General features: G+C 39.9%; 2 protein-coding genes across 7 annotated transcripts in view; one reads left to right on the top strand and one right to left on the bottom strand.

The window, feature by feature from the left end:
• Positions 1-9,168, top strand: part of PAK3 (p21 protein (Cdc42/Rac)-activated kinase 3) — a 301,905-nt gene extending 292,737 nt beyond the window's left edge. For 5 of the 6 annotated variants that reach the window (XM_011984504.1, XM_011984502.1, XM_011984503.1 and 2 more), the window contains 2 exons: positions 4,672-4,809; positions 8,557-9,168. In XM_011984504.1, coding sequence (XP_011839894.1) covers positions 4,672-4,809; positions 8,557-8,646 — 228 coding nt within the window. In that variant the 3' untranslated portion in view covers positions 8,647-9,168. Of the gene's footprint in view, positions 1-4,671; positions 4,810-7,771; positions 7,885-8,556 lie in introns of all 6 variants that reach the window. The other variant, XR_001006530.1, reaches the window with a different exon arrangement.
• A 25,667-nt stretch (positions 9,169-34,835) lies between these two features.
• CAPN6 (calpain 6) lies at positions 34,836-60,120 on the bottom strand. The gene is made up of 13 exons (XM_011984500.1): positions 59,821-60,120; positions 53,260-53,439; positions 43,970-44,101; positions 42,690-42,898; positions 41,989-42,181; positions 41,241-41,434; positions 40,897-40,974; positions 40,605-40,791; positions 38,667-38,789; positions 38,307-38,509; positions 37,608-37,729; positions 37,105-37,241; positions 34,836-36,495 (listed from the first exon to the last, which is right to left on the bottom strand). Exons 2-13 carry the CDS (start codon positions 53,422-53,424, stop codon positions 36,313-36,315), a joined length of 1,926 nt encoding a protein of 641 aa, XP_011839890.1. The 5' UTR covers positions 53,425-53,439; positions 59,821-60,120; the 3' UTR covers positions 34,836-36,312.
• Positions 60,121-72,089: the final 11,969 nt, after the last annotated feature.

Raw genomic sequence — 72,089 nt, 5'->3', positions numbered from 1 at the left:
TTTTGGGGAGCACAGTTTGAAAACCACATCTGTGGACCATGGGGAGTGACAAAATATTTTAAAGCAGGAAGTGAATTACATGAGGAGAACTGTGATGAGATAAGATTGTTAAGGCGGATGGATGGAAGAATAAAAAGGCTTGAATAATGGAAAAATGGTTAGGAGGTTATCATAACCTTGGAACCATCTGAAAGAAGCCTGACTTTAAGCAAAGACAATAGGGATAGAGAGAAGTGGATGGGTATGAAAGACATTTCTAAAGGTTGCATTAACAAAACCTGGTGGACTATTTATAGTAAGGGTGGGGAGAGGGGAAGATTGCTGGGTGAAGAAGAAGGGGGGAAAGATGATTATATGGTTTCTTACTTAACATTAGAAGCAACCAACTAGTATATGGGAAATCTCTAGTCTAATTTCTAATAGCCACTTTATTTTCTTTGAGTTTTCATTAGCTCAGATAAAACCAACATGTTATCACTCATGCCTAGAACAATTGTCCTTCATCTTTCTTCATCTAATACTTGACTTTGCTAGTAAAACCCTTTTTGTTGTCATTGTTGTATTGGCTACAACTGTATTTGTCTCTCATTAGCAGGGTAGTGGATAGCAATTTTCTTTTTTTTACTAAGAGAGTCCTCAGCTTACTCACAGGATATGTTCCAAAGGCACATTTTTAAGTTAATTATTTGGACCTCAGAGTGCATTTTCCCATAGAAGTGGCATTATACATAGTGATTAGGTTCCCAGGCCAGTCCACAAAAGCCAGTTTAGCCCATATATAACTGAAAGTGTGGATTTTTGCAATAGAAATTAGTTTGAAATAATACTGTTGCAATTAAAATGAAAACAATAGTTGCAAAAGAAATAGTCTGGGTTTTTGTTTCCCTCAAAGGGTAGGGCTTGATGAAAAGCAGGTTTAATCCTAGGAAGACAAAGAGAAATAGATGGGGATTTTTTTGTAAATTGGACACTGCAGCTTTTTAACTGTATTTCTAAATAATGTTTTGGAGTTTTTAAAATAATAAAAGCAACTGTGTTCATTGTAGAAAATTTAGAAAATTAAAAAATGTATTTCAAAAATTAAGTCACCAACAATCCTACCATCCAGAGAGGACCAGTGTTCACAAATTGGTGTATTTCAGCCTTTTTCTTACTGCATGCATTTTTAAATCAGTTCACCAATAGTAATTATGGTGCATCGACATGATGAACTATTATGCAGCTCTTAAAATGATATTTATGAAGAATTTTTAAAACATCAAAAAATATTTATGATATATTGTTGAGCAAACGGCAGCCTTGCATTTGATACCTTGTTTAGGGAAGAGGGAGTATAAGCAGAAGATCAACACTTAATCAACCGGGGCAGGAGTCTGCTGTTAGACCACCAATCAAAACCTCCTACCCACCCCCTAACAAACCCACCCCCTATCAGACCCACCCCCTAACAAAAACTACAGCCAGACCTTTTTGTCGAAGTTCTGAGGAGGACATAACGGTTCTCTGAAGTACTGTAGAGGTTCGTAGCACTGGCTCTTCATTACTTCAGATTTTCCTTCAAATTACAGGGCTTTCTTCTCCCTTGATGTACTATTTCACTAGCACTACTCAGGCATAACAACTATGATTAAGGTCATTTTTTTGGATTCATAAATGGAATGGAAAAAGGGCCAAGTATTTCCTTAGGTAATTATGCATAGATTGAAGAGAGATGAGAAGGACTCGGGTAGAGAAGATGTGTATGTACTTTTAAGGAAGAAAATTATGTGGAATAGAATGTATTAAGCTAAGAATGGTGAAAGTAAAGTGAGAAAATGAGACAGTATAGCATGAATACAGATCTACAGAGAGTGAAAACGAATCTGGGAAAGGAAGAAAGAGATGTGCTTGCTTAGGTCTGGGCTTGGCTACAGAGCAAGCAAAAAAGCAAGAACAGTGACTTTGGGGAAGTTGTAGCCAGCTGAAATAAAAGAGTTTTAGGAGGAGGCAGGGAATGCAATTTGTAGCAACTGATTTTCTTTTAATAAAGGAATAAATATGTTTGAGAGGACAGGTGCTTCAAGCACTAATCATCCAAGAACAAAAACAGTTTGAACTTAATTGACTATATCTGCTATGATTGTGCACTATTCGATTTTAGCCCAATCAGTGATTTTCTAAAAGCATCCCATCTCCTTTTAGTCAAAACTGGATTTGTCACTGACTTGTATTTTGGCATGGGAGTCCTAATAGCTGCCACCTGCATTTCCTGTTCATCAGTGGAGGTATTGAAAATTACAAAGGGATGAGAGTTGGGGGAAAGGAAGATGTACATTTCGTAGGGGTGAGGGATGTATTCACATATGGGTTTTTTAGTACTAGGACGAAAAGCCAAAAGTTTCCATGCACTGCAGAGAAGCACATGGCATTGTAGTTCTCACACATTGCTATGCAAGACAATCTCCTATGGAATTCTGTGGCTCTTACGTTTGGTGTACATATGATGCGGAGATTCTAAGTTATTATGTGTGAAGTGGGCTCCAGGTTCTCAGCCAGGGATTCTCATTGTTGGCTGTAAGTTGGAATCACCTGGAGAGCTTAAAAATATTGGCGCCTAGGTTCTGTTCCCAGAGGGTTTTACTTAATTTTTCTGGGAGTGAGAACTGAGCGTGGGGATTTTCTAACTCTCCCCAAGTGATTCTAATGTGCAGACAAGTCTGGGACCCTCTAGTTTAGCCCATTGCTTAATTACTTGGGTGGATTAAACCAGTTGTTCTTAAAGTGTTGTCCTGGAACCAGCAGCTTCAACATGAACAGGACACTAATACGAACGCAAATTCTTGGGCCCCTGCCCATATTTACTGAAACTCTTGGGGTGGCTCAGAAACGTGTGTTTTAACAAACCCTCTGGATGATTCTGATGCATGCTGTAAAGTTGGCAGTCACTAGATTAAACGGTTGTTCCTGACCCTTTCTAAAGTACATCTGTAGGAGTTACTAAAAAGAAGAGATGTCTTCAAGAGCTGATGAAAACTGGCCTGCAAAAGGACTTTTATAGAAATACCTATAATAATAATAACAGAAGCTAGAGTAGAGAAAGGAGAAAGGGGATGATAATTTGCTGCAAAACTCAGGCAAGTTCAGGAGGGAACATGTTTTCATAAGAGTTAGGGGGTTTGTTGAATGGGCTGGTAAAACCCTGGCAGTACCTGCAGGCAAACTCCTACTTATTCTTCAATACCCTTTTAAAATGTCAGCCTCTTCCGTGAAGGTTTCTCTGAGCTCTGGTGTGAACTACTTCATCCTTGTATTTACTTAGTGCTTTCTAGTTTCCTCAATTAGCTCTTGGTCCGCTGTACAGTCACGCTCTATATATGTCTCTCTCCCTCACTAAATTGCGTGATTCTTCAAAGCAAGATCACTGTCTTATTCATCCTTAGCTCTCCAGTGTCTAATAAACTATCTGGTACATACTAAATGCTCTTGAATTGTTTGCTGAGAGGAGGCATCAGTAATGACCAGCTTTCTTGTATCAAGAACCTTCAGCTGGGCGCAGTGGCTCGCACCTGTAATCCCAGCACTTTGGGAGACCAAGGTGGGTGGATTATTTAAGTTCAGGAGTTCAAGACCAGCCTTGCCAACATGCTGAAACCCCATCTCTACTAACATGGTGACGCATGCCTGTAATCCCAGCTACTGCAGAGGCTGAGGTGGGAGAATCACTTGAACCCAGGAGGTGGAGGTTGCAGTGAAGCGAGATCATGCCACTGCACTCCAGCCTGGGCAACAGAGCAAGACTCCGTCTCAAAAAAAAAAAAAAAAAAAAAAAAGATGGGTTTACCTTTGTGAATTAATCATAGTCCTGAGTTCAGCTCTCTGATTGGAAGACTAGAGACCTTGATTCTCTCAGGACATTATGACTTGACGTCTCTTAGTGGTGGCCTTATACTACAAAGCTCTCAGAGAAATATACAATTATTAGCAACTTATTATTTTACCATGATAATTGTCAGGTGCCAAGACTACTATTGTCAATTTTTCTCATATTTCCTCTCATTGTAGGTGTACCTTCATGGGAAATCTAATTAAAATCAATAGGGATACAGCTGCCACAGGGTAAAAGTATTTGAGTTCTTGGGCCCCACAGCTTGCCTCTCTCATCCAGGCACTGGCATCTTCTGGTTCCTTGTACTTCCCTAATTCTATAATGTACTCTCTTCATTCTACATCTATTCACAAACATTCTTCAAGCAAGATAAGCACTTAGTAAATCACAATTACCTTTCTATTGCACTTCCCCAAAGTTATACTCAGGTCAAAATGAATGGATGTATGTGTATTCTCCAAGTCTTTAGATAAATAGATTTACAGGCAATCCTTTGGTTTAATTTTCTAGGTACTTAATCACATATTCATTATATGTGGATTTTTTTCTGGCTTAACTCTCGGAGGACAACAATATAACCTTATTTTTAAGTTTTTGGAGGTAGGACACTTTACTGTCACGTCAGTTACTGCCAATATTAATCATTTCTAAATGTTATAGAAGCTTTGAAAGATATGTGTCATTCTCTAAAGTGGAATTATTAAGACCCAGAATGTAAACCAGAAGGAACTGGATTTTTGCCTTCTGTGCCAACCCATGATTTTAATATGTATGTGCCGAATGGATTTTTCTATTTTTTTCTACAGGCATTGTATCTGATAGCCACTAATGGAACCCCAGAGCTCCAGAATCCTGAGAGACTGTCGGCTGTATTCCGTGACTTTTTAAATCGCTGTCTTGAGATGGATGTCGATAGGCGAGGATCTGCCAAGGAGCTTTTGCAGGTGAAAATAAAATAGGACAATTACAAAGAGAGGCATTATACTCAGCTTTTCCATCTCAATGTGTGACAGAGAGCTCTGTCAAGAGATGTCTAGAGTTAGGCTATTACCATTTTATTTTAGACCACAGGCACATAACTATAGGCATGCATCTAATACATGATTGATTGACATGTTGCCTTTCTTCTGAGAAGTTGGCAGTGTAATCCGTAAATCTCTTTTGTTCTTCCTGGAGTCTTATTTTGCAAGGAAAAAAAAGCAATGTGACCCTCTGGTGTTGGTGTTTTGTTCTAAACTTTACTTGTGCCCCTGGATGTTGTATGCAGGTGTTCTTGGCCGGAGGTAATTCTCTACATAACTATGCAATTATTTCCATGGCATTTGCTACTCTAATGCTTTACTGGTCAAAGCCCCTTTGCTTGTGATGCCAATTGGCAGGCACCTGCTTGCCTGGGTGAGTACCATCCAGTGGTGAGTGCCTCTGTAACCATTTGTCCTTTTCATGGCTCTCAGGGATTAATATATATGATGAGAAATAATACTTACTATGTACCAAATTCTTTCAATAAATTATTTCATTTTTATAACAACTCTATAGGGTAGGCATTATTATCCCATTTTATAGATGTAAAAGTTGAGGCTCACAGCTCTTGAATGGCAGAGCTGGGATATGAGCCCTGAATTGTCTGACTTTCTACCATACATCACACACAAACCAATTTAGATAAAAATATGTCTTTATTTGATAAAGCAGTACGTGCCCAGGATGATACACATAGCTTCACTGCTGGGGATTGTTTCTCAGGGACATGTATGAAGACATTTAACATCTAAGAACAATGACTGCTATTTTTCTTTGTGATTTTGAACACATAAGCCAATTAAACAGAAGGTGCAACACTTGGTTATACAGCGCGTTAACCACAGATTGTCTGTTCTAGCCTACCCCCTGAAAGAAAAACCTGTTCCTGTTGTTTCTGAACTCCCTCCAGAGACAATGCCACGCCCAGACAAAAAAATATCCCACCCTAACTCAGATCATACCTGGAATAGACCTTTTTGGAGAAACTGAAGAGACTATATCTTTTCTTTTCTGCTACCTGCAAGCATTTCACAGGTTATCATAAGGCCCTAAAATGTCAAATCTGGAATGGCACTTTGTTAACCCTCTAATTAATCCAGCCTCAAATTACAGATGAAAGTCAACTTTTGAGTATATCACTTTTATATCTTTTTAGCCCTCCCACCACTCCACATACACATTCTGATACACATTCCTCTTATGTTTTCTTGTAAAGATAATTGAAGATGTAAGTTATCTTCAACTGGCTATCCAGATAAATGTGACTGTCCAGCTAAATAGATCATTAAATCAATTATCTAGTTAATTCATTCCCCAACAATTCTTTTATATGAACCAGCCAGATAACTGATGCAAAACTGTATTTTGAGTCTAAATTGAATAGTTTATTGCGTCTTTTCATTTTATACATGTAAGCAACAGCCCGTATTTCTCTTTGAGTCCATGCAACTCCATTCTCTGACTCTAGCCTATTATTGCCATTTCCAAGATTAGAAAGGCGAGAGATGCATGACATTCACCCCACTGGAAGGCTGGAGAAAAGACACAGGTCTTGAATATTTGTGTGTCTTTCTGTATGACCTAAGACAATTCTCTGTCCATCAATTGATATTTATTGAGTAACTTCCATTTGTAAAGCATAAGTGCAGTATACAAACCTATTAAAAGGCATGATTCCTCCATTTAAGACGTTCACAACCGTCTTGGGTACATGAAAATATAATGCAAAGCTGTTTAGAGACTCATTCAACCCAAAGAACTGTTCAAATAGTAAATGACATGGTTGATTAGAGAAATACTTCCGTAAGCTAGGGGTGATCAGAAAATGTCTGCAAACAGGAAAGAGGTCTGCTGGGCCTTGAAGAAGTGATCAGTTTTAGATAAGTTGAAGAAAATAAGGGAAGGGATTTCAAATGGAAGGAAGTATTAGGGTTTAACCAAAGACATACGGGCAAGGTCTATAGGAACAGAACCTAGAAAGTGTGGCTGAAATAAAGAGTTCAAGTACAGAAGCTGCAGGAGATAATCCTGTGGTGGGCCTTGAACACCAGGCTTAAGAGTTGGGGCTGTAGGCAGTGGGGAAACACTGAAGATGTCTGAGGGACAGCATGATGACAACTTTGTTTAGGATGATTAATCTGGTAGTATGTGGTAAGAATTAGCAACAAGAAAAAAATGGAGACAGGGAGACCAAGGAGGAGTTATGGTTTGGGATTAAGATGATTAGGACTGAATTAGAAAAAGCAAGAGATGGCCAGACGTGATTGCTCATGCCTATAATCCTAACACTTTGGAAGGCCGAGGCAGGTGGATCACCTGAGGTCAGGAGTTCGAGACCAGCCTGATCAACATGGTGAAACACTGTTTCTACTAAAAATACAAAAATTAGCCAGATGTGGTGGCATGCGTCTGTGATCCTAGCTACTCAGGAGGCTGAGGCAGGAGAATCACTTGAACCTGGGAGGCGGAGGTTGCAGTGAGCTGAGACATGCCACTGCACTCCAGCCTGGGCAACAGAGCGAGACTCCATCTCAAAAACAATAATAATAATAAGCAAGAGATAAATGTAAGAGACGTTGAGAAGAGAGTACCCGGTAGCTTATTGCATTTAGAACATAAGAGGAAAACAAAAGTGACTTCAGGCTATCAAGTCAATGGCAGCATTCAGCAAGAAGGCAAGTGATGGAAGACAGTATAATAGCTAACATTTCTTGACCCTATGTAACTTACAAGGGACTGCCACTTACCTCATTTAACCATTTTAATAAACAGAGATGAGGATTTAACCTAAGTGCTCTAACTCCAAAGCCCTTGTAGCTTACATTACACAAGATTGCCCTGCTTGTGAGACTGTAACATAACTTTTTAAATGTTGAATTTAAGGTGACGGAAGAACATCCCATAGGAAATATCCAGCAGGAAAACTAGGACCAGAGTTCAGGAAAGAGATCAGGTCACACACTATGGATTTAGGAGTCATCTCCATAAAGCTGATGGTGGGTTGAAACCATGAAAGAGAATGAGATCTGTAAGAAATTAAATTAAAAAAAAGAAGACGATGGCAGCCAAGTTCTCATGAGTAGGAGGTAGGAGGAGGAAGTGAAACCAGGGAAGAAAATGGAGCTGGAATATTCAGTGCACATGCGCATGGAAGAGACCAAATATGGTAGAATGTCACATGCTTCTAAGGCAAAAAATTAAAAAATAAAATTCAAAGAAGAAAGGGCTATTCACTTTTATTAAGTACTGCAGAGGGGCCAAAAGAGAAATGGTAGAGGCACGGCTGTTGAGTTTAGCAGTTAGTAAGCCACTGGTTTCTGTATAAAGTTCTTTAGTAGTTAACTAAATACACTTTTTCCAAGCATGACAGCTTCTCTAGATAAATTTTTCAGTTTAGGAAAATCAGAGAGTCAGACTGTTGCAAACACAGTGAGATTTTATAAGATCCCTCAGAGTTTCTCACTCTGCCAGTCAGCTTCCAGAGGATTTCATGACATTGAAGTACAAAAACATCTGAAGGACAAAAGCTGGCACCGTTTTTAATTAAATGATATTTAATTGGGTATTCAAAATATATCTTAATTAAAAAGGGCTGCTTGAAAATGTAAAGTAGTGTACTTGTTGGAGGAAAGAATTCCAATAATTCCTCTTTTTCCTTCCTTTTACAGCATCCATTTTTAAAATTAGCCAAGCCTCTCTCCAGCCTGACTCCTCTGATTATCGCTGCAAAGGAAGCGATTAAAAACAGCAGCCGCTAAGACTGCAAGCCTTACACCTCACCATCTCCCTCATGAGTAAGACTGAAATAAAACTCTGCTGCAGGAAAGATGGAAGAAAAGACAGTCAAATGGGGTGGGGGTTCTTTACCTTTCAAATGAATAGAAACTTCTTATAAGCCTTTTTCCTACTCCCTCAGATTATGTAATTTATTTGTAAGCCTGAATCGCAGCCCAAACAGGGCAGCAATGTTGAAGTGACCATAAAGTGGTCACTTCCACCGTGAAGCGAAAGAGCCAGTAGTGAATCCCCTCATTTTGTGCACTCACTTTGAAGAAAAAGGTTTCTCAAAGATGCACACTCCCTCTTCATAGTGTTGTGTTTGTTTTTAAGTTAGAGAGTAGTCCCTCTTGCATTCAAACCTCCTTCAAAACTCCTTACCCAATGTGATGTTTTTCACTTGCATTGTCATTAGATGTCCAGAAAAAAAAAAAAAAGATGTCAAAATGTTTTTCTAAAAAAAAGAAAGCAAAAAAAGCAAGGCAAAAAAAACAAAAACAAAAACAAAACAAAAATAAACAAACAAAAAAATACCAGAGCAAGTACTGTGTGAACATGTGGAAGTCCATGCCCTAATAGAGTTGCAATTTTTTATTCTTCTTCTGTAGTGGTGGCTTGGTTTGTGTACCTATTTTTCTGCATTTGTATTGGAAAAGGTTTCTTTTAAGACATTTTCCAAAAGTGGAGAGGAATATGTGTGTTCAGGAAGGGCTTTTTAAAAAGTGTATATCTAAATAAAGCTCAAACGGTGAAATCCTGTCACATTTTCACAATGATGCTTAAAAGATAGTTGAGTAAACCAGGTTGTTAATCTCCTTAATACCTGAAAGAGGATACACTGAAACTGTGACACCCTGCTAGGTGAGTTCTGGTTCTGAACCTAGGAAATCCTCATAGGAGAAACCACATTTAAACAAAGATGGGACTTTCTCTGAGAGCCAAAACCAGATAAATGTAGAATACTGACATCCTTGTCTGATATTAAGTAAACAAAGATAATGATACCTAAATTAATCCTCTCTTGTGCTTATGAAACATATGCACTGTAAAATAGGCATACCAGGAGGAAATAGATTCATTAACCATCATTTACTTATGATACAAATTATTTATTTTGACAATTTATAATGTTTAAAAAAGTTTTTTAAAGATCTGGAGAAAGGTGATATAATAAACAGTCAACTCTGCAGGAAGTGGGAGGTCAGTGAAGGCTACATCCCAATCAATATTTGGCTCTAAGTACTTGTTCCCATTTTCCCTATGTATCACCTATTTCTGTTTCGGAATATGGTGTGTTCATACTTAGTCCTTTGGGCTTTTGAATATCAAAAGCATATTCATAAAAGTCTTGAAATTCTCTCCAGTAGAAAATAATTTTAACTTACAATAATATCCCAAGAAATGTTAGTCCAACAGAATTCCTTATATGGCTTGGGGAAAATAACAAAATTTGACTATTATTTCACTATATATCTATTTATTAAAAATTCAACAGTTGGCACTTTCTGAATCTTCTGAGAGTATAAAAGTATCTGGAGGGTGTCTGTATAGAAAAGGATATGCCTCTCTTTTGAGCGTACTGACAATTTTGTAAATTACAGAAAGTTGTTTCTCTAAGCCTTTGAAAAACTAACAATTTGTGTTATAGAAGGCTTCTTAATTTGTAGTATACAAAGAATCTAAACAGAACCTATGTACATTCAGCAAGAAGGGGAAAGAGATCAGTTACATAGACCTCTCTCCTTCTTTGCCAAGGTACATCCATCCATCTAACCATCCATGTATCCACATCTTAAAATGAAAGCACTTTCTTTCGAGTTTCAGCAAACTATATAGTGTACGTGTTTATGTTTAGGAGATGACCCCACTGGTGTATTTCCTGTTTTCCCTATTGTTTTCTTTGACTGTAAAATTTGGGAGAGACTTGACCTCCTCCCCTTGAAAAAGACCACAGTGGGATAAAACAATAATTGTGAAAAGAAAATGAAGTGGTAATATTAATTTGAAGCATACTATGTTATACTTTGCAAAAAGGAATCTGGGCTTGTAATTTTAATGCCACACTGCTCTAATGAGAGAGAGAGGCCTTAATTTTGATTTCATTTAAAAATAAGGACTTAAAAAAATTTTCACTCATAGTGCTGGGAAATTCAATGAAATCCTGGGATGCAAATAAAAATCAGTACATTGGTACATTGGTGACTGTGTCCTGCCAGTGGAGAGAGCCCAAAACCTGGTTAGGAAGCGCTATTCATCAGTTAGCATCCCTTACATGTTGAGAAGGCCTTTTTTGTTGTTATTTTGGAGACCTTGGAGCAGTGACCCTTCAGATCACTGTAGGCAGAGAAATGGCTTCTCTCTTACGCTTTCAGTTCAGCATATTAACAACGAGGAGCCAGGTACTTCTTTCCTACCACTTTGTACCAAGATTTGATAATAATATATCCCAGGAGGGATTACTTTTATAAATGTGTATTTATGTAAATTTTCAAATGAGAACAGCTTCTAAAGCCCCTTCCCTGTATTGGAGAGCTATGTATATTTCTAATAAGTATTAGAAAGAAGCTGTTTCTCGTGCCACAATGATGCTGAAGGATTCACATTTGGTACAATCGAGCAACTTGAACTCCAGATTGTTAACAGTTTATTCTCTTTCCCTGGATTGTTTTTAGCTCATCTTGACACAGGTGAGTCTATCCAAATCTTTAATGTTGGTAGTGTGCCCTGAGATAACGAGGGCACATCCTTCAATGTTGATTCCAAAATATCCTGAGATAGGAATAGGGCAGTGGGAAAGTCAGGGAAGGGTGAGAAGCACAGTAGAGATTATTTATTTAAAAAAGAAAAGAACGTTAATATTGTTAGCAAGGATCCAGTGCGTTGTCATAATCCCATGAGGATTTTCAGATGACACAATCCCTCAGATCAGTCACCATGTTGGGTAATGACTTCGTTCTTGCTGATCTCGTGTGTGTGTCATTGTAAATATTTGTGCGTCCATGTTCCATTTTGGCTACTGGATGGCCAACCCATGTAAGAAGATTTAACTCAAGTATTTATTCTTTATGTTATTCAGATTTCTTTCAGGCTTGTGAAGTGCACCCCAATGTTTGAGTTTAACCACCTGATCCTTACATCTATCCCTCCCCGGTGAAGCACATTCCATTGCTAAAAGAAAAAGAAATATGAAATTGCTTCCTGTTGTCTGTGTAACTGTTTTGATAGTTTGAGATGTTTGTCTATAAATGATATTTCTCAGCTCAAAGATCGTGTAAATAATTATATTCCTTTGCTCAATGGGTTGTTTATTTCTAATGAGGCTGCCAGTTCTGAGAGATTCTATAATATCACTTTTAAATAACATAAACAGGGATTACAACTACATAAAAAGAAATGCATATGGGCAAAGACTGGGAACACAGATAATTGAAATCAGTTATATTAGGGTGGTGGAATTATGTGAATTTTTTTCTTTCTAAAATTTTATTTGATATTGTTATAATATTGCTTTATAATAAATAAACAGCAGAAGGGAAACTATAGACACATAGAAAAGATGCCAGAAGCAAATGCCTTCTGGCCAGAGCCCAGAGCATGCAGGGCACAGATATTTGCTAGTTACAATTATTCCATAGGCTTTATACTTGCCGGGGTGCTGAGGTTGGCACACGCTTGGATATGGCACGTGCTTTCTTAGGAGACTATTATCTATAAGTTAAAGCTAGGGAGATGTCACTATTAGAACTCCAAACACACTCTTCTGCTTTAAAACAGGCTGTCTGCCCTGTGCTTTGGTATGGCATTCGGGTGTCTGTTTTGTGGTTGCTTTAGATTGGAGGGGTGACCATTATATTAGCCCCCTTGATAACATCTGTTGCAGATATTACCTTTCTGGAACATTTTGACAGACTCTCAGGTTGAATTTTGGAGGAATAGAAGGATAAAATCCCCAGCTCCCACCATGTTCTTGTCCAACAGGATATTACTGTATATCATTCAGGTAGGGTTCTTCTTTTAATAACCAATAGGGCAAGTCCCACTAATTTCACTAGAAGTTATGACTTGTAATTAAAAACTGACTTTGAAATCATTAAACAAATATTTAGGACTGTCTGCCTCTTGGCGTTCAGTTACAGTTCTATTAATTTTGACTTGGGATGGTCTCCATGTGCTTTTTTCTGCCTATTTATAGGTTGTATACAGTAGTTGTGATTTTTAAAGAGTAAGGGAGACCATCTAACCAAAGGAGAAGAATTTCCTTCTAACTCATCAAAGAAATTTTAGGTGAGAACTTTGATAATGAGGTAGTCACCTCAGATATGTTGCTTAGTTTCACCGAAAGCAGACCCTATACCTAGAGAACTCACTGGCTTTTTACTGGTCGTTCTCAATACAAAAATACTTAGGGGAGTCTTAACCCTGCCATCCCCAGTTGAATCTCTTGGTCTTTATCTAAGCTATTTGCAGTTAATATTCAGTTAAACAAAGGTATGGCCAGTAGTGCAAGTATCTCCCAGTCTCTGAGCTCTGAACAAGAGGACTGAAATTCAGCATTTGTAAACTGACAGTTTGATGGGCCTGGGATTTGAAGTGAACTCAGCATACAATTCTGAACATATATTTGCATGTGGACTGGGAAGGAAATAAATGGGAACTTGGAAATAATGGAAATATTTCTCCTATGAAAGAATTTTTCATAAAAGATTTGTTTTTGATATAGTCTTTCTGTTGGTTAGCTTTTAGTTTTTTCATTCCTTTTCTGATCCACACTCCTTTAAGTGACCAAATGAATATAACCCAACATGCATTGGGAATGTGTTTAATATTAAACACTGTCTAACTGAATCTGCAAATGCAGGAACTGAGATATCACCTCCATGTGTACACCTGTGTGTACAAGTATTCTATACAACTTGTAGCATTTACTGCCACTTAATTGGGTTGAACTTGCAAGATAAACTTTTAGAAACTGCTTAGTGCCGTCGGAGTCTCCTTTAGAAGCTGCCATCAGGCAAATGCTATCCCATAATACCAGCAGTAAGGCAGGCACAATGTTCAACAGATTTAGTACCCAAGAGTCATATGTAGTGGAATAAATACTAGCCTAGGAAGAAGGAGCCCTGGAGTCTAATATGAGCTTTATTACTAAATTGCCATGTGACCTTTGACAAGTCACTTAACCTCTCCATGGCTGTTTCCTTATCTGTAAAATAAGTGTATTGGACTAGATAATCCTTAGGGTCTTTCCAAAAGTCTAACATTCTATGGCATTGTAGGTTGCCTTGAAAATTCAGCCTGCTATAGTGATGGCAAATATCACATGTTTAAGCCTGAGTCTCTTATGTTGCAGTTAGATAAAAGAAGTATGTAAGATGATTTTTAAAATCCAAGCAAATGGGCTGGGTGCGATGGCTCACACCTGTAATCCCAGCACTTTGGAAGGCCAAGGCAGGTGGATAACCTGAGGCCAGGAGTTTGAGACCAGCCTGACCAACATAGAGACACCCCATCTCTACTAAAAATACAAAATTAGCCGGGTATGGTGGCGGGCGCCTGTTATCCCAGCTACTCGGGAGGCTGAGGTGGGAGAATCGCTTGAACCTGGGAGGTGGAGGTTGCAGTGAGCTGAGATCATGCCATTGCACTCCAGCCTGTGCAACAAGAGTGAAACTCCATCTCAACAACAACAACAAAATAAATCAAGCAAATGAAGTTCATAATAATAGGGGATGTTGATAAAATTTGTGGCAGTCTTCCAATTCGTTTACAGTTGTTTCATTTTGTTTTTGTTCTAATGTCCATTTTCTGTTGACTGTTCCCAGTTTTCATTTTCCATACAGTCTGTATGTAAAGTCTGGTTTTCCTTAAGCTGTGACCAGTATTTGCTGCTAAAACAGAAACACACTGTCACACTTGCTAGAATATAACTGTGCTTGGGCTTCTCCTTTCCTGTGAAGTAGTGCTGGGCTTTCTAGAGTTCAATTCTCAAGTGGCACAAGATAGCAGAGCCCATGCATTTTAATGGCTGAGACTATTAAGGGTGAACCTAAACACTTACAAGTTGCAGAGAGAAATGAAAAAGTAATTACATGCTATTAGCATTCAGAAGTGTTGACAAATTCATTTGTTGGGAACCAAAGATAGCATTTCTGATGACAACTCCCACAGTGATTGGCCAGTTGTATGATGAGTACACTGCTGGAAAGAGGGTAAACTGGGAGTTAGTTAGTGGATGGTCCCAATTCCCTGCCTACAGCAGAGTGCCAACCAGCCCTGAGTGCAAAATTCGAGTTCAATGTGTGTTCTTGTGTGTGGTGTGCTTTATGGACCCGCAAATACTATATTCATTATTGATGATAAGATCTTCACAGAATCCTGTAACTACTAATGCATTGAGTTTTTAATCTCAGTACATCAGCCAAGAGGAACCAGATCACAGGGTAGTGATGTCTACTGGGATGATACTCATAACATCTACACAAAACAAGTTGAGAAGGATCCACATTTTCATTGTTTATCAGAATTGTATCTCAATTGGCTGAGCATTACTTTTGTCAAAATGTGTTATCTGTAAACCATGTGTAGTGAAATTCTTCTGTAACTTTGGATTAAAGGTATTTATGGTCTTTTTGTTTGTTTGATTTTTAAGTAAGTTATTTCTTTTGTCGACCTGCTGATGGTATGGTTCCATCCTTCTGACCTCAGCATCCAATCTTTTTAAGGATTTTTGTTTTCAATATTGTTATTTTAAATTGTGGTTGAAGCAATAGAAAATTGAAATATGGATTGTGCATGACTGTGTCTTGAGTGTAAAAATATTGCAGTTTGAAACTTGGACCTAAAGTATTGCAAATAAAAATGACAAACATCAATGAGCTATTGCTTCTGTCACCTTCCCATCCACCCCTTGGCATTGACCATTTTACCTACTTCACAGGTTAGAGGGTATCACTGTCTCATAGGTCTGGAGTCACGGAAATGCCCAGCCTTGTAAGCAATACAGGAAATGCTCTGCAAATTCTGCTACTAAATAACTCAGACCCAGAGTCTCTCTCTATCTGATGTTTACATGGAGTAGCTCAGAGAGGCGAATGTGTATACTCAATGCAGGTCAAAAGCCTTGCAAATCACGAATGTAGATGAAGGAGAACCACCAAAAGAAATCACATGTCGTAAATACTTGTTTTTGATCATCTTTCTGCTTGGAAAATCCTGAACATGCAAAACCATCTGCACAATGTTTAGTTTTGTCTTATATCTGATACCAAAGTCCAGAGGTCATAGGAGGCATTTCAACCAAAATTACTGAAAACCTTCATTCACTAATTTGCTCATACATTTGAAAATCATTTATCGAGCTCCTGCTACATGTCAGACACTGTAGATATTTCTATTAAAGGTAACTTTTATTCAAAAAATCACCTGTAAATGTGACTAAATGACAGTAAAGCTTGTTAAAAGCTGCTAGACGCACCTGTTGGAGCCAGGTTTGTCAGAGGCTCTCTTGAGTCCTCAAGACTCAAGGACACCAGCAATTTGGTAAACTGGAGGTTTGTTCCACTAGTATTACTTGTACAGTGGGCATAGTACTCCTTCTAGAGAATGTGTATATAATATTGTACCTTTGTGTAAGTGCAAACACACTGGTACTATATTCCCTACAATTGCATTATGTGTGTTACCAAATATTATTTGGTTGTTTTCTAGTTCACTGTACTTACATACAAGTTTTAATTTTCTCACTTAATCTCTCCATGATGAAAGCCAAAAAGACATTTTCTGTAAATATGAGCAGGCAAGTGAATGAGAATTCCAGCAACTAGGATTTAGCCAAGTTCTCTACTGCCCATGTGCACAGTTACTGCACTGCCTCTCCTACTAACAAGCTCCTGCTAGCAAGCTAACAAGCCTCACACCCTTCCAGCCTTTCTTGCCAGGATTTGCTCCAAGTATTTTCCTATTCCTATTAAATGAAGCAGAAAAACTATGAGTTAGCAAATTACCAATATCGTCCATCACAAAATAAAATTTGAAGCCATTTTCCTTTGTCACAATGACTTGGAGGAGCAGGGCCCAAACAATGATAAATATATTATTCCACAGCTCAGCCTTATAAGCATGATTGCTGGAACTCTAGCCTTATCCAAGTTCCTTACCTCCTACTGAAATGAGGAGGGGCTAATACCTGAAGTACCCCACAGGTTTTAGTTGTTCTCCACATCCCATGAGGTCTTTGCCCCCAGGCACTTGGGTGGCATCTGCTGACTTCCCACACACCTGTGTCAAGCACCACTATTACCACTACCCTCTGCTAATCCTGTACCAGTGTCACTGTCCGATTGCTCCTGTGCTTGCCATTCTACTTACCTGTATCTGCAATGTACACAGCAGTCCCTGATGCTGACAGATCTCTGGGATGACTCAACCACTTTGCAATTTTACAGCTGATTACTTTTTATTTGTTTTCCATAGCTGATGGCAGAAACCCTTCCCATGGAATCAAATTATTTCGCTATATCTTTGGACCCATTTTGATGTTCTTTTTCAGTTTTTGGCACCTCACTGAACCAGGGAGCAAGTTTGGTCTTGGTTTCTCCCCTCTCCCTTACTGGGGCTTGTCAGGTCAACTTTTGCACATTACAGGCCTGCTGCCTACCATAGAGGTTAAGCCTTTGCTATAGTTATTCCTTCATACACATTTATACATGTTCTCTCAAGCGGCCAACCTTGGGGTAAAAAGGAAATTGGCAATGTGGCCCTATCATACATGTACTTTAGTATTTTACCCAGAGAACCCTTGTCCTATTTCCTAGAGATATACATTTCTGCCAAGTAAGAAGCAAGGCTATATTACCATTGAGGGTAAACAGGTAAAAGGTACACAGGATCTCTCTTCATTCTTACAATTACATGTGATATACAATTATCTCAACAATATTTGCAATAAGAAAAGCAATGAACTGCATGGCATCTTTGTTTATGACATGTCAGAGGTCATGGTAATGAGATAGGATGGGTATCATGGCCCAGCCCACTTCTACCTCCAACTACCTATTACTTTGCTATCAAGAAGTTTCTCACAAAATTAATTCCACCTGTCACCAGTCCCACCCACCTTAGATAGTAGGACGTCCCACTTTCTCTTCAGCCACTTGTGATTCCTCCCTGGGGATGCAGGGAATTCAAATATCATTGCTTGTGAGTTCTTCCCTGTGGACATGAATTGACTGGCTTCTCAGCCTACAGTATTGCAGGAGAATAAAACTCATAATGAGAAATATCTTTTAATTTTATAATATGTAAAGCCAAATTGCTTTGCTTTACAAAATGGGAGGGCTATGCCATGTTCTAATGTTATAAATTAAGACTCTTTACATTGTATACTGAAACCCTGCAGTAAGAATAAATAAATAGCCCCACTAGGTTTTCATTCTAAACTCTCTTGAACAGACATTAGCAAATGGAGTTAAAATTCCTTTTATATTTAAATATATGTAGCTGACATAATTCGGGTATTTAAAAATTTTATAAATAAGATAGTTACTCCTCTAGAATTCAAGTAGAAAACGGGGATTATCAAACTATTTCCCATAATGAAGATCTTAATCTCTGCTGCTATTGGTCCATTACCACCTTCAGCAGTGATTTTTGTTTTGATTTTGAAAGCATTGTGCTTGGTAGACTGTTTTTCACTTTACTCAGAAGTGCATATTTTGTAACCTGCTTTCAAGATATGTCTATCATAAGGTTTGACTGTAGAAAAGACAATAATGTTCCCAGTTGGTAATTTAGAGTATTCTAACTCCTCTGGATAAACATTATCTGGATTCCATGTGGTCTCATCAATCTCACCAACACCAACACATCTAACATCAAAATGTTGTAAATAATTCATTGTGTGAAGGATCATATTACCAAGTCCTGAATGATAAAGGTTTTCTCCCCCACATTGAGAGAAAATACCAAAATATTCATGCAAGAAGCAGCATTTATGAACTTTTCAAATCCATGCAGGATAACTCTCCAATGGCGAAGTTGCATGGATGCCACTTGGACTGATCTGTTAACCAATGATGTAGGCATGTGGATTAATATCAGAATAGCCTATAATATCAGGATAAATATCTGTAATCTAGAACATTCCTTTCATCAGTGCTCATATGAGGAGCAAAGCCATCAATTTCAGGATCAATGAAACCCTTTTTCGTTAGCTCTGTGGTGAACTCCTTGATCTTAACTCATTGACTGTATAATTTTGAGCACTATGAACACCAAACTTAGCCCCTCCTTTAAATGGTATATCAACTAAAGCATTTCGTATGTTATTAAATAAATGAAAGCCTTAACATCATTTTCACTAACATCTGTACCATAAGGGGTGCAGTGTTAGTTGTGCTGGGCCAGTGTATCCTCTATGACCATCTAGGAGTCACTGTTCCTCTGATGGGAAAAGTAAGGCCCAGCACATAGTTGTAGGCTTAATGATTCATAAAATGCCATGTACCCAATTGAGCTCACCTCACTTTCTCAGATCTTCAGGTTTTCCACCAGCTTTTCTCCAACCATCATGGCATCACAGTTGAAGAAGCCACTCACCCCACCCTGTAATAAATGATTTCCAATCATATTGTCCTTCATCATTGTAATGGTGCCTTGTTACAGCTGAGGTGGTTCCCGCTGCTGCAGGAGCAAGGTCAAGTACAAGTTTGGCTCCCCAGCCTCTAAGTGAGAATTAAAGGAATTCTGGAGGGGTGCTTACTTTGCTGGCAAACATATGGATGGTGGCCTGGTGACTTTTCTTTAATTTCCTATTGACTAGAGTATACACTGTGGCCCACTGTGATAGGGTCACCCATTTTTCTTCCTGCCCATAAACAGGGCAACCATTTTGGACTCCCCAGGGGGGCCCTCAATTATTCAGCGGAATTCAGCACCTCTCCATGCAGCTCCTGTCATCATACTCTAACAATGTAATAGTATTTATTCCATTCGAGGTTGTTGCAAAATGCCTTGGAAGCCAACCTGTATGTTTCCAGTAGTTTCCACATTGGTTTAGCTACATATTTTATTAACTTCCTAAATCTCTACACCTCTTCTTCCTCCCTCATAGAGGAAGTCTCTGGTAAAAAAAAAAATGGGGTTTCCCACCAAAAATAAAATTAAGTAAGTAAAATTATTGTTCCCAGTAGGGTGGTAGCCCAGTACCAAAAATGCTCAATCCTGTTCCCCCACCACCTGTTTTGCTCTTGCTCCAATTTGACTCAATCACATGCTGTCAAGTCAATGGAATCGCTGAAATTATAGATCCCCTTTAGGCTAATATGGGACTAAGAGTTTAGATTTCAGAGTTAGAACTGCATTTTATGTCTCTCTCAGCATGAGTTTCCCCCATTTTAACAAGAGTATGAAAATACATCAGAGGTTGTGAAGAATAAAAAGTTAAAATATCATAATGCTTATCCTGCTATACAGTAGATACTCAATAAATGATAGCCATTATTATTATTCACCTTTTAAAAAGTCTTGGTCGATTGGAACACCTTCAGTAGTAACCATTGCCCCGAGTGAATTTTGGCCTGCAATCCAAATGCAGACAAGTGACTCTTCCACAGTAGTATATCCATTGTTAGACACCTTCTGTTCCTAAGCAAGACAAGCCGGGGTGGGCCCTGGTTGGTGCAATGTGTGGACATCATTAGTATGCACTCCAATTTTCTCCATCTATATCCAAAGGCAAGAAATCTTTGCTCACTAATACCAGTCTCTTGCTTGTGGGGATAGCATCCAGCTGTGCTTTCTGTATCGGCCAGGCCTTGTCCTATTTAAAGCAAGCCCATGCTTCACATTTGTATGTCAAGCCCTCATCCATCTTAGGTAGAAATAGACAATTCTTTATTAGTTCTCAAGTATTTTCCCTCTTATATTGCCAAAACCATTGTGTGATACTTTTAAAACCATAAGACAATACTCTTGGGAGGAAAATCCATCTATTTCCATTTATTTTTGCAAAAGACGTTACAGCGTCCATATAAAACCTGATTGACCCATAATTGAATTGTATAATTAAGTGAGGCAATTTTATTGTATTTATATTTCAATGAAGCTGAAACGTAAAAGCAATATGAGTGTGTGTGTGTGCGCGATTGTATCTGGGTACAATTTGAGCATTTCTTGCCACTTTTACTGCAACCAATCTGATTCAAGCCATATTTACCTATGCTTCGATTTTTGCAATTGCTTCTACACTTGCACGCCTAACTGTAATCTCAGCACAGCATTCAAAAAAAATCAGAACTCTCCAATGGTTCCATACCCCTCTCAGAGTAAAGACAAAATCCTTGTAATTACATCATACATGGCCCTCTGCTGTGTGTGCCACGCTCTTACCTTCTCACCTCATTCCCTTCTATTCTTCCCCTCATTCATTCAGCTCAAGGCAGAATGCTCCTTTGCTATTCCACAAGCATTTCAGGCATGTGTTTACCTCAGAGCCTCTATGGGGGCTATTCCTTCTGATCAAACACCCTTCTCTCGGATATCCCCATCTTCACCTCTCACCTCAAGTCTATATTCAAGTGTTTCTTTATCAACGAGTGCTACCCTGATCACCCCGTGTAAACTGAACTTTTCTGACTGGAACTCCTGATCTGCATTCCCTGGTCCTTTTTCTCATAACATCTATCAACTTCTTTCATACTTTATTGTTAATTTATTTATTATGTGTATTGTTTGACTCCTTCCAGTTCAACGTTACCTCTACCAGAGGAGGCATTTTTTTCCTTTTTAATTCCATGAAGGCATCCCCAGGTACACAGTAGTCATTCAATAAACCTTAGTTGACTGAGTGAATGTTGACTGTTCCTTTCTTCTTGAAACTCTCTTTTCTTTTGGTTCTGTGACCAATCTCTTCTGATCATTTTCCTACCTTTCTGGTTGTCACTTCTCTAGTTCCTTTTTATATTCCTGTTTCTAGCCATCCCTTACATGTGGGTGTCCCCCAGGACTCTTTCCTGGTCTATTTTGTTCACACCCATGTCTCTAGCCCCCATCTGCATCATAACTTCCAAATTAAAATCTCAAGCCCATATATATTTCCTCTGAGTTCTAGATACTTACTGTAAATCCACCTATCTACTCAAAATCTCCACTAATGTGTTTCAAAGGCATTTGATACTCAAGTTGTCCCAAACTGAATGTGTTCTTTTATATTTGTCATATCAGAGTCTCTCCTCATATTCTCTCTTATGTCACCACTCAAATCAGAAATCTAGGCATCATTCTTGAATTTCCCGTCATCTTATTTACCCATACCATTTCCTCAGTTATCAAGTTCTTTTGATTATTGCCATTAAACAACTCTTAAGCTATTCCTTGCTCTTTACCCCCATTACTCCTGGGGAATATTGCCGTAATCCAGGAAAATAAATAATGAAGGCCCAAAGGAACTGGTCACTTAGCTTCTGCTTTTCCCTTCTAATTTATAATTCTGCTTGAGTATGTTTTCTAAAAAGCAAATCTGACTAGGTCATGCCCTTTCGCACATCCTTTCTGTAAACTCTCTAGCACTATCAGAATGTGCCTCTGGCTCTTCAGTGCATCCCCCCATGTGGATCCTCTGTTCAAGCTCAAGAGCTTGTCTAATGCTTTATGAACATAAAACATGACCCCTGCTTACAGATCCACGGAGAGATATAGAAACCACCTATGAAAATCACATCAAAAAATCAAAATTGATGATCTGTAAGCCAGTAGGGAGAGAAAAAAGTTAGTGAATAACATTGGCTGTAGTTTGTGACTGCAAACTCTTCCTGTGTGATAATCCTATATAAAAGCACAGAAAACCAATGATGAGGCTGAGAAATCACAAACAGCTGAGGAGAAGGAGGAGGAGGTATTTTTGCACTGCCCATCATACAGAATAATCCCACAATGCTCCCCATCCCATGGAGCTTGAATTTGTACTTTCAGTTGTTGTAGGTCAATCTCTATCCTGGAAGGCAAGCTAACTCTTCCTCAACTTGCTCAGGAAGGCACAGTCCTTGGTAAATAATCTGAATCGGTTTGATATATTTAACATTCTTGGAAATGACTGTATTATGGTCTAGACCTAGACACACAAAGATCTATTATTTTACAGTAAAATGAGTTCTTGTCATTCTTGTCATTGAGATTGTCACTGAGAGCTACATCTCAAATGGTTTACTAGGAGAGAAGATCTGCACTGAAATAAAAAGTATGAGTTTTTTGGTCTGACTAGATGTCCTGCCCTGGAACAAAAGGAAATCCCCTTCCCTGAGTAGAGCTCCTCTGGAGAGATGAACTGTGCCAGGGCGCAAGTCAGCTTGGATAAGCACTCTGGTACAGACTATGGACTTCCCTTGTAACCCTCAACATCTGGAAGGAGCATCTGGGAACAACTCAACAGCTACTAGGGTTCGAAGAAAGATGAGACCCCTCTGCCAGCTATGGGCAAAGGTTTGAACAGATGTTTTTATATTGGCAGTGGTCTCAGAGTATGGGAATAGTATCTGGAGTAAAACCAACCTTAATTCAACTCCTACCTCTGCCACCTAAAAGCCCAGTGAATTCAATCTAAGTTGTTAACCTTCACAGTCTTTCGCTTCCTCATCTGCAAACTGGAATTGTTATACCCATGTAAAAGATTGTTGCGAAGATTGAGTGGGACTATATAATGGAGAAATGCAAGGCACAAGGCTTGGCAGATCATATTCTCTTGATAAACGAGTTTTCAACTTCCTTTACCCAGACTATGACTGTGTGAAGAGTGAGCCTGCAAAACCAAGAACGCTCAAGATCAAAGCTGCCCCTTTTCCAACTGATCCAGTTCTCACAGCAAGGTCTTTATTTCTGTCTTTAAAGGACCACCTAGAAACAGCATAAGACGGAGATGTGACACTTGTTAAGAAGGAGGCCTTAAAAAGGGACTAGTACATTATTTTGTAAATGAACAAGTTCTGTTTTACTGTTATCTAAAAAGTGATACACACCCTATGTTCGTTTTAATGTTAATAAGTTAAATGCCCTGCAATATTGTTAAGATGGCAATATTCCCCAAATTAATATACAGATTCAATGCAATGCCTATCAAAATCCTAGCTGACTTCTTTGCAGAAATTGAAAAAAATTGACAAGCTGACCCAAAATAACAAAAATTATTCAAAGATAAGGACACAGTTGGAGGTCTCACACTAATTTCAAAATTTACTACAGAGCCATAGCAATCAAAACAGCATGGTACTGGCATAGGATAGACATAGATAATAGAATATAATTGAAAATCCAGAAATAAATTCACACATTTGTGGTCCACTGGTTTTCAACAAGAGTGCCAACACTATTCAATGGGTAAAGAATGGTCTTTTCATGCAGCCATAAAAAAGGATGAGTTTGTGTCCTTTGTAGGGACATGGATGCAGCTGGAAAGCATCATTCTCAGCAAACTATTGCAAGAACAGAAAACGAAACACTGCATGTTCTCACTCATAAGTGGGAATTGAACAATGAGATCACTTGGACTTGGGAAGGGGAACATCACACACTGGGACCTATTATGGGGAGGGGGGATGGGGGAGGGATGGCACTGGGAGTTATACCTGATGTAAATGACGAGTTGATGGGTGCTGACGAGTTGATGGGTGCAGCACACCAACATGGCACAGGTATACATATGTAACAAACCTGCACGTTGTGCACATGTACCCTAGAACTTAAAGTATAATAATAATAATAAAAACAAAACAAAACAAAACAAAAAAGAATGGTCTTTTCAAACAAATGAAATAAACCATTTGCACATGGATATCCACATGCAAAAAAAAAAAACAAATTTGGATTCTTGCAGTACATCATATACACAAATTAACTCAAAATGGATTAAAGTCCTTAACGTAAAAGCTAAAACAACAAATCTCTTAGTAGAACACATAGACATAAATCTTTGTGACATCGGATTAAACAATGATTTAAACAATGGATTAAGCAATGATTTAAGCTATCACACCAAAACCACAAGCAACAAAAGAACAGATAGATAAATTGGACATCATCAAAATTAAAAATGTTTGTGCATGAAAGGACAAATCAAGAAATAGAAGGAACAACCCAGAAAATGACAGATAATATTTGCCAAGCATATCTGTTAAATGATTTAGATCCAGAATATATATATATGTATATATATATTTATATGTATATATATAAAGTCTACAACTCAATACAAAAGACAATCCATTTTTAACATGGGCAAAGGATCTCAATATATAATTTTTTGAGTAAGATGTATAAATTTCTAATAAGGGCATAAATAGATGCTCAACATCATTAGCCATCAGGGAAACACAAAGCAAAAATACAATGATATATATTCGGCCTGCATACCCACAACTTTATACCTGTTGACCAACATTTCACCATTTCCCCGACCTCCCCACCCCTGGAGCCACCATTCTACTCTCTGTTTCTATGTGTTTAACTTGTTTAGATTCCACATATAAGTGAGATGATGAGGTATTTTCCTCTCTGTTTCCAGTGTATTTCACTTAACATAATAAATGTCTAGATATTTAATGTACAATATGATGACTAGCATTAATAATACTGCATTATATATTGGAAATTTTCTAAAAGTACATTTCATGTTCTGTCACCAAAAAAGTGACTATGAGAGGAGATGTATATGTTAATTTGCTTGACTGTAGTAATCATTTCACCACGTATATGTATATCAAAACATTATGTTACATAATATGATGTATAAGATAAATATAATTTTCTCTTAAAAATAAAAACACTACGAGATACCATTTCACACCCACTGAGATGGAAGAATAAAAGCGACAGATAATAACCAGTATTGGCAAGGATGTGGAGAAAGTCAAAGCCTCATATACTGCAGGTGAGAATGCAAAATTGTGCAGCTGTTTTGAATAACAATCTTCCAGTTACTCAAACAGCTAAACACAGTTACCATGTGATCTAGCAATTCCTCTCCTAGAAATATACCCAAGAGAATTGAAAACACATGTTCAAACAAAAACCCGTATGTGAATGTTCACAGCAACATTATTCATAATAGCCAAAAAGTAGGAATAACCCATTTCTATTAACTGGAGAATCAATAAATAAAATCTGGTATGTCCACACAATGGACTATTATCTAGCAATAAAAACAAAGGAAATACTGCTTTTTGCTACGATATGGAAGAACCTTAAAAATACTCTGCTAAATTAGAGACGACAGACACAGAAGTCTATATATTGTATGATTTCACTTACGGGAATGTCTAGAATAGGCCAATCTATAGAGAAGAAAGTAAATTAGTATTTTCTTTTCTTAGTGAGGAAGAAAAGAGGTTGGGAGTAAGAGCGTGACAAAGGAAAAAATATTTCTTTTTGGAGGTGATGAAATTGTTATAAAATTGACTTTAATGTTGGTGGCACAACTGTTAATATACTAAAAAGCATTGAATTTTACACTTTAAATTGGAGAATTATATGGTATGTGAATTATATTTCACTAAAACCATAATAATAAAAGATGACACATGTTCCTTATAAAAACGTGAAGAAATTCAGATATGCAAAAGGAAGAAAAGGAAATTCCTTTCACTGTTTCTTTTTCTTTTTCTTTTCTATTTCAACTTTTATTTTGGATTCAAGGGGTAAATGTACGGGCTTGTTGCAAGGGTATGTGCATGATGCTGAGGTTAGGGGTACAGATGATCCTGTCACCCAGGTACTGAGTATAGTACCCAGTGGGTGGTTTTTAATTTTAATTTAATTTTTTTTTTTTTTTTTTTTTGAGACAGAGTCTCTCTCTGTCGCCCAGGCTGGAGTGCAGTGGCGCGATCTCTGCTCACTGCAAGCTCCGCTTCCCGGGTTCACACCATTCTCCTGCCTCAGCCTTCCCAGTAGCTGGGACTACATGCGTCCGCCACCACGCCTGGCTAATTTGTGTTTGTGTGTGTGTTTTTAGTAGAGATGGGGTTTCATTGACTAATGGGTGTTTTTTTAATTCAAGACCCCCTCCCTCCCTCTCCCCTCTAATAGTCCCCAGGGTGTATTGTTCTCTTCTTTATGTCCATGTGTACTCAATGTTTAGCTCCCACTTATAAGTGAAAACATGCAGTATTTGGTTTTCTGTTCCTGTGTTAATCCACTTAGGATAATGGCCTCCAACTGCATCCATGTTACTGAAAAAAAGACATGATGTTGCTCTTTTTTATGGCTTTGTAGTATTCCATAGTGCATATATACCATATTTTATTTATCCAATCCACTGTTGATGGGCACCTATGTTGATTCCATGTTTCTGCCATTGTGAATAGTACCTCAATAAACATATAAGAGAATCTGTATTTTTGGTAGAATGATTTATTTTCCTTTGGGTATATACCCAGTAATAGGATTACTAGGTTGAATGGTGTTCTACTTTTGGTTATTTGAGAAAGGACCAAATTGCATTCCTCTGGCTTCATTCTTTTTGCTTAGGACTGCTTTGGCTACTAGTGGCTAAACTAACTCACAGTGCCACCAAAAGAGTATAAGCATTCTCTTTTCTTCACTGCCTTGCCAGCTCTGTTTTTTTTTTTGTTTTGTTTTGTTTTGTTTTGTTTTAATTTTTAAATAATAGCTATTCTGGCTGGTGTGAGATGATATCTCATTGTGGTATTGATTTGCATTTCTCTGATGATTAGTGATGATGAGCATTTTTTCATGTTTGTTGGCCACTTGTATAGTATTGGAAGTCCTAGCCAAAGTTATCAGGCAAGGGAAAACAATAAAAGGCATCCAAATAGGAAAAGAAGAGTAACGATCTCTCCTCACTGCCAATATGGTTCTGTACCTAGAAAACCCTGAAAACTCTCTTGAATGGTTCCTAGAGCTGATAAACAACTTTAGTACAATTTCAGGATACAAAATCAATGTACAAAAATCAGCAGCACTTCTATACACCAATAATGTTCTAGCTAAGGACCAAATCTAGACACAGTCCCGTTTACAATAGCCACACACAAAAAAATGAAATGCCTAGGAATATATCAATCCAAGGAGGTGAAAGATCTCTACAAGGAGAACTACAAAACACTGCTGAAAGAAATCACAGATGACATAAATAAATGAAAAATAGTCCATGCTCATGAATTGGAAGAATCAATATTATTAAAATGGCCATACTGCTCAAAGCAATTTACAGAATCAACGCTATTCCTATCAAAATACCAATGACATTTTCCATGGAATTTAAAAATCTATTCTAAAATTCGTATGGAACAAAAAAAGAACTCAAATAGTCAAGGCAACCCTAAGTAAAAAGAATGAAGCCAGAGGCATGACATTACCTGACTTCAAACCATACTACAGGGCTACAATAACCAAAAGAGCATGGCACCACTACAAAAACAAACACAAAGACCAATGGAACAGAATAGAGAACCCAAAAATAAAGCCATACACCTACAACCATCTGATCTTTGACTAAGTCAACAAAAATAAACAATGAAGGAAGGACTCCCTATTCAGTAATGGTACTGGGGGAACTGGCTAGCCATACGTAGAAGAATGAAACTGGATCCCTACTTTTCACCATATAAAAAAATTAACTCAAGCTGGACTGAAGATTTAAATGAAAGTCCTCTAACTATAAAAATCCTGGAAGAAAACCTAAGGAATATCCTTCTCGACATCAGCTTTAGCAAATTATTTATGGGTAAGACCAAAAGCAATTGTAAGAAAAACAAAAATTGACAAGTGAGACTTAATTAAATGAAAGAGCTTCTGCACAGCAAAAGAAATTATCAACAGAGTAAACAAACAGCCTACAGGATGGGAGACAATATTCCCAAACTGTGAATCAGACAAAGGTCTAGTATCTAGAATCTACAAAGAACTTAAATCAACAAGCAAAAAACAACCCAATTAAAAAATGAGCAAAGGACATGAACACTTTATTTTTTTATTTTTTATTTTTTATTTTTTTATTTTTTTAAATTATACTTTAAGTTCTAGGGTACATGTGCACAACGTGCAGGTTTGTTACATATGTATACCTGTGCCATGTTGGCTGTCTCTTATACACATCTAGATGTGTATAAGAGACAGACCAGCCTTGCATCCCAGGGATGAAGCCCACTTGATCATGGTGGATAAGCTTTTTGATGTGCTGCTGGATTCGGTTTGCCAGTATTTTATTGAGGATTTTTGCAATGATGTTCATCAGGGATATTGGTCTAAAATTCTCTTTTTTTGTTGTATCTCTGCCAGGCTTTGGTATCAGGAATAGTTTCAGAAGGAATGGTACCACCACCTCCTTGTACCTCTGGTAGAATTCGGCTGTGAATCCATCTGGTCCTGGACTTTTTTTTGTTGGTAGGCTATTAATTATTGCCTCAATTTCAGAGCCTGTTATTGGTCTATTCAGGGATTCAACTTCTTCCTGGTTTAGTCTTGGGAGAGTGTAAGTGTCCAGGAATTTATCCATTTCTTCTAGGTTTTCTAGTTTATTTGCATAGAGGCGTTTATAGTATTCTCTGATGGTTTATAGTATTCTCTGTGGGGTCAGTGGTGATATCCCCTTTATCATTTTTTTATTGCGTCTATTTGATTCTTCTCTCTTTTCTTCTTTATTAATCTTGCTACTGGTCTATCAATTTTTTTGATCTTTTCAAAAAACCAGCTCCTGAATTCATTGGTTTTTTTGGAGGGTTTTTTGTGTCTCTATCTTCTTCAGTTCTGCTCTGATCTTAGTTAGTTCTTGCCTTCTGCTAGCTTTTGAATGTGTTTGCTCTTGCTTCTCTAGTTCTTTTAATTGTGATGTTAGAGTGTCAATTTTAGATCTTTCCTGCTTTCTCTTGTGGGCATTTAGTGCTATAAATTTCCCTCTACACACTGCTTTAAATGTGTCCCAGAGATTCTGGTATGTTGTATCTTTGTTCTCATTGGTTTCAAGGAACATCTTTATTTCTGCCTCCATTTAGTTATGTACCCAGTAGTCATTCAGGAGCGGGTTGTTCAGTTTCCATGTAGTTGAGCGGTTTTGATTGAGTTTCTTAGTCCTGAGTTCTAGTTTAATTACACTGTGGTCTTAGAGACAGTTTGTTATAACTTCTGTTCTTGTACATTTGCTGAGGAGTGCTTTACTTCCAACTATGTGGTCAATTTTGGAATAAGTGAGATGTGATGCTGAGAAGAATGTATATTCTGTTGATTTGGGGTGGAGAGTTCTGTAGATGTCTATTAGGTCTGCTTGGTGCAGAGTTGAGTTCAATTCCTGGATATCCTTGTTAACTTTCTGTCTCGTTGATCTGTCTAATGTTGACAGTGGGGTGTTGAAGTCTCCCATTATTATTGTATGGGAGTCTAAGTCTCTTTGTAAGTCTCTAAGGACTTGCTTTATGAATCTGGGTGCTCCTGTATTGGGTGCATATATATTTAGGATAGTTAGCTCTTCCTGATGAATTGATCCCTTTGCCATTATGTAATGGCCTTCCTTGCCTCTTTTGATCTTTGATGGTTTAAAGTCTGTTTTATCAGAGACTAGGATTACAATCCCTGTTTTTTTTTGTTTTCCATTTGCTTGGTAGATCTTCCTCCATCCCTTTATTTTGAGCCCTTGTGTGTCTCTGCATGTGAGATGAGTCTCCTGAATACAGCAACCTGTTGGGTCTTGACTCTATTCAATTTGCCAATCTGTGTCTTTTAATTGGACCATTTAGTCCATTTACATTCAAGGTTAATATTGTTATGTGTGAACTTGATCCTGTCATAATGATATTAGTTGGTTAGTTTGCTCACTAGTTGATGCAGTTTATTCCTAGCATGAATGGTCTTTACATTTTGGCATGTTTTTGCAATGGCTGGTACCTGTTGTTCCTTTCCATGTTTAGTGCTTCCTTCAGGATCTCTTGTAGGGCAGGCCTGGTGGTGACAAAATCTCTCAGCCTTTGCTTGTCCGTAAAGGATTTTATTTCTCCTTCACTTATGAAACTTAGTTTGGCTGGATATGAAATTCTGGGTTGAAAATTCTTTTCTTTAAGTATATTGAATATTGGCCCCCACTCTCTTCTGGCTTGGAGAGTTTCTGCCAAGAGATCTACTGTTAGTCTGATGGGCTTCCATTTGTGTGTAACCCGACCTTTCTCTCTGGCTGCCCTTAACATTTTTTCCTTCATTTCAACTTTGGTGAATCTGACAATTATGTGTCTTGGAGTTGCTCTTCATGAGGAGTATCTTTGTGGTGTTCTCTGTATCTCCTGAATTTGAATGTTGGCCTGCCTTACTAGGTTGGGGAAGTTCTCCTGGATGATATCCTGCAGAGTGTTTTCCAACTTGGTTCCATTTTCCCCATCACAATATATTATTTCACATAATCCCATACTTCTTGGAGGCTTTGTTCATTTCTTTTTACTCTTTTTTCTCCACACTTCTCTTCTTGGTTCATTTCATTCATTTGATCTTCAATCGCTGATACTCTTTCTTCCAGTTGATAGAGTTGGTTACTGAAGCTTGTGCATTTGTCATGTAGTTCCCGTGTTATGGTTTTCATCTCTATCAGTTCTTTTAAGGTCTTCTCTGCATTGATTATTCTAGTTATCCATTCATCCATTCTTTTTTCAAGGTTTTTAGTTTCTTTGCGCTGGTTACGTAGTTCCTCCTTTAACTCTGAGAAGTTTGATCGACTGAAGCCTTCTTCTCTCAACTCATCAAAGTCATTCTCCGTCCAGCTTTGTTCCATTTCTGGCGATGAGCTGCATTCCTTTGGAGGGGGAGATGTGCTCTGATTTTTTGAATTTCCAGCTTTTCTGCACTGCTTTTCCCCCATCTTTGTGGTTTTATCTGCCTTTGGTCTTTGATGCTAGTGACGTACTGATGGGGTTTTGGTGTGGGTGTCCTTTCTGCTTGTTGGTTTTCCTTCTAACAGTCAAGACCCTCAGCTGTAGGTCTGTTGGAGTTTGCTTGAGGTCCACTCCAGACCCTGTTTGCCTGGGTATCAGCAGCAGAGGCTGCAGAAGATAGAATATTGCTGAACAGCGAGTGTTGCTGTCTGATTCTTGCTCTGGAAGCTTCATCTCAGGGGTGTACCCCACTGTGTGAGGTGTGAGGTGTTGGTCTGCACCTAGTGGGGGATGTCTCCCAGTTAGGCTACTCAGGGGTCAGGGACCCACTTGAGCAGGCAGTCTTTCCATTCTTCGATCTCAACCTCTGTGCTGGGAGACCCACTGCTCTCTTCAAAGCTATCAGACAGGGGCATTTACCTCTGCCGTGGTTTCTGCTGCTTTTTGTTTAGCTATGCCCTGTCCCCAGAGGAGGAGTCTACAGAGGCAGGTCCGCCTCCTTGAGCTGCGGTGGGCTCCACCCAATTCGAGCTTCCCAGTGGCTTTGTTTATCCACTTAAGCCTCGGCAATGGCAAGCGCCCCTCTCCCAGCCTCGCTGCCACCTTGCAGTTAGATTTCAGACTGCTGTGCTAGCAATGAGGGAGGCTCCATGGGTGTGGGACCCTCTGGGCCAGGTGTGGGATATAATCTCCTGGTGTGCCGGTTTGCTAAGACCCTTGGTAAAGTACAGTATTAGGGTGGGAGTTACCCGATTTTCCAGGTGTCGTGTGTCTCAGTTTCCCTTGGCTAGGAAAAGGGATTCCCTTCCCCCTTGTGCTTCCCAGGTGAGGCGATGCCTCGCCCTGCTTCAGCTCTCACTGGTTGGGCTGCACCAGCTGACCAGCACCGATTGTCCGGCACTCCCCAGTGAGATGAACCTGGTACCTCAGTTGAAAATGCAGAAATCACCCGTCTTCTGTGTCACTCACGCTGGGAGCTGGAGGCTGGAGCTGTTCCTATTCAGCCATCTTGGGCACGTCCCATGCCACATTTTCTTAATTCAGTCTATCGTTGATGGGCATTTGGGTTGGTTCCACATCTTTGCTATTGTAAATAGTGCTGCAATAAAGATACATGTGCATGTGCCTTTATAGTAAAATGATTTGTAATCCTTTGGGTATATACCCAGTAATGGAATTATTGGGGCAAATGGAATTTCTGGTTCTAGATCCTTGAGGAAGCACCACACTGTCTTCCACAATGGTTGAACTAATTTGCACTCCCACCAACAGTGTAGAAGTGCTCCTATTTCTCCACATCCTCACCAGCATCTCTTGTTTCCTGACTGTTTAATGATCGGCATTCTAACTGGTGTGAGATGGTATCTCATTGTGGTTTTGATTTGCATTTCTCTTGTGACCAGTGATGATGCTTTTTTTTTTTCATATGTTTGTTGGCTGCATAAATGTCTTCTTTTGAGAAGCGTCTCTTCATATCCTTTGCCTACTTTTTGATGCTGTTGTTTTTTCTTGTAAATTAGTTTAAGTTCCTTCTAGATTCTGTATATTACACCTTTGTCAGATAGATAGATTGCAAAAAATTTCTCCAATTCTGTAAGTTGCCTGTTCGTGCTGATGATAGTTGCTTTTGTTGTGAAGAAGTTCTTTAGTTTAATTAGATCTCATTTATCAATTTTGGCTTTTGTTGCCATTGCTTTTGGTGTTTTAGACATGAAGTCTTTGCCCATGCCTATGTCCTGATTGGTGTTGCCTAGGTTTTCTTCTAGGGTTTTCATGGTTTTAGGTTTTACATTTAAGTCTTTAATCCATCTTGCGTTGATTTTTGTATGAGGTGTAAGGAAGGGATCCAGTTTCAGCTTTCTGCATATGGTTAGTCAGTTTTCCCAGCACCATTTATTAAATAGGGTACCCATTCCCCATTGCTTCTTTTTGTCAGGTTTGTCAAAGATTAGATGGTTGTAGATGTGTGGTGTTATTTCTGAGGCCTCTGTTTTGTTCCATTGGTCTATATTTAAAGTAGTTTTTCTCTAATTATGTGAAGAAAGTTGATGGTAGCTTGATGGAATAGCATTGAATCTATAAATTACTTTGGGCAGTATGGCCATTTTAACAACGTTGATTCTTCTTATCCATGAGCATGGATTTATTTGCCATTTGTTTGTGTCCTCTCTTCTTTCATTGAGCAGTGGTTTGTAGTTCTCCTTAAAGAGGTCCTTCACGTCCCTTGTAAGTTATATTCCTGGGTATTTTATTCTCTTTCTAGCAATTATGAATGGGAGTTCACTCATTATTTGGCTCTTTGCTTGTCTGTAATTGGTGTATAGGAGTGCTTGTGATTTTTGCACACTGATTTTGTATACTGAGACTTTGCTGAAGTTTCTTCTCAGCTTCAGGAGATTTTGGGCTGAGGGGATGGGGTTTTCTAATATACAATCATGTCATCTGCAAACAGAGACAATTTGACATCCTCTCTTCTTATTTGAATACCCTTTATTTCTTTCTCTTGCCTAATTGCCCCGGCCAGAACTTCCAATTCTATGTTGAATAGGAGTGATGAGAGAGGGCATTCTACCCTTTTTCGTCTGGGGAAAAATTCTCATCCTTGGGGGAAAAAACGCAGTAGCGTCTTTGTGCTTAATTGTAATATCATAGTGCCATCTGGTGACCATATGGAATGACTGCATTATCTGCAGGGGATATTTCATGTCTAATAAAAATCTACAACATGTAAATCTCTAGTGTGTTCTGGGTTAATGTTATAGGGACAGACAGTGAGGGCTGGACTTGAGAACTGTTCTCCTGAGCTATCCCTTTGGAGATCCCTCCCCTGGTCAGGCACTTTTTCATGGCAGAAAGAAAAATAAGAATTTTCCCCTTTACCCACCCTAAGATGGGCAGATGGCAGTTTGTATAAGCAAATGAGTGAAGTCTTCACACATCCCTTTGGCTCTAAGGAAGATGCTGGGAAAGGGTAGTTGGTATTTTGTCTTGTTGAGAGATCTGCCTTTGAAAGATTTGGCTGCTGTACCTATGGCCTCAAGTCCAATCCCAAATAGGAGTTTCAAACTCAAGTAACTCCGAATAGCACCCAGCTGCTAAATATGAAATAAAGGCCCCTCTTCATTCTTCCAACTACCCCAGCATGCAAACAACTGTATCATCAGAGTGTAGCCAGGGCCTTTGAATCCATCACACTTTTACCTAAGCTCAGATTTCGTGAAGTACTCCAGCCCCCACCTCCAGTGGCTTTGAAACAAGTCTTAACAGATGTTCACTCTTGCCATCCATCCCATGCCATCAATTCAAGTCAAGACTGGTCAATGTATTGAATATGAACTTTATTGTGATTTGGTTTATGTAAGGCAGTGTAGTGAAGGCACTGCAGAAGTTAAACAGACTGGAAAACATGGTAAAAAATGAGCGAGCTAAAAATGAATGCTTGCTGGACTAGGCTAAGTACTACAACTATGTTTCTTTTTCATCATTGCAGAAGCGTTGAAATATTGTTGAAGGTGGGGGTTTGGGGCGGAATTAGGGAAGGCTTCATGGAGGAGGTGGCATTTATACTGGGCTTTGAAGGAAGGGCAGAACGTTGATAGGTTAAGATAGAGGGAAGAACATTTCATAATGACTGACTCTAGAGAAAATTCTGTAGAAGTACTGAAAAATGAGAGGGCAAACAAACACCCCCAGCGAGTGAAGCATCCCAACTGAGAGAAAAGTCTGAGGAGTCTGGGCTGGGACCAAAGTCTCAAGTCCCCAGATGGGGTCTTCAGTACAAATGATATTAGGAGGCACAGGACAATGGGCTTGTTTGTAAACCTAGCAGCAGCGAGAGGTTTCACATTGCAGTCAGGGGCCCCAAACTGGCTGTACTGTGTCTGGATGAATTCTCTCATCTCTTAGGTGTGTATGGTACTTACTTATCTTTCCTCTTGCCCACTGACTGCCTAAATGGTAGTTCGTGCGCGCCCATGTGCGCGTGTGTGAGTGTAGGTGTGTGTAGATGGGTGGGGGACCGAGGCTTTGTCTCCCACTGCAGCTTCTTCCACTTTTCCTTCTTGTGGCACACAGCTGGCTTCCATTGAGCTGAAGCTCAGGCCCTTCTCACTGTCTAGGACTCATTGAACTCCAGCTCTTAATTAAGCACCTAGGAAGCTTTCTCAATATGAAGGTAAAATTTACTGTGGGGGGTGACTTGGTTGAGGGCAGGACTACACTTTCCGGAGGTGGTGATGGTGGTGAGTGGTGGTGGTGGTGGTGGTGGTCGTGGTTGGTGGTGGTGGCAGTGGTGGCTGTAAGGGTTGGGGACTTAAAGCCGGCTCTGGCTGCTGGGTGAAATGCTGCTGGGAAGTCTATAGTGTTCAGTCAGGAGATAGGATGTCAGGCTAGACCAGCTTGGCCTTGATCAGCCCTCCTCCTTCCTCAACATGCCCTACAGGGGAGATACATCGAACAACTGAAAACATCACAGACATCTGTAGGGTGTTCAGCCTCTTGTTATTGTCCTGCTTGAATCTCACCCCCGGAAGCCTCAGAGATCCTTTCTTGGCAAAGGTGTATGATGTCTAGATAGGACTGTCGCCTCCCCATGTCCAGCTGCTGGAGGTATATAGGTTATGTTGCTACTGATGCTACTTGGATTGGGAAGTATGGGGAATTTATCAGAAGAGAGGAAAGTTAATTATTGTGAATCTCATTCTTTCTAAAGATTGTGAATCTTAACTAAGACCTGGCACCTGACAGAAAATAAAAGGGTGGCAAGCTTTGTCAGGATTCTCTGGGATTGGAGATTTAGAGCTCAGTGAGATCATCGCTGGAAATAACCTTGAAACTGATGTGGCCTTGCTTGACTTTGGCAGTTGGACCACCCTTCTTACGCAGGTACAGAGACTTCAGATCACGGCAGTCGCTGGGGTCAGCATCCAGAGTAACCTGCCCCAAGAACTGATCACAGAATTTTCGGCTGTTCCAGACCTGGAAAGACAAATGAAGGGAGTGAAGATGAGCAGCCCTCAGTGAGATTAACCTTTGCCCAGTGACATTCAGATCTAATGCTGAGCTTCAAAAGATTTGTTTTAAAACCAAGAGACCATTCTGTCCGTTCCTGAGAGCCCATCAGCTGAGGGAAGGATATCTCAAAGAATATAGGTGAAAAGCCAGAAAACGGAATCTCCGGTTTGTTCTTGACCTGTGGGATGGTTACCTAAAGGCTGCTGGTCAGGCGTATTAAGTCAGAAAAACTGCCAGACTGCAGTGATTCATCCTGACCTAGCCATGTTGAGGGTCCTCTGAACTCGCATATGCTTCCCTCCATGGGATTTTATGATACGTGTGTTAACATGTGTACTGGTGAGCATGTGGACTTTTGCCCACAATTAAATAAATGGAAGAGAGGAGATTTAGGATGGATGGTAATAAGGAAGTCAGTGTCCATGCTTGGTGAGAAGAGTTTTTGAGTATAAAACAAACCAAAAAATATGATAATTCTTGTTCTGCATCCTAAACATACATAAGGTACTTGGGATCATCTAGTATCTGGTACAGAGTATGAGCCTTTCTGGGGACCCCTGTACACACTCTTACCTGTACTATAATAGGAATGTCAGTGGTCCTTCTGTAGAAAATGGCCTGGGTGTCAAAAATGGCATGAACTGTATTCTTCTGGACAGGAGAACGGACTTCCTCCTTTCCACATTTGATGACCAAATATGGGTTTACAGCTGGAACAAAGTGACATGTTTTTAACACAGCAATTAAAGTTCCTTTTCTAGATAGACAAGAAGGTATCTCAGTAAGCCAGTCCTGGGACTTTCAGCATAGCACCTGAGCACCGGAATGACTGAGATTCAACACTTTTATTCCCACTTCCCTTTCCTTTTCCATATTTTGTATAGGAATATGAAAATGAATCTATTGTAGGCCTTGCCTGAAGTTGACATCCCATCCTCTGCCATGATTGCCATCCATTCCCAACTTCTCTAGACTGAAAATATTGCTGGAGAAAATAATTTGTGATCATATTTTCTAACTTATGTGCTATAAATGCAACTGAATTTTGCTTTCCCAGACGTTCCTGCCATTCTTACTTTCATTGGCATACTTCTTCTCCAGGTCCTCAGCACTATGAACAGTGATCTGAGTAACTACTTTCGGGTAGCCACGAGCCAAGTTCCAGCAGGACATTTTGGGCATGTCCAGAGTCAGTTCCCTAGAACATCAAAAATAAAATATTTTCATCATATGATAAACATCCTTTGATGAAATAAGTCCACCAAAGCAGACATCATTGCTGAAAAGCATGAGACATTGTATGACTTAGCCCATTCTTCCTCAGATATGGCTTATATATATTTTGAGCATGCTTTCCTTTCTCCTTTCTTTAAGGGACAGGAGATAAAGATCAAAGTAGGCAGGGCTGGGACAAAAAGGTGGCTTTGGTGACCCAGCACTCAGAGCATAATAGAAGAGCAGGGAGGAGTGCCATCTGCTTAAGAAAAGAGGGTATCAGCCAGAAAACAGAAGACAAAATTTGATGTGGAAGAACTTAGACTATAGGCCTGTTCCTCTTTAAGGGTAGCTCAGAGCTCTAAAGTTCAGACCTTCACTGGGGAATTTCCCCCAACCTCTCTTTGAGAAATATTTTTACCACCATGATTTCAGTGAATCAAGTCTGATTTAAACAAGTTGTCCCATCGAACATCTGAAGAGGGGAGATGGGTGAAGGGGTTCAGGATTGGAGGTAAAGCAAAGAACAGGGGTTTGAGGGCTTGCAAAGGAAACTGAACCTGAGCTGGACAGGCACTTCAGAGAAGATTCTCAGGAGAAACTCGCTGGTGCGACCATGCTGGAACATGGTTGGGACAAGCACATAGTTGCCCTTCTTCAGGTACTTGCTCAGAAATACTGTGCGAGTGTCAATATAGGTGGAAGTCCCAGCACGCTCCTGGATGTAGAGGTGGTGGAGGCGGAATTTGCGGTTCATCTCCACCTGGAAATGAAATAGGGTAAAATATTCAATTCCACTCAAATCGTGGTTTTTGTATCCTCCATTTTCTTTATCCCTAGGCCTTTCATTCTTCCCCTACCCCTAAATCATCTTAATTTTTACTTTGTTTGCCTCCATTCTCTCTGCTCCAAATTTTTACCTTGAAGAGCTCAAAGCCAATGATGTAATTGTCAGGTCTTCCCATTCGGCGGTAAGTGCGCAGGTCCTTCTGCTGCAGTGACATAATAACCTTGTGCCCATCCTCAGGCACGGTGAAGATGTACTAAGGGAAAGAGGCCACCAAAGAGGTGAGTTAGAATTCCCATTTCAGATGAGCCAGCTTAAATTTCAGGGAAGAAAGCTTGTCATTGGGAAGCAGAGCCTTGAGTTATTTTCTGGGCTTTGATATTGATCAGACAACAAGGTCTTGGATAATTCATTGACTTGCTAAGTGTATATCATTAACACTTGCTTCTTTCTATGTCATTCAGCATGTGTTGAGGGACAACTTTATTCTTAGCCTTTGATGCCAAAGAGAATATGCTTTGTTCTAATAAGTTATTGGTAAATTATTGTATTATTATTATTGTTGTTGTTATTATCCCTTCGTATTTAAATGCCATTTATAGAAAATGTCTGGAATCCATAAAGACAGAAAGGGTTTTCATTTGACTCAACCTGACACTGCGGCATCACCCTGGGCTAGCCTCCTATTGCCAGCCAGACTTATGGCCTGTGGAAGAGCTGGATCCACTTCCTTGGAGAATTGATGTTTTGCTACTGCCACTTTAAGGAAGCTACAAGCCTGTGTCAGACTTTCCAAACATCATCTGGGGAATCACGGTGCTATTAGGAGACAAAACTAAAGGGCATCAGATTTTCCTCTCTGTCTCTGTCTCCATTCCTCTCTCCCTTTAGAAGGAAACATGAAACAGCTATTCAGGAGGCTAAGGCAGAAGGATCCCTTGATCCCAGGAATTCAAGGGTGCAGTGAACTGTGATCTTGCCACTGCACTCCAGTCTGGGCAACAAAGTGAGATCCCATCTCTAAAATGACGGAAAGAAGGAAGGAAGGAAGGAAGGAAGGAAGGAAGGAAGGAAGGAAGGAAGGAAAAACAGATTCAGAACTAAGGCCCCTAAGTTCAATCCTGTACATACATATAGAGTGAAGCCATTTTCCCAGCTTAGTATATATGCCTAATACTTGAAACATTTCCAGAGCTGTAAATGGGGGTGAGGTGGTGTGTGGCAGGGGAGATAGGAGATTTCTTTTCTTTAGGAACAATTAAAATGGAAAGGGTGGAAGAGCAGTATGAGTTAGGTGAATCAGCCCACTAGTCTCGGTATTCTCCTAAATGCCTGACCAATGAGATCCATGGAAAGACAAGACACACCCATGTCCAGTGAGGCAGCAATATAGGCAGAATTCTTGTTTTCTATGAGTTAGCTCATCAGCACATTTTGAGATGAAACCATCCAGGTTATTATAGATTCAGGCTTTAGATGTTTGGGTTTTTTACTCTGGACTTGACCCTGCTGTGTCACCTGGAATAGCACTGTAATGGGAGATGGATGGGATGGAGTCATTGACAGGGCAATGATTCAAATCCTGGGAAAAATGACCTGGATCTAGATGATAAAATGGAGGCATAATAATGGGGTTCAAAAGAGTCATCTGCATTAGAAAGAGGAAGAATATAGTAAATGTGCACCCCAGAGAACAGATGGGCAGTAAAGCGAAATGAGGAAGAATTGAGAGAACATCTCAAAGCAGATCTTCTCTCTCCAATGTGGGACCATCACAAGGAAGCAGGGATTGTCAAAGAGCCATACCAGGCAATATGGCCAGAAGAGAGGCAGCCAGAGGAGGTGATTCAGATTTGATAATGCTGCCAAAGTCTGTCTCTGCAAAAAGGCATAGTCTGCTGTGGTTTACAAGCACCTGAGACAATCCCTAGGGATCCTGGTTAATGAATATTACACGATAACTGCAAATGGAAGACTTGATGCTAAAGAAATACTCCAGAGATGACCAAAGCAAGATCTGAGTTCCTATTGACTGGATAACTTTGAGGCAAATAAAGTAATTGACTCAAACCTGGGGATTCTGCAGGAAGGTATCACGGTTGTTATAGCAGCCTCCTGAGCGGTTCATCAGGGGATCATCATCCACAGTCCAGCATCCCAACACCGATTCCAGCTCCTTTCGGCCAAAAATAGGGTTGTTCACATTGCGGCAGACATTCAGTTTGTGAAAGTTGCGGCAAAAGTCCTCCAAGCTCATCCTGAATGGAAGGAGCACAGGAAAAAGATAAAGATGGTATTTAATACTTAACACTGTAGTTCCATGTGGAAGCCCCAATTCCCTTAGTGCAGAAACCGCTCCTCACCAAAACTCTCCATCATCAGACATAACAAGCCCCAGGTTTTTGCGATCTCCTGCAGTCAGTTGCTGCCACTCTTCAGAACTGAAAGCAAATAGAAAGAAAGAAAAAAAAAAGATAAACCATTATGTTTGCCATTGACTTCTTGTAGTAAGCAGGATGCCAGAGAAACAGAATGGATGAGAATCAGTCCTGCTTTATTTCATCTGTGGCTGGGTCACAGACCCCATGCCTGACAAGAGCCCACAGATGTCACTGAGCACTGAGAGCACACTAGCAGTCTGGAGGGATGGGTCTGGGAGAACTACAGGGCTTTGGAGATGTAGCTGTGAAAGTGGAATGCAACTCACATTTCACTCCAGGGGCCACTCCATTCCTGTCTTCCCAAGGGGTTTCTCAGGCGAATCATATACAGCTTCTCAGCACTGAAGACTTCCACAAGTCTCTCTCCAAGACGAATTTTGCGAATATCAGTCATGGTGTAGGTATGGCCCTTCAGCAGCCCCCAATCAGTTTCAACTTCTTGCTCCTCCTGATTGGGAGACTGAGAGCAAAGAAAGATATATAAAGGCACAGAAACTGGGAGACCCAGTCCTGATCCCCCTTCTTCATTAATTGGCTTAACCCAGTAGGATTGAAGCTAGTTCTCACACAGATGGAAATTTCATCCTGACACCCAACTTGAAACAAAAGCAGTAGAGATAAAGAATGTAATATAACAACTCAAACAAGTCAGGTTCAGACTATCCACTGTAGTACATTAATATGAACTGACAAAATTTGATGGGGCAGATTCATTTATTGAACAAGCAGCCATAACCTCAAGATCTAGAAGCAGAGACAGGAGGAATAATTTAGCAGAGGCTACTGACACCAGCCTGGATGCTGCATTGGTTCCACGTCAAATGACTGGTACAAAAGGATAAAAAATTAAAACACCTCAACTTCTACACCAGGACAAAATGTGTATCTTAGCTTTCCAAGTACCATTAATAGTTTTTCATGGGTCTTTGGGTTAAGGGCGAATTTCCCTACTAAACTTTGTAGTCTCTTCTGCCAGGAATGAGTATACAGTGGTTGTTTTTCATAAGTACAAACCTCAATGGAACAGCAGATCAGACCGCCTTTGGTAAATGTTTTGTACAGTTCTCCGAATAGCTTGTACTTCTCTTCAACAAGCTCAGTGTATCTTCCTTTCTGCATGTCAACAGTTTCAGCCAATGTGCCCGTGAAGTCCACAATAATATCAGTGATGGTCAAACCATCCAGGGCCTCATAACAGCCTAGCAGCCTGAGGGCAAGTATGCAAGGTTATCTTTGTAAAATTGTTTTTCCAGGTCAAGAACATAATACTCTAAAGAATCAGAACATTCCCTGCCTAGACTCTACCAGATGGCTTTTCTCTAGGTATGAAATGAGATATTTTTTGAAATTATATTCAGAAATTTCTAGGCTTAGGCTATGTTGATCAAGGACAGTCTATGCAAAAACTTCTTTCTATGGGGAGATATTAGATAAAGAAAAAAAGAAGTGATAATGCCATGTGATCTGCAGATAGCAGCAGGAAAGGATACCTGGGAGCAGGTAAGAGTTTAAATGGAGACAAGAACCTCTGATTTCTCTCTCATCTAAGATTTCTGACTGCCAGGCCCAAGTGCAAAACAATGCCTTAGTTCTGACTGACATCTTACCCAACTTAAACTCCAGGGTTGGGCTTGGAGAGAATGAGCTCCCAAAGACAAATGCGGCTTTCCTTTCCTCATGTACCCTGACAGCAGACTAGTCAATCCCCTCCTTACTTTGCATAAGCTTTTTCCAGCAGAGCATTCCAAAACTCATTCATGGAGGTGGAAAAAGAGAAGACCAGATCTCCATTAATGGTGGGCAACAAGTCATCAATCACCACTTCAGTCCATTCTCCAAAATGCCAGAAACGAAAGCGAAATATCCCAGCATATTTATCTGTTTTTTGAGGGTCCCACTCCTGTTCCTTATGGTTAGGAATTGTCTGGAAATGCAAGAACATTTAATCAAGTGTTATTCACCAGACCACATCCAGAAACTGAGATGAAAATTTACTCCTGGCAAATCCACATGACAACAGGAAGCAAGCCACATACACCTGGTTTGAGTCTGGATTGGAAAATCCTAGGTATAGCATTTTACCCACAACTTCTGCTTCCTCAGATCAGTTTGGCTGAGGATGATATCACTACACCTGTCTAAATGCACACAGGAGAACACAGTGTGGCTGGGACAACCAGTCAGTGGTTAAATGCTTTCCACAAATAATCTATAAACTAGATGTTAAGAAGCGGAATACATAAACATATTCATGATTGCATGTTTAAAATGCAAGGCATTCTAAAAAGCAAAACCAATCAAAATCAAGGCCCATTGTAGTTTGTTTTTTAAATACCCATTCTAGAGATTTTATATCAATTCTATTGAATATGGATTTAATTTGCATTTTGAATAAAATCATGTTTAGGAATTTTTTTTATATAACAGCTACACATTAATATTCTAAAATTATTTTTTGAGGAAAATGTTTTAACTTTGTCCCAAGTCAAGTTAATACTTCATTGCCTTGAACTCTACCTGAATGCTAAAGGAATTTTTGTACTATTAATAATTTATTAGAACCTTTTCAAAGTCCTACTTCTGTCTTTCTCACCTTTTCTGTTATTAATATGTATTAGTGACTCCCTGGTTTCTACTGACTTTATATCCCAGTAGGTACAGATAATGTAATATGCAGAGATACTGAGTCAATGCACGGCAAATGATAACCAAAGATTTCAATGAGCATATATGACAAAGCAAGTAGAGTAAAACGTTAATGGTAGAATCTAGGTGGGTATATGAATGTTCACTATAAAATTCTTTCAACTTTTCTGTGTTTGCAAAACTTCTTATAATGAAAACTTCTTATAATGAAATGGAGGGAAGTCACCTAGTTAATACCTCTGCTTTCAAGAAATACAACAATCTAAGAAAGTTATGAGCTGATTTTTTCCTAAAGTTATTAAAGACAAGAAAGTGGAAACTGAATGAGGTCCCACAGGAGGGATAATACCTTTGTCCAATGAGACTCCTGAACAGCCAAACAGGAAAATGCAGAAACCATTGGCTTGTGCCCCAGTCTCCCTTGGGTCAGCTGGTGGTTGCTAATGTTGCCCACAATCAGACGGGGGTCATCACAGATGTCCTATGAAAACAATAATTGGTTATATGAGAGTCTGGGAAGAGTTTCGCAAGAGTCACTGTGAGCTGAACTAGGCAGGACAGCCTTCATAGAGAAGATAAGGTTAGAGTTGAAAAATGAGTAGGCTTTCCATAAGTGGGTTGAAGGGAAGGCTGAGGGGATTATAAGGAAAACCAAAAAACAGTTGATCATCTTGCCCCATGTTTGGAAGTGGCAGGAGAAATGAAAGGAGGGGGTGTGACGAGATTGGGTGCCATGCGGTGGTGAGGGCTCTTAGACATAGCTATCATTGGGGTTTGGGAGAGTTTTCACCACAGCAGTGACCTTTCAAAAAAAAAATAATAACTAGGAATTAGTACATTACATTCTGATCCTATTTTGCCAGGATGAGATTTTCTGAAGCACCTGTGTTTGGAAGGGAGGTTGTATTAAAGAGACAAGGTCTAATGAAGGTTAACATTAATTCTTCTCCTTCTCTAGGAAAATCAGTTAGGAGACCTTATAGGAAGCCCTTTTCTAACATAAAGCAAAAGCAACAGTGGTCTCCATAGCAACCAGATTTTTCTACATTTTTGGATGAATATAGATGACAGCAGCATTAATAGCAAGTGGTAATAAACCACTCACAGGAACACTTCAACCGGCCCACTTTCCCAGTGAAGGTCCTGAGGGAATCTGGGCAGAGTGGGGGCAGTATTTGTTTGGAATGTATGCATGTATCTTCCCCCCAACATATTAACTGTGCCTTTCCCCTGGGAGTAATACAATTATAACACAAAGTGATAGGGCACAGTAGAGTCATTTTCAAAGCATAATTCATGTCTAAAGGAAGAATTCCCATAATTCTCCTGATCATAGTCAGAATAGGATTCACAGTGGTGTTAACACTGAAGTTGACTAGAATTAGGCAGTTGGACAAGAGAGGGGTACAGTGGCATAACAGGTAGAGAGAAAGGCATGGGCAAAGGCATTGTGGCATACATGACACTGCATAGTTGAAGACATAATTGGGTGACTCAGAGTACCAGCATTTGCAGAGTTCAAAGGCAGGAAATACCAATGCATTCTTGACTAGATCGAGAAAGCTTCACGAGGAGGCCATTGGCCGGTACCTTGACATTCTGCTTACGCAGAAGAAATAAATCCTTGTCTCAAATGGAATCTAGACATATATCCTTTTAAAAAGTATTAGAGGCAGCTATATTTTTCTGGTCCTCAAATCTCTTTTTTTAATGGCCATAATTCTGCTTGATGAAGGGTCTGGTCTACAGAATGAAACATTCCATATATTCTTTAAAAACCAAAATAACTCTGGAAAGAAATAGGCAGGCATTCTGGGCAAAGACAAGTCCAAGTTGGAGATTAATTGGGCATCCCTCTGCCAAAAGGAGATGGCTAGATGGGTTGTCAGCTTTGGATTCTCAGGTCTTTTTTTTTTAGATGCATGCCTGGTAACTCACAACTACTTTTTGTTTTAGGAAAATTTTCTATCTTAAAAAATATTTTTTATGAGTTGCAAACTGCATTTGTTTTCACTTGTTGAACACAGAGCAGGTATGTTGGGTGAGTCAAACCCTGATGTTCTTTTTCTTCTCATTGTTTTTTGCCTTTTCTAAAATGAAACTAAGCACAGTTTTTCCTCCCCAGGTCAGGTGTTTTCATTTTATTTGGAGCAAGATGTCAAAGTATAAAATAATTTCTTTGACCTAGATAATACATATCATAGTTTCCTAACATGGAAAAACAATAAAGTGAACACTGATATATGAAAAAGTGTGCTTTTAGACTAGTAAGACAAATTATTTGCTAGTTTTATGTAGAGTTGTTAGTGGTTGGAGATACACTATGGTGTCTTGAATTTCCATAACATTTTCATTTCACAATAGGTATCTAGGCTTAGCCAACACTTTTGGCATGTCAACTTCTATTGAAGACATAAAGGGTCACATAAGTGAGCAAAAAGACATATAAACAGAATTCAAATTGAGGAATGGTGTAATTATTCTCTTGTAGACCCAAGATGGATATGATTATTATATATTATATGTGTGTGTCTATGTATACATATGTATGTACATATAATATATATATTAAAAGCTGTGTCAAATTCATGAGAGAATGTAAGTTTGGGACCCCCCTGCCCCCCACACCATGTTCCATTTCCTCTTATAAACTGGTCCATTCTCCAGGTATGCTTTACCCCTCTTCATACATGATGGCTATTTAACAATAGATTTAAAACATGACAAGTTAACAGTCATAGAGTGTCAAAACTGGAATGAATTTTGGAGACTATCTAGTAAAGCTTATTTTTCACATGAGGAAGCAAGCTCAGAGAGGGGCAATAACTTGCTACTCTGATCATCTAGCTAGTCAGCAGGAGACCTAGGCCTAAAGTTTTTTTATTTTTCAGAACCACATATGGCTAGAGAATAAAACTCAAGACCTCAGTCATCCATCCCTGTGCCTTTAGGCTCAACAATAGCCACCACATAAAGGATGATATTGTGCAATTCCTCAGGGACAGAGATGCTACCACCTCTTTCAGTCATTCATCCCAATGTTTTATGCCTCTGCTTAAAACCTACCTAAACACTCTTCACTCTCTTGGAAAACTTACTTACCTCTTAGCTTTTGGTTCCAGGATAAAGATCACTAATAGGTGTTAGTTTGCTCATTTAAATTCACTAAATATGAATCAATCTCTTACTATATGTAAACATCGTGATATGAAACCTGGGAAACAAATCCTTTATTAAGCCATATCTTCTGTCTCTTTAAGGAAGTGAGGCATTAAAAGACTAGAAAGTAGCCAAGGATTTAGAAAGGGTAAATGGTAATAAGCCAATGCAAATCCAGCAGTCAAACAGACTATTTGGTGACAAATTTGAAAACAACAAAATGACTGGTTGTTGACTTCTTCCCTAGTTTTGGACACACGGGTATCTTCCTGTTGGGGTTAAGGATGTAAGACTTGAGAAATTTTTCTGTAACTCAAAGCTGAGATGCAGAGTGCAGATGGGACATTTCAGCTTGAGCCATGCTGGAGAGGTAGGAATGGGGTTGGAGGAGAGGTCACAGCACACATATTCACAATATTTGGGTGGCTTAGGAGAGAGGAGGGATGCTGAGGCCTTAATGGTTCCCAGCTGTGTTGGCACAGTTGAAGTGATCCTTGAACTGGGCTGTTTGTCACGGCAAAATGATTTCTTAGGAAGAAACACACAACTAGGAAGTTAGTACCAAGAGTAAAGCTGAAATGGTCCCCACATGACCCCGCCTCTGAGCCAAAACCTTCCATTAAGCAAAGCAGCTTCTCTAGGAAGTATGTTCTCTTAGCTTAGTCTTAAGGGACTTCTCATTGTCCTTACTTCATCCTCCTTCCCAGAGACCTCTGAGTGGGAGGGGGCATACAGTTACAAGTCCTGTAGCCCTGCACAAGGCACTCTATGTGACTCCCTTTGCACCTACCACATCCAAATTCAGCATTTTTTTTTTTACACAGGTGAAATTTACTGACAATAAACATGGAGGTCCAGGGTAAACCGCAGGAACCACAGTAAAATGAAAAGCTGCCCAGAAAACCAGCAGCCAGAAGAGTGGAAACACTTTTGACCAAGTGCTACGTGCAATCTAGCAGTAGTGAGGGGGTACGAGTGTGGACACCTACAAGTGAGGCCAGCCCTGTGGTAGGTACATTATGAATAAGTCCAGGGTCTGAATAGTCCCAGAAGGCTCAGGGGCTAATTTGCACACAACTGCTACTCAGGAACGGAGGGTTTTGTGAGCTAGTCCAAGTAGCTGTTATCTTACTTAGAAAATTGAACCATCCCCCAAATGGAGCATTTATAGGTGGACTTAGGCTCGAGGACCAATGTTGCACTAGCCTCTCAAGGAGTCCACTTTTCCTAATGGGGAGTTTCAATTCTGCATGAAGATTTGGTTATCAGTAAAATATTCTCTTCCTTCCTAACCCATCCAAGGAAAACTCAATATGGAGAATAGAATAGGATCTTAGGCCCAACTTCCACCTCCAAACTAGGCCACCAATCACTATGTAATCATTTTCTCACTTAACCTTCAGAATTCTGCTGGGAGACTCAAGGCATAGATCCCAAACTGCTTTTTGGGGAACAATTTGTATATCTATGCAATGGAATACTGTTCAGCAATAAGATGGAATAAACTGATACGTGCTACAACGTGGGTGACTCTTGAAAACATTATGCTAAGAAAAAGAAGCCAGTTACTTTCATGATTCCATTTTAAGTGAAATGTACAGAATAGGCAGTTCTGGATAGAAACCAAAAGTACATTAGTGGTTGGCTGCAGCAGGGAGTGGGGGTAGGGTGGAGGGATTACTTCTTTCAAATGTGCACAAGGGATCTTATTGAAGTGATGCAACTCTTCTACAACTGGGTTGTGGTAATGTTTGCACAACTTTAAATTTATTAAAAATCATTGCTTTGTACACTTAAAACAGGTGAGTTTCACAATATATAAATTGCACTTCGAGAAAGCTGTTAAAGTTTGTTAATGCATAATTTAAAATAAATAGGACAGTTGGAGAGAAAGACTATGGGCCTATTCAACTCTCTTCAATTGTGTAAACAGTGGAAAACACTTAGGACTACTCACATGGGGTGATATAGTCTCTGGGAAGAAAAGGAAATTCTTGAACAGACTAGGCCAAAACTACTATACCGAGATATTGCATTCAGCTGGTGATTGGAAATTTCTATTAGCACAGAGGGAAAAGTGTTTCTTTTTTTTACAGTTCCCTCACATGCCATCTATCACCAAGCCTGTATATTCTGCTTTTAATGTCTCCCCTCATCTGCCTTTCCCTTCCATTTCTACTACCATAATTTTAATCCAGAGCCTCATCACCCTCCCACTCTCAACCAGACAATGTAGTAAAATGGCCCCAGGGGAATGTATTCTTGAAGGGAAGACTAGGCAACAGCAATGGTAGCAAGGTTGAACTTAAAACTTGACAAGAGAGCTGACAGATCTTGTGCAGGAGTCCTTTTTTCCTCCACAGTTGACAGTGCAAATTCCCATGAGGCTTTACTCCTTTTTAGTCAGGGATTAGATGTGTCTGATTTTAAGACACTATTGTAGGTAGATATGAGTCAGTAAGGAAAAAAGCCAGAGGTGGGTAGGAGGGGAGAGTGGCTGGAGGGAGCTGGAGAAGAGATTTTCTGTGGGAATTTGGCAGGCAGATTTCAGCCTAAAAATCCAACCAGCAGTCTTATGATCACACTGTAACTCAGTATAAGTTAGATCTTATAATTTATGAAGACTATGTATGTTGAGCTCCAGGAGGATAGAAAAGTCCTGGAGCACATGGTCTCAGGCAATATACCTGTGTACTCAGAAAGCTAGGACAACAGCTGAGGCCAATGGACAGCTGGATAAATTAAGAACTTTCCTCTGGAGGGCATGGGCAGATGATATGGCATTGAACAATTGCAAAACACTCAGAATTCCTGCCATCTGAAGAGGCTCTTTAAAACACAGCAAGGAAGTGGCAAGTGGGAGGAGGGGAACTCAATCCCGCCGAAGAATAGGAGGGTGGCCCAGGCTGGAAAGGGGCGGAGCTTGACTGGAGTCAGTCTGTTAAACTATCAGTGGTGTTTGCAGGCATGGAGGATTATGAAGGCAAAAGCCTTCAACACGAGAAAGGAAAAAGACAGAAAATATGAGGTTAATAGTGTTGCTTCCATTTTGGAGACTTCAGAAAAGAGCCCCAGTTAAGTGTGCAGCTACATGGCATGCCAAAGGACAAGATGTCTGTAAATTTCACTGCAAACCAGGATCTCAACCTTGCCAATGAGGCGGGGGAGGCCAACGACTCATCTGGTCTTCCTGAGCCAATTCAGAGAGGCCCAGCTCTGTCTCTCAGCTTTCCTGATGGGAGGCCAGAGAACTTTGACGTGGTTCTTGACCACAGGCTTGGCCTCCACTCTGGCTGGGAAGGAATCCACAGCTTTTCGAGGAGGCTCAGATGGTGGTCCAGAACCTTGTTTTTTTCTCCTACTCCCCACAAGGGGCCCCTTCCCCGACCATTCCAATCTATGGTAAACTCCCCTTCTTCAAAAATTCTACATGATTTACTGTCCATGCGCCTGAAAATAGCATTTCATACATCCAACATTCATTTCTTTTTTAACTCTTTGATAGCTCAATATCCATCTCCCCAACTAGAATGGGAGTGCCTCACCACAGGCCATGTCTGTGTCTTGCACCAAGGCTGGCATAGAGTAGGTGTTCAGTAAATATTTCTCTAGTGACCCTCCCTGTGGGCTTAATAAGACTAAGCAAACACCATGCTCTCAAACAGGAGAGTGTGGAACAATTAATGAAAGTGTGGCATCAACACAGTGAAGAGGAATGTGAGAACTGACTGGAGGGAAGCTACTTATTTTGGTAAAAACAGGAGACACAAAACAACTAACTCTATCTCCCTGATATGACAGCAGGATAGAGTGAAAACTCATGCAGGCTTTGCAGTCAAACCCGGATGAAAATCCTAGCTTGTTAGCAGTCTGACCCTGAGCAAATACTTACCTTCTCTTAAAGACACAGTTTCTTTCTATATAAAGATATATAATGGGCATGTATCTGCTGGTATTTTTTAAACTTGGAAAACAGAATTGCATCAAAGTAACTTTTAACATGCCTACTTTGCTAAGCCTTGGTAAATAAGGGTGAAATAAAATAATGTACCTCAAACACAGTATCTGGCCCATAGTAGGCATGTCGTGACTGTTGATTCTTTTTCCTACCCATCCCCACTGTTCAGCCTCTCTCTCTGATTTTCTCTCACTTTAGAAGGGGTATTGTTTGCTTTAGAGGCAAAATGCAATGGTTGTTAAGACTTTTTCCTTCCCCGCTAATCCATCTAGGATTCAATCCACAGAATTTGGAGGATGAAGGCAAAGGACAATGGGCTGAGCCAAGACAGAGGGGGAAGGATGTGTCTAAAGACAGCCAGTACAGGAAACACTGTCTGCTTGGTGCACATCTGGGGAATGGCTTCATGTTGGCTTGCAATTTTGCTGCCCACCGGATTCCCTCCCACCTCCTCCACCTCACCCCTACCTATCATCCCTTTTCTCTTCTGTGTCTTCAACCTCTTCTTCTTTACCATCTACTTCTTAGCCTATAAATATGTTCAAGTCTGTCCTATTTCAGAAAGACACCTACCCGGTACACCTCTCTTAATTTCCTGCTTCGTTTTTAGCTACTTTTGCCGTATTGACATCTTTTCCTTCATATCCAAGCATCAGAAAAGAGGCATGCCCCTCATTTATCACCATCCATTCATAAGAGTGGATCCCAGAAAATGTATCTCTATTTTCTCTATGTATTTTTGCAAAATAAAAAAAAAAAGCCTGTCTGCATACCAAAGTATTGGTTAGTGAATTCTGCTCATTTCCTAGATTTTTCTTGCAGGTCAGCTAAGTGATCCACTGGAATGTGAATAACTGCAGACACAGAAAGGCAGGAGGAGTGTAATTTTCCTTCAGACAGAGCGAGCTTCTCCCAGTCTCATACTTTCAATGGTTGTCATTCTTTATAGGCAAAAACTAAGAGATGTTCTTTGAGTTGCGTAGAAAACAAGTCTTGATGTAACCGGTGTATCTTGACACCACATGGTAGCAACGTGCATAAACTGAAGTAGCTCTTGGCATAACTCCATTTAGGAATTTAAGCTGTGGAAATTACAACTAAAAGTGATAGTTGGTAAAAGGGTTACCTGAAGGAGCAAACATTGAGATGATGCCTGAGATGGTTCCATAATAGCACACAGAAAGGAACCTCATTAAATAGGACCTGAATGTCTTCAGGATATTATGAAGGTCCAAGAACTTGCATTTCACAATGCCTATATACCTCATCACCTACATTGAGAAGGAGCTTAGGTACAATATCCTTCTATCCAGTTATACCCTTTAGATATAGCAAGGTTGCAATTTATTCTCCAGACTCCATCATCCTATTGTTTTATACATTGAGCTCTTGCTCATGTAGGGCTAGTGAAAGGATTCTGAAACTTGCTTTAGAGACACAACATACAGATGATGCACAGAGAACCACAACAGCTATTAATAGTTACTACTAATAGGTGGTGAAAGACCTACAATTCTACTTGAAGCCCACTTGTCCAGTTGTGGGATGATACAGGTGACAGTGTCCATAGAGCAGCAAAGAACCTTTCTCGCCCCCATGAAAAATTCATCTTTTCCTTTTAAAATTCATCTCATTTATGCTCACTGTATAAGGAGTTTTTCTCCTCACTGGCCTAAAATTACGTTTAAATTGTTATGATAGGTAACTCAGTAAAGAGGCAAGAGCATAGCTGCTTTTTGAGTTACCATATTTACTCAAATGAACTTCCAAAAGAAAATAAGAATGGCATATCTCTCTCTTTTTTGTACAGAAATATTCATAGCATCTTTATATGTAACAGTAAAAAATACTAGAACCAACTCCAATGCCCTTTAGTAGGTGAGTAGATGAACAAATTTTGGCATATCCATATCATAAATTACTACTCACCAGTAAAAACAAAACAACTATTGATACACAGAACACCTTGATTGGATCTTAGATTAATTTGCTTAAGGTTAAATAGCTAATCTCAAAAAGGTACAGCATATCTTTTTTTGTTGTGTTTTCTAAGTAAATCTGTCAAAATCTGACTAAAATTCAGGACTGCAAGCTAGAGCCAGGAGTGCAGATCCACGGAACTTTCATTATAAAGTTTTCTTTATGTGAGGTGATGAATACATTAACTTGATTATGGTAATTATTTCACAATGTATACACATATCAAAACATCACATTGAACACCATAACATACAAAATGTTTATTTGTTAATTATATTTTAATAAAGCTGAAGAAAGAGAGAGGAAAGAAAGAAAGAAAGAAGAAAGAAAGAAAAAGAAAGAAAGAGAGAAAGAAAGAGAGAGAGAAAGAAAGAACGAAAGAAAGAAAGAGTAAGAAAGAAAGAAAGAGTAAGAAAGAAAGAAAGAAAGAAAGTTAACTTCTAAATTGGTCTACACAGTAGACCTTGTAAGTGAAACAGTGGATCAAGTAGAGGTATGATGAAGGAGGTCAAGGAGAGAGAACGTGTAAAATAGAGAATTACCTGGGGACGTTTCCACACCACCTTTCCAGGAAGCAGTCGGTTATAGAAAAGAGAATCATTCTCAGGCAGAAATGTTGGATCACAGAAAAGTCTACTGTCTTTGACGCATTCCTGCTTCAGTTCCTGGTATTTCTGGTTTTTGAAGAGCTTCAGAGGAGGACCCATAGTGTTGAACTATGCCTAGAATGAGGAAAATTGTTGTTTTTGAAGGAAGAATTTCTCAGGTCTTTTAAGGGTTACCTGAGATTAGACAAACAGCCGTCATCCCAGCGACTTCTTCCCAGAGCTAGGCACTTCTAGTTTGGATTTAAAGGAAACATCACCATTTTCAAAGAAAGAAGGTTCCACACTCAGCAACTAATTAGTATGGGGCCTTGGGTAGGGCACCTAACCATTTTGGCTCTCAGTTTCCTTATCTGTCAAATGGGGCAATATGGGTCTTAATCCTATTGGAAAAAAAATCAATAATAAAAGTGAAGATTGTGAGTTAAATGTGATTCATTATAATTTAAAGAGAAGTCTTCCATTTACACCAGCAGGAAGTAGTTCAAGGCAAAGTACAACTTGAAGATAAGGGAAAAAATCATTTTACTATAGTCAGAATAAGTTGGTTCCCTGGAGAGTCACGCACTTTGTGCGTGAGGGGAAAAGCAGCCTCTTTCTCTTCCAGCAAGTCTTTTTACACAATTTCTTCCGTCTTGTCATTTAGAGAGCTTTGCATTTTTTATTATTGGCCAGGCAGACTACTGCAAGAAACGGCTCAGCAGATGGCCTCCAAAGCCAAGGAAAGATAGAAAGATTGTATGGTCTTTCTTCTTAAAAGTCTAATGTATAATCCTTTGCCAGTGATAAAAGGCAGATTCTGAAATTCAATTACGCTAATTTGATGGGCTATAGATTGTTATCCCATGGCAATACACCCTTGCTTCCTTTTCTTTAAAAAAGGGAGGAAAAACAAAAACCTCATATGGCTAAACAGAGAATTCATATAGTGGTTCTTCAAGCAATGTCTATTAGAGTGCCCCACACTCAAGTGCTCTTAACAACTGGTTTTTAGGAAGATAATTTGAAAGGCAAATTTGATTTTCAATAGCCTTGGGGTGATAATAGGGTTTTCAGCGCTTTTTCTTGATTCACAAAGATAGATTTGTAATGATTTTAATGATCCTCTCCTGGCATTCAACAGTAAATAAGAACGAGATTGTGAAATTTACATCGTGTCAACTATTTCAAAATGTATTTTAGAAATAACTGTCTATATTCTATAATCACAGGAGGGTTGAAACAAAAATAAACCTGAGTAAGTTTCAGAATGTCTGCTAAAAAAATAAGGAGAATACGTTAGCACTTTAAGGAGTATCTGTGTGGTATGTCTGTGGGGCAGTCGCTATTTTATAAAAAGTGAAATATTGATCAGACCTCTCTACTAGTTCGTTTTATGTCCTTTCAGTATCACATTGAAATGCCTCACTGGTAAAGAAGTTTCCCCATTTGAAAGCCATAACAATTTTTAATTTAAATGTTTGCAGTGTTATTACAATGTTATTTGCAATGTGTGTACAACAAACTTACCCTTTCTCTGAATCCAAGGAACAAGAAGCTGAGAATAACCACATTTTTTTTTCATAGCCTTATTTATTGGCAATTGCTTTTAAAATTGAGAGCTGTGGGGGCAGTGCAAAACACTGATGTCCTTTTTTTCATCAGATTTGTCTGCTCACGTGTTTTAAATATTAAAGTGTACTTCATTGTATTTGAAAGCATGGATGGTATCAATAATAATTTTTAGTTATGCAGCATCAGAGCCAACCTGAATGTTTGCCCAGACTCCTATTTGAAGGCTGTCACAAATGGATCCCAATTTTCTTGTATGCTCAAACTTACAACCAACACTACTGCGCCTCTTGTTTTCCCTAGAAGGTTTGGTAAATTGCCAGAGCCTGGGGACTGTAAATGTGGAATAGCCTGGGGCAATTAGAATATTTAGTTTGCCAGAACCTCCTAGTCCTGGACATTCTGGATAAATGAGTATTTCCTGTTCTGCCTTCAAAGGTCTTCCTTACTACTCGGTCAAATGGCAAGGCAGGCAAGATCCTGCAAAAGGAATCCCTGTTATAAAGAGGGCCTGTGTACAGACAGAAGTAGCATAAATTGAAAGGAAAATCAGGTTTGATTTTTAAAGCCCATGTGATCCCAGTAGACTCTCTCAGAGGCAGAATGTACAGCTTATATGGATAGTTTACAGCTTGACAGAATACCTTTTAGGTTGGGGTGCTTGTGTTCTGGAGACACACAGTAAATAAAGAAGAGCAGGCTATAAGTCTGACCTTCCACTACAGTACAACTGTAGTTCCAAGTCCTCTCGGACTTGCGGAGTAGAAGTGACCTTCATGTGGAGGTTGCAGTGAGCCGAGATCGTGCCATTGCACTCCAGCCTGGGAGACAGAGTGAGATTCCGTCTCAAAAAAAAAAAAACCAAAAAACAGTGACCCTTATTTCTGACTAGGCAACAGAACTGTGATCCATTTGGTTGTGCCTCAGTTTTCTAATCAGGAAAATGAGATTATCTGCCCTGCCCCCTCTTACACCATGGGTGTACCTAATGAGATGGTTGGTGTAAAAGTAGTTTTGAATAAGTAGAAAGTGATCCATAAATGTAAAATATACACTGAAGCCCTCTCATTGCCTAGCATTGAGCTGGGCACACAAATATTGTTCAGAAAATGTTTGTTGAACGGATAAATGTCTTATGTGGAGAATTAACGTTTGCATGGCAATTTCTTGTTTGAAATGTGTATTTTACATTTTAGTTCGGGTTCTCGTCATAGTAGTCATGCTTAATGAGATTATCTGTGCCCTTCATTTTGTATCTGCAGAAATGGCAGTTTAGAGAAGCAGTAGCTAGAAACTGGCAGAATTAACTCAAACCCAGGTTCTGTGCAATGCCAGATTCGGTGTGCAGCTTTCCATCACACCACACTGCTTCTTTTGGTCACTACCTTCTTAGAGAAAGGATTTTTTAGTTCAAATGAGGAAATCCTCCAAAGCAAACATGATACCAAACTTTGAGGCATTCTGCCTAGAATTTATTGCCATGGTAGATATTGAAAAGGTTCTTTATTTTCATGGTTTGATGATCATGGGAGAATCTGAACCCTTTACATCAGAGAGTTCATCATTTAAACATCAGAAAACTTTTGGAAACCCAGACATTTGTAAGTTGAGTTTGTCATAAACAACTTATTCTGTTGGAACGGATGAGTGCAGAGAAGGGAATGCTCCCTCCTTTCTGTTCTATTGCACCCGATGGTGATGGGGATGGGAGAGCCCTTACATTAAAGATCACATATTAGGAAAGTTGGTAGACAAGAAAAAAATTAGGGCTTTGAGTATAAACCCAGGGATTTGAGTATCAACCATGGAGAGCCTCTAGCTAACAAAGGCAATTTGTGGACATTTAAGAAGGGGGACCCTGTGGCCTGAGGGCTAGTGGTATGAGTGGTTGGGTGAGGCGGAGTGTGGGGCTTAGCACTGAGGTAATGGTCTTAAGCAATATTATTTTAATTCAGACCCACCACTTTGAGAAAGAATATGAGGACAACCGTGTCTGCCAAGGCAAAGGATAGAAGCGGGCCCAGAGTGCAGAAAGTTGAGAAATGCCAGGGGAAGTTGAGGGAGACTGCCACGTAGAATACAAGGCTGCAGTTTAAAGAGGGAGGTATTTTTTTTCCTACTCGCTGGACTGGAAAGCTTGAGGAAGTTAGGCAAGTCGTGAAAGCAGAATCTCTTGCTTCTTAACCTGTGTATTAGCCTTAGAGTAAAAAGCATATTTTGCTCTAAAAATATCTGATAAAATACTTCCTGTCTGCAGTTCACAAGCTGCTTTGGATTTAGGTGAGTGGGAGAGAACATGAGGGAACTTAATGGAGAGAGGGAGAGAGGGCATGGCTAAGGCATTGTTCCTGGCTAGTTTCTCCTTTTCCTCAGTTTCCTCCCTGTTCTGTACTTGGAGCCAAAATCGAGATCAAATCAATAAAAGTTTGCAGACAAATTTAATACTGAAGACCCAATTCTGCCCTGGCATGAGGTAGGCACCACTTTACCCACAATCCACATCCCTTATCCCCACACCTGGGGGTGATATGGTGAGAGAAAAGGGATTTGAATAGGAAAAAGTAATATAAATTCAACATCCACATGGTATACAGAGAACAGTGCTTTTTCATATGTACACAGGCAGTCATAGTTTACATATACGGGCACGCATTTAACCACCGGACTTATGTATGGCTGTTCAGATTCAAACTTCTAACTAGATATTCTGGGTCTAAAAAGGACCACAGAGATCCTCTGATCCAGCCCACTGCCTTATATAAGATGTACCTACTCTGCCCAGAGAGAAGAGTCTGTTCAAAGTCATTCAAAGGAAAAAAAAAAGAGGACACAATTTTCTTTAATTCCATTGTTCAATAATTCTATCGAAAAATAAAAAGCAATTCAAAATGATAAAAAACAACACAGGTGGTTACAAGGTCCAGAAACAAATCCAAAATATCACCATTTAGTATACATAACATCTCAGTCCCTCAGTTTCCCCATAGCACAATGAGAATATGTTAGCTGTCCTGTCTACTTCAGAGTGTTATTGGGAGAATGTAATGAAATTATGTATGTGAACATACTCTTTAATTGTTAAAGATAAGGCTAAAGCAGGGCAGTAGTATTAGGAAGCACTTGTTTTTAGCAAGTTAAATTTCTTTTGTCTTTAGGGGAAACTGATGAAATTTGATCATGTGCTTTAAATAAGACATGCACCAACATTTAGAAGATTAATATAAAATCGCCCCTCCACCATTTTCTACACCTCCCTATTTCACCCCTCCTTTTTTGGCTGACTTGCTCTTTTGGCCGAATAAGCCCATCCTATATGTCTACTTTTCCAGCCTTCCAAGAATCAAATTCTGATTTTATAGAACGTTATGTTGGAAAGACTCTTAGAAATCACTTAGTACAACTTCTTTCTTTTGTTGTAAGGTAAAGGGTTATGTAGTGACAGAGCCCACACTAAAACTGGGACCTCTCAACTTTTTTTTTAACCACAATTTGTTGTAAGGTGGGGAGGAGGGCAAACCGGCAGACACAATATGTCAAGCAAGACATTGCTTTTAAAAATTCATTTTATCCTCTTCTCACAAGAATGCACTTAGAAGTTTTGTTTTTGAATTGCAAGCTGTCAGAAGGTGAGATGATTTCAAATCAAGGCTAATCAAAGAAACACTGTTTGGGGGTCACAAAGGGGCATTTTCTGCTTTTAATTTAGGAACTGAAAACTCCCAAGGATATGGAAAGCCTGCTTTTTAACCTATTCCTGACCATATAAGTGTTTAGACTTTTTCCCTAGACTGCTAGGGAGTCTAAGGACAAATAAAGAACATTATTTGAATACAAAGTATTCACACACACTCAGGCACACACATGCACATAAGCATGCTCACACACACACAAACTTCCAGAGGAATAAAAGAGTTAATTAGCAGTCCACAAAGAATTTTTTGTTTATTACTTCAGACTGTAAAGTGTTCTTACTTTCACAATAAAGATTAGCAAATGAAGCATTAGCTGAATTTCAATACACCATTAATACAAACCAGGATGCTTTATCCTGAAGCCAGAAGTAATTGTCAGGACAGCAGAATTTGTTGAGTTTTTCTATGTGCTTTTCAGCAAACTTACAGTTCCAAATCCTCAGAACCAATTGTTTCTGTTGCAATGCACCGCTCCTTTTTCCCGTCCCCCACCCAAAGCCAGCTCTGACCAAGTGGTCCAGTGAAGACCCTAGAACAGTGTAGTTGGCCTGGGGGTGAAGGATGGAGCCCCATCTTCAAATCAAAGTTTAAACCAAAGCTGGAATCAGAAGGGAACAAAGCCAGGCCAGAGGCGGAAAATGGAATAGCCAAGATCAACCTGTCACCGGGGCAGGAAGACCACTGGCTGTGCAGACAGGGAGTTAAGATAGACTTGGCCACCACTTTCTCCTGTGCAACAGTGCACAGCCTGCTCACCCTCCTACCAGAGTTCACGGGCCTTTTGTATACAGTGTGGCTCCAAGATTTTGCCTGCATTTCAATAATTTGCCCACAGTTGTGGGTCAGCAGAAGCTAGAAGGAGGCCCTGAAAGGAGCCACACTTCTCCCCCTCAACACCATCCCCTGTGGTTTTTCCTCACTTACCAGGTATTTTGGGTAGCAGAAGGCAAGCACATACACATGCATGCGTGTGTGCACACACACAAAACTGACCAGATATCCCCAGAAAAGTTTCATTGCCAGACAATCACAATCATCACCCCACACACCCCTCAAAATAACCAACCAAAAATTCCATTATTTTTGAAGTTCTCAAACTGCTATTAACAGGCACATATTTGATCCAGACAAGCCATAAAATATAGCTGTGGAGTTTGGTTAACTATCAAGTTGAAGTTTCTTCATCTTTCTTAGACGCTAAGTTATCCAGGAAATAAAACTCCAGGGTAAGTTTGTGAATTCCCTCTCTACTCACCTGAGTTATCCCAGGAGCCCTGCTGCGGTTGCTGCTGCTGCTGCTGCTGCTGCTGCTGCTGCCGTTGCCGCTGCTGCTGTTAGCCAGGTAACCCCACTAAAAGTCTGTTCAGTCAGTGCGGCTGAACAAAGATTCTGGCTTTCTTAACCTGAAAACTATTTGGGCTGTACCAAGCTCTGCTCACAGGGGGAGGTGCCTCGCAGCAACTTCAGGAGGCTTTGCCCCGCCCAGCAGTCAGAAACTGATCCTGAGTCATGAGGAAAATCTGGAAAGTGCCTCTACCAGATGTGCAGACGGGATGCCCACTCCAGACCCACCCACCAGCAAACTGAAAAACTCAGGAAGCCACGTTTGAAAGCTCTTTCGGTTTCAAGGAGAAATAGGAATTTCAGCCAGGATTCTGATAGATTTCTTACTTTTCTGTCCCAGGGTTAATATCACAGACATGCACATTACTGGAGAGGGGACATGCAGAGAAAAATGGTGAAGTGTTGGCAAAGTTAATGTGGGCTAGGCTACAGACATGGCCCTGGTAGGCAGATCTGTGATAGTGATGAGGACTTCAGCAAGTGACTGTCAGTGAAAGAGCAGCTAATGGGGTGCAACGAAGAAAAGGTCACTTCGTGAAACAACAGGTAACATTTGGCCAAGGACAGAGAGAAGGGAGTGTTAAGAGGAAAGTGAATGGAGTTTATTCCACAGCAGCTATAACAACCCTAATTTCTAGCAACCAGGCTATGGAGATTCTGCACAGCAGTGTTAGGTGAAAGGAGAGCAAATAATTGTTTTTGCTCTGAAAGGCCAAGCAAGACCCCTGTAAATACTGTACTACATCACAGTCAAAGTCCTGGTCCCTTCAACCTGAGACTTTCATCTGGACACAATTCCAGGAACATGATTCTCAAGTTGTTTTGTTTGTTTCATTTTCACAAACTGTAAAGACACTCATCGTCTCATTTCTCAGCTTTCCTGACCAGTGTACTGTTAACCCTTGAACCTGAAATTACTACCTTCTACCCCTACTCCTGCACCAACCCTCCTGCTGGCTAGTTGAAGATCTAAGAGATAAGTGGGGGTTGGAGATAACAGGTGAGCCACATAGAGCCCAACAAGGAAAGGAAGCATGTTCTGTCTCCACTCACTCAGCCCATACCAATGTTTTCATAAAACAGTTCTGAGCATTTCTATAATTCTGGTCTCTGAGATCTCCTTCTTGGCATTTCCTTACAACTCCCTCTGTACCTTCTATGCCAAGATGGAAGTTGAGCTAGAGGTAGGGCACAAGGAAACAGGGGCTCAGGAGAATTAGGCCTTTAAATATTGGCAACCAAATCAGCTAGACAGTGAGATATTCCTCAAGCAAATATCCCTGGTGTGGAATTTTGGTTTTAAAATCAAGGGAGGCTGTTTTGTCTGGGTTCATATTCTTTAGCCATCTTTTCCACCTTCATAATTATAAATCTAGCAGGGAATCACAGAACCTGGGAATTAGAAGGAACCTTAGAAGCCACATCTATCCTCTTGCTCAGTGCAGAAATATCCTCCTGACAGTCTGAAAAACCCATCCCTCTGCAAAACAGCTTATTCCATATTTGATCATTTCCTAACTGTTAAAAGGATCTTCCTTAGGTTGAGGAAAAATTAGCTTCACACAAACAATTTCTAATTCCTCTTTCACATGACAGCCCTCTAAAATATCTAGCATGGCACCCCAAGTCATTCATCCTCTGGGCTAAATATCCTCAGTTCTTTTAAACCATGCCTCATAGGACATGGTTTCCAGACTTTTTGCCACTCTAGTTGTCTTTTGGGCATAAATCTACTCAGTGTGTAGCCCGTAGCTTAATCGAAATCCTCTGTTGTTTCTGGCATGAACTACTACTATGTGCCTGATTCTAGGTTTGTGAAATTGACTTTTAATTTTACTTGGATGCTGGGCTTTGTATTCATTCTCAAAAACCATTGCCTTGTTTATTTCAATTTGTCTCCTTAAGAGCTTTCTTTATCTTGAGCCTCATATACAAAATCATATTCTTCATAGTAATGTTTCTCAATCTTTTGTTATCATTATCACACTCCTAAAAAGTCTTTTTAGATATTTTTCCCAATCTCTCTCCATGAAATTTTAATACCACAGATATGCTGTCTGTTTATTTGCTGTATGTATATCTCTGTTTCATGTAAAATAGAAATTTTTTTCACTCTTCAAGAATCAATTTTTGCCCTCTTGGGAGCAATATCACCCCCACTGAGAATGCATGATCTATATCAATGAATGTTTTATATGCATATTTGATCAGACTGATGAAAGTATTGAATGAGAGGGTCCAGGACAGAATAGTGTAGCATAACCTTGAGTCCTCCCCTTTTGATAAGGTTGTTCAAACTTGAAACAATCCATATAACTCCTGCTACCACCCAGCTCCTACTTTTCCATCTTCTTCATGAAAATATCATAAGACTTTTTCAAATGTCTTGCTGAAATCCAGATACATTATTCTATGGTATACATTATGGTATCCCAGTGATCTATCCTTTTAGATACCCTTTTCAAAAAGGAAATGTACTTAGGCATTACTTGCTTTTAGTCATCCCATGCTTACCCCTAGTGATTTGGCTCCCTTTCTAAAGTCTCACAAATGATCTGCTTAACAGTGCATTCTATACTTTTGCCAAGGATAAATGCCATGCTCATTGGTCTTCAGTTTCCAGGATCTATATTTTGCACCCCACACCACTACCACCTACCTTCACTAAAAATTGGGATATTTCCCTGCCTCTTTGCACCCCTCATGTCTTCTTTTTGCCATAATTTCTCAAAGGTTACCAAGACTGGCTCTGTGATCACATCTGCACATTCTCTCAGCAGCCTCAAATGCAATTTGTGTGGGCCTGGAAACTCATTGAAGGCAGCTAAGGACTCCCTTATTATCTCCTCATCTATCTTGGGCTTTAATTCTCTTTCCAGTTCAAAGATCATGCTCCTTGATGGAGAGGTTAATTAACATGCCCACAGCCACACACCTAGTAAATTGGCAGAGCTGAGATTTAAATTGGGCTCTGTTTGACTCTGAAGACTGGCTCTTAACCAGAATGCTATGTGATTTCAAACACTAAATGAGTGGTATGGCCCATGGGTGTTGTATGAGTTCCAAAATAGGAGAGAACTATTTTAATAAGAGTAATCAAGGCAGCCTTTATAAAAGAGGTGAAATTTGAACTGGATCTTAAATAATGAGTAGGATCCCAATATGAACCAAATAATGATGTGTGCATATGTAGGAATCAGGGAAGAGACTGAGGATGGCATCCCAGTCAGGGGAAATAACAAAGAATAATAAAGGATAAGAATTGCCACCTTGGTCTGCCTCATAGTCTACTTGGTGGATCATTATGAACCTGATCACAGATCAGGTACTCATTTTTAATGGGGGTTGGAGTCCCAGCATGATTCAACCCTACCACCATATTTTTACGAAGATACCACAAATGATCAAGAGATAGCCAGAGCGTTCCTGCCTTCCCTTAATAACTGTTTATTAAAGCTCTGATGCTTGCTACTTGTATATTCTTGGGCAAGGCACAGCCCTTCCAGTCCTTGGTTTCCTTCTCTATAAAATAGGAATAAAACAGGCCTATTTTAGAGGGTTGTTGTGAGGATTAAACGAGCTAATTAATACATATAAAGTACCTGGAGCAGTACCTGACATAGTACTGAGGCTCAACAAATGTTACTTGCTGTTATTGTTATCATTACGGTGATTTACTTATTCATTCAATAAGCATTTACTGAGCTCCTACTATATATACCAGATACTATGCTAGTTGCTGGAGTTATAATGGCAGCCTATAATAAGAAACATGATCTCACCCTCAATAAGTTAAAAATCAGCCATGTGCTTGCTTTGTGGAAGTTTTCAGTCTGTACTACTATTTTGTTCCATTATCTGGGTAATGTGGCACATTTTACTTATCTTAAAAGCACCTCCTTTAAAAGCTTAGGATAGCGGTAAGGATGCTTTTAATATGGTAGCCTAGGATTTGTGGAGCAAGTTCGTGGCTGCTTTCTCCACGATGCTATAGATTCTGGTTAATTCCATCTCAGCCCTCACCCAAGTCTTGGATTCTGATCTTTTGCTTCCTCCAGCCTCATTCCCAGCCCAATATTTTCCCCTATATTGGGCATTTTCCATCCCTAGATTGTAGAACTGAGTTCCCTGAGGGAGAAAAAAAGCCAGCTGCACCAAGTATGCCAAGTGGTTAGCAGGGGTGGGGGTTGCTGTACATTGGTGTAGTATGGCTCAGCCATGTGGGGTAGTGTCATTTGGTTTTGGCTAGCTAACTACAGTCCTTACCTTTTTTTAGCTTGAAATCCTCCGAGGCCAGTGAAAGTGTGAACAGAAGCCACGGAAGAGGATGGACTGTCAGCTTCCAAACCAAATACCTTGGGGTGGAGTTCAACCAAGACTTTGGGAGAGAGTAAGTTGGATATCTTCTCTGTTGGCCTGGTTAACACAAAAATATGCTTCGCTGGCTGTCAGCAGAACTTTTTATAATCAGGGGAAGCAACTCATTTGCCTTGTCAACAAAAGGGCTCTAGTTTCTCAATATTAGTCAAAGGAAACCTCTGTCCCTAGTAGTTGAAATAAATAGTTACAGTGGTTGCTGATCTTTGGCTGTATCAAATCCATACCCCTTTGCTTGGTCATCAAACCTCTTTCTCCACCAAAAGCTTGGTTTCACCACTACTTGGCACTAGTCTAGCTGGCCTTTGTGTTCCATTTCTTAGGGCTGGACAAAACTTTCAGAAACATAACCACCACTGGGCTGGTGCTAGAGTAGGAAACTCAGGGCTGGAAAAGGTTGGGTGGAGGGTAATACTTTAGATACAGATGTCATCCAAGTCTTAGGCATAAATTGTAGCTGAGAAAGGGTCAGCCCTAGAGAATTGAGCATAGGGTACCAGGTGAGAGTGGACAAGGCCACAGACAGAAGACAAGGCAAGAAGTCAGGAATTGAGGTGATCCAGAACTCACAGGTCAGGAAATGTTGTGTAATGTGGGATGGAGCCAAATAATGCAAGGCAACAGCTAAGAACAAAGCCACAGATCAGGTACTCATTTTTAATGGGGGTTGGATTCCCAGCATGATTCAACCCTACCACCATATTTTTACTCAAGATGTGTCCCTGGCTGTGACTGCTCTTTCTCACCCTTCCATCTACCCAGGTATTGCTTATCTTGCTACCCAGGTCTTACTACCCAGGTCTTGCTTCTCCAACCTTACTTTCTCCATGAAGCCTTCTCCCTCCCTGAGTGATCTGCACTCTTTCTGAATAATCATCTCACTTTGAGTCAGTATCATATCACACAGAGTTCTAGTTAATCATTCTTCAATGTTTCATGTGTGTGCTTGGATTTCTTCAGACTACAGACTCCTTGAGGACAGCAGCTCTAGCTTCCATAGTTTTACACTCCCCACAGTGTGAAGCACAGACCCAGGCACCAAGTAAATGTGCAGTAAATACTTGGCAAGGAATTCCAGAGATATTCAGAATGGAAGTCAGTAGCAACTTAGCAAGAGACTTGAAATTAGCCTACCACACACGCGAGTGCATAGACGCGCGCGTGCTCACACACACACATGTGCTTAGAAAACCAAGTAAAACTGTCCTAAATGTGGAAGTCATGGAGGATGGTATTATAGTATCCCTTTGTCAGAGCTAGGTATACATAAACAACTCTTTGAGAGCTGGGAAAGCTTATAGAATTAGAACAAAATGAGAGGAGGCAGCCTTGAGTTGTAATTAAGCCAGAGGGTGAAGTAAAGATAGGGAGGGGGTTAGAAGCAAACAGAAATATGAAAAATGTCTAACATGGAGGGAAGGGACTCTTTTTCAATCCCCATAATATGTCATTCATCTGGCATCCACTAATTTGGGATTTTTGAAAAATCGGACTAAGAGAGGTTATAGCTTGTTATAGCCAGATCTTGAAAGAAAAAGAACTGCTAAATTAATTAAGCCTCCTCCATGATGGGAGAGACAGTGAGAGATAGGGAAAAGTCTTGTTTGACTTAGTTAAGAGTTTTCCCAGTTCATTCCTAGAGCTCTTTAGAAATCTCATTAAGCTACTTGTAAATCCTGGTTATTCCTGTCCAATTTTTCCCTTATCATAAATACTTTGGAGTATTAAAACTACATTAAAAACTTACAATTCTGACTTTTCACTATCTTAGTCTCCTTCTCCTCTTTCCCTCCTCAGTTAGTACCAAAAGAGAAGAGACTAAATAGGTATGGAAAGCCTCAAAGTACTGGGAGCTTTACTGTGCTATCTCATTTAGTCTTCACAGACACAACTCTGTAGCAGAGATAGTGTTTTTCTTGGTTATCAGAGGGGGGCACCTGCTGGGTGCTCGGGGTTATGTTAAGTAACCAGGCTAAGGCCACACAAGAAGGAAATTGTGAAGCCCCTGCTTCTAAAAAGCAATTCTTCCAACTCCAAAGACCTCCTGCTTTCCCCTAGACTATGTTGCCCCTAAATTGAAAATAATCATTGACTAATAGGGGATTAAAAGATTTTTCTTGACAAATATTGCTTTATTAATCATTTAAGTGGCTGTGAATTCATGAGAAGAACACATGTTCAAAAACAAAGGTTATATTCATAATAGACAAAAACTGGAAATAGCCCAGATGTCCTAGTTTTAGAAATGGAGAACGGATTAGCATTTGCCAGGGTTTGGGGGTGGGGAGAAGCTGTGTTGCAGGAGGGAGGTGGGTGTGGTTATAAAAGGGCAATACCATGAAGGATCTTTGAGGTGATGGCACTTTTTAGTATCTTGACTCTGATGGTAGATACATGAACCTAATGTGTTTAAAATTATATAGAACTAAATGTATATGCACAGATGAATATGAGTAAAATGAGAACTCTGAATAAGACTGGTGAATTGTAGCAGTGTCAATATCCTAGTTGTGATATTATACTAGAGTTTTGCAAAATATTGTTGGGGAAAGTTGAGAAAAGGGTAAACAGAATCTCTTTGTACTATTTCTTACAACTGCATGTGAAAATACAGTAATCTTTAAAAAATTCAATGAAAAAGGAGATAATATGTAGTGGGAACAGATATATATATAAATTTAACACATATAATGTGTGTATATATGTAAATTCAATATATAAAGATGATTCAATGAAAACTGAGATAATATGTAGTGGGAATATATATATTTATATATACATTAAATTTTATTTTATATATATATATAAATCAAGTGTATTCTCTCTAATCTGACAGAAATTTCTTTTGAAAGATGATGTTACAATAATCTTGTAGGTTTGAGTAGTTCAGCCAAGACTTGGAGACAAGGTGGTGGGACTTCCAGCTCAGGGAAATCATTCCCCAGGGAACAACACAGGTCGCTGAGCCTGATTGAGTGCAATGGAATGGGAGTGTGGTGTGAAATTTGAAGGAGTAGATTTCACGCTTCATTCAAGGCCATAACTTTTCAGGTTCCTCTGCTCTTTGCTGAGAGAATAAACTCTGCTTCCTGAGGCCTGGTCACAATGGGCCCCAGCTAGAACCAGCTACATAATTTGCTGGGCCTAGTGCAAAATGAAAATGTGGGGCCTCTTGTTCAAAATGTACTAGGAATTTCAAGACAGCCACTGCAGAACATTAAACTAGGTGTGGGGCCCCTCCAAGCACAGAATACTATGCGACTACACAGGTCCTGGCCCAAGTTAACATTTCTGCTAAATCTCCACAGCTGCAACATCTACAGAACACTGACCATCACTCCCTTTGCAGCCCCTCCCGGCTAGTCTGAATTGACTGAGATGACGGAGGCCCAAATGGCTCTTTGGGATCTATTCACTGTGTAGTCACAGTTCTGGGCATTGGTAAATCCCTGCTGACTGATGGACTGGACTGCTGCTCCATAGATCAGATATAGAGCAAGAGAGGGTGGAACCCAGAGGCAGAAGGCATGCTGGAAAACTCTGGTGCCCATTGACAAAAGAGAGGCTGGTGAGAAGCAAATCAGGCTGGTGGCCATTCAGAAAGTGTACAATGGATGGAGAACTAAATTATAGCCTGGAGACCTGGGCTCAAATGCCAGCTTTGACACCCTGGAGATAATTAATTTCTGGGTGTGTCAGTTTCCTCATGTGTGAAATGAAGATAATAACAATAGTACTTTTCTCATTGGGCTGTCATGAGGATCAAATAAAATCATGGATAGGAAAGCACTATGAAAACTGTCATGTGAACAGAAATGTAAGACATCTCAGTTGACCACCAATCTGATTATTACATACGCATCCCTAAGCCTCTGCTAGCAGGTGGTGGCTGGCCTGATCCAGATGCCTGAAATAAGAAGTAAGGTTAAAATGCATGGCTCAGACATCCAGTTCTGGCTGAGACAGAGGAGTCCCATTCCCCACCCTCATTCCCAGTCCTCCCTCTTACAACTAAAAAATGCTGGCTATAATACAACAAAAAAACATAAGAAGGCTGAAATATAGGAAGAAGAAGGCAGACAGCCCAAGCACCTAAGGACCTGAGAAACAACACAACTTTGAATACCCTGGGTTTTCTTTTTTCCTCCCATATATCTCAGATAGGATGTTGTAGAGGACTCCAACCTGAAACGTCCCACAAGCACAGATGAAAAAAAGTGTTCCAAGTAAAGCCTGTTCATTGTAGCCACAGGACTGGGGAAAAGGTTACCTAACAATAGAAAACCTTTTTTGGCAATACTCACTCTATTCCAACTAAACATCAATGGCACAACTGCATACCACTCCTCTGGGGTTTCAGTGGGGCTGGGTGGAGAGCTGATATTCTATCCCCTGCCTGGCAGAAACAGTTAGTCCTCTTATTCCCCCATCAGAGCAGGTTCAGCTTAGCAGTGAGCTGAGTCTCCACTACCAGCTAGCAGCAAAGAGACTGAACAAGGTGATGTGAGGCAGGGCTAGTTGGTTTCAACAAGCAATTACTAATTCTCTGGAAACAAAGGAAAAACTGGATAATCTCAGCAAAGAAATAGAAAATGTTAACAAGAACCAAAGGGAAATTATAGAACTTAAAAACACAATAACTGAAATAAAAAATACTCACTGAATGGGCTCAATGGTAGAGATAACAGAGGGTATAATCAGTGAACTCGAAGATAGGTTTGTAACGTTTACTCAACATGAAAAAAAAGAGAAAATGACCGGAAAAAAGTGAACAGGGACCCAGGGAGCTAGCTGTAAGACAATAACAAAAGTGCCAACATGTGTATCATTGGAGTTCTGGAAGGAACAAGTAAGGAGTGTGGGGTTAAAATATATTTGAAGAGGTACTGGCTATGAATTTTCCAAATTTGTCATGACATAAACCTAAAAATTCAAGAAGCTTAGTGACCTGAAACAGAATAAACTCAAAGAAATCCATACCAAAACACGCCACAATTAAACATCTAAAAATTAGAAGTCATGGTCCAAAAGACATCACTCTCTGCCACCCCATGGGTTTTGGGGAATTCAGTACAGAAGATTTTCAGAGAGGTCAGTCTCCCCTTTCTGCATCACAACAGGGAAGAAGGACAAGTCCCACCTACTTCAAATCCTGGCTTCCCCAAGCTTAACCTTCAAGTCTATCATTCATTCATTCAAAAAACATTTATGAGCACCTAATATTTGCTAGTCATTCACCTCATTGCTAGTGAGACAACAGTGGACAAGCTGGAGTCTCTGCCCCCATGGAGCTATATTCTAATAGGTGGAGAGAGACATACAGGACATGTGTTGAGAAAGAGGGTAACTAAACAGAGCAGTACTTATTTAGACACATACTTTTCCCTGAAAAGTATCAGCCACCCTTTCATTCACTCAATATTTATTAATCACTCAAGCACTCACAATATCTAAGAACCTGCTCGGCCTTGGAGACACAGTTCCTGCCCTCAAGGAACAAAAAGTGTTCTTGTAGGACAGGGTTGCTTAACCACAGTACTGTTGACATTGGGGATTGAATAATTCTTTGTTATGTGTGTTGGGGTGGGGGCTGTTCTGTGCATTGTACAGTGTTTAGCAACATCCCTGGCCTGTACCCCTAGAAGGCAGTAACATCCTTCCTCCAAGTTGTGACAACCAAAAATGTCTACACACATGGCCAATGTCTCCTGGTAGGCAAAAACACACCCAGTTAAGAACCACTGTTGTAAGGTAAACTGAAAAGTGAACGAATAGTTGATATAAAATGTGATAACTGCTTTGATAGAGAAACCTCCCTTGGCTCCACATTGCTTCCAGGCCCTTTAGAGGTGGCCTTACTCCACTTCCAGCCTTATTTCCTGTCATGTGGTCAAGCTCCCACTATACTGCACTCTAATCATCCCCAGAACATGGCATGCCTTTTTCTTTCTCTAGACCTTTCCGTATGCCCTTTTCTCTACCTTGAATACCCTCCCCTGGCCAGCAACCTCAAATGGCACAGCACTCCTTTTAAATCTTTATTTGAGGTGTTTGTCTCATTTTGAGGGCAGAGACTATGTCAAGTTGATCTCTGTATCCCTAGTGCTTAGCATAGTGCTTACTTCCTGAAGGAACGCAAGGATGCAGAAAAGAAAAAAGACGTAATTGTCCCTAGCTCTCAGATTGCTTCCATTCCCCTTGTGGGAGGAAAGAGAAACAGAAGTGAAACATTCCCATTCTGTACAACCCAGTTTGTAGTAGAGTTAAGTATGAATATTTGCAAGATGTATTACAAATGATATATCATGGGCAGAGGATTCATGAGATGAAAGAATTGAACTGAACCTTGAAGGCTTTGATAATACGAAAGGTAGTGAGGAGTAGCTAAGGGATGGGAGTGGGAAAAGATAATAGAACACATTACATTCCCCAGACAGTGAGAAAACAAAACCCCAGAGAGTGTAGACCTGACACCCACTTCATGTACATAAGAGGTCTACTCCCACCCTGAGGTTTGCTCCACCCTGATGTCTGGATAAATCTTGGATCCTTTAAGCAGGTACCAAAGGAAAGGGTTAAAGAGTGATGGGAGTTTTGGACTGCTGGAACGCACTGGGAGTGACAGGTTTAAAGAATTAACACAGGCACACCGCCATCAAATAAGCTGATATTCCAAGCACAGGAAGCAAACTCTTCCTTAGCATTTCTGATTCGGCTAATTTAGACTGAACACCCATCATGTACAATGTGCTTCCTACATATTGTCTTGCTTAGCTTTCACAATAGTAAGATGGATGTCTCAGTGGCAAAATAGATTCAAACCAAAGTTTTCTGATGATGACAAAGCCTGGTTACTTTCATTGTGCCATACCGCCATGGTTAGCTGGGCGGACCCAAGTTTGGGATCTGGAGATATTCTTAGTGAGCTACTTCCTTGCTTCCTTCATTACTTTTCTCCCTCTCTATAAGCTTCTAATCCTGAGATACCCCATCCAAAAGAGATGGACAGTCTCTGTAATGGGGCATCCACAAATACTTCCAAGATTGGTATGACAATTTTACCCAGATAAAAAGGCTCCTCTGGAGGGTTTCCAGGGGAAATTTTTATGGAATAGGAGAGACTTGAGCTGGGCCTGAAAGGATAATAGTGCTTTTAGACAAAGCAGGTATTTGGGGTATAGGGTACAGCGATCTATAGATCTTAAGGTCTCGAGTCAGGGAAATGTAGTGTGTGTCGGCATTGCCTTCAGGGAAGAACAGTGAAGAAGACTGGTGGGGCCGGGCTTAAGAGTTCATGTTGGCAAATAGCAGGAGATCAGACTGGGTAGAGCCTAAATGTAGAGGAGTTAGGAGTTTACGTGAGTTCTGCAAGCTGGTATGTGTAGACACAAGAGCCTGCCTAGACAAATATAGCTGTAGAGACAGTCATGGATTAGTTGACTGGGGCAGCTGGGAAGGCTGCCACTGGGGGTGGGTAATATAATTGAAACTTCTTTCGTGCCAAGATCCTCTGAAATGGAAATCGTGAACAAGGGCCCACCAATGACGGAATTGTGTGCCTAGGGTTCCTTCACCTCCATTGTCCACCCTCCCTTCTCTTCGGATTTCAATAGCTCCATCTTGCCCTTCTGCACACAGCGCCCTCACTTTCTGTCACCGGCAGAGTCTCACCCAGAACCACCTTCTTTAGGAAGGATCTTTTTCTCTCACTAACTAGTTCTCTTTCCTTCCTCCAACCAAACCATGTCACTTTTTCTTAGGGCTCCATCATGTTACAAGCACAAACCTGATTAGACAAATTCA

This window comes from Mandrillus leucophaeus, unplaced genomic scaffold (assembly GCF_000951045.1).
Source record: "Mandrillus leucophaeus isolate KB7577 unplaced genomic scaffold, Mleu.le_1.0 Scaffold269, whole genome shotgun sequence".
Lineage (NCBI taxonomy): Eukaryota > Metazoa > Chordata > Mammalia > Primates > Cercopithecidae > Mandrillus > Mandrillus leucophaeus.
The sequence above is the reverse complement of the archived record's forward strand: the minus strand, read 5'-3'. Positions and strand labels throughout refer to the sequence as shown.

What these genes read in the sequence shown, in the direction of transcription:
- CAPN6 (XM_011984500.1), bottom strand. Translation starts at nt 53,424, where the DNA reads ATGGGTCCTCCTCTGAAGCTCTTCAAAAACCAGAAATACCAGGAACTG. An exon ending in AGGAGTCTCATTGGACAAAG is followed by an intron (nt 42,899 to 43,969) that starts GTATTATCCCTC and finishes TTGCATTTCCAG; the next exon opens with ACAATTCCTAACCATAAGGA. An exon ending in AGTGGCCCCTGGAGTGAAAT is followed by an intron (nt 40,975 to 41,240) that starts GTGAGTTGCATT and finishes ATTTGCTTTCAG; the next exon opens with TTCTGAAGAGTGGCAGCAAC.